Below are 72,089 nucleotides of genomic sequence, written 5' to 3' on the forward strand. Positions count from 1 at the left end.
AGAAATTATGTTACTTCTCTGAATAATAAAAAAGTTGATATTTTGCATTAATTGAAAAGAAAATAGAGATACTTCCCTACTTTTACAGTAGCAAATAAATCAAAAAACAAATTTCAGTTTTAATTTCTGTGAGACTGCCTTGCCTCTTGCCTTTTTAATACATATTTTAATTCTAGTTTTATCTATAGTAAGGATCATTTTAAATTTTATCATGCACATTTGAGAAGAATTTGCAGTCCAGAAAGGGCTTCACTGATTTTATTTATGTACTCCAAGTAAAAGAAATTAAAAAAAAAAAAAAACATAAAAAAACACCAAGGTTGTATTTTATATTTATGTCTTCAGAATCTATTATTATATAAAATTATAACTGACATCTAACTGCCCTGTTCCATTTACATGGTAGATGTGGAAGAAAATATCAAAAACAATTCTACAGCAGTCATGGTAGGTAACAGAATTATTTTTTTTTTGTTTTGTTTTGTTTCATATTTGATGTTAAATATGGAGAAAAGTATTTCCTGGTATTTGTTTGTTTTTTTTTTTTTTTTTTTTTTTTTTTTTTTTTTTTTTTTGGTGAGCATTACAATTCTACCTAATGAAAATTTAGCACTCATCAACCAATCAAGAAGATAACCTGGATGGATTAAAAATAGAGGAAAAAATTATTATGTAGGTGTTTTATTGCGCACATTAGAAATTTAAAGGCATTGATTTTAGAACTATTTTCAGTGAAAAAAAAAAGATTATCTCTCACATAGAATCTATTTTTGAAACAAAATGAGGCTTAGTCTAGGAAAAGTCAGTCAATGACACATAGCTGTAGTCATCCAACTTTTACTACCTACAACCATTTCCTTATTATTTATTTCAACTGAGCATGTCTAACTTCTTGAGTGCAATATGTACAAGATCTGAACTTTGATTCAGTTAAATGTTAGTTCTTCCTTTGGGAAAGCAGATTTCATCTGCTGTTCTCCATGGTAAATCTGTTCCATGTAAATAATCAATGGCAGTAAACATGAAGTAAATATGTTAGGTAAGCTTAAAGTCTGCACAGATTTTTTATTACTCGTGGACCATTGCAACAGGAAAAGACTGTGGAATAGTTTGACTGGATAAATCCGCGCTGCTTAGCAGTGCACATAGATCTAGAATACCGATCACATCTCGATCTCAGGAATATTTCAGGGAAAGCATGAGAATAATACAGTCTGCATAATACTACTTAATAAAGCCATCTGTACCAAAATCTGGAAAAGGTAGGTACTACTGCAACACTTCAGAGAAAACCCTGTCCAGCCTGGAAGCTATTCCATGCATCTAAATCTCTCAGGCAACTTTAGTGGTTTAAGAAGATTGCCAAGTGCTTTTAAGGCAGATGTCTACCTCCAGGTATCTACTAGCTAGTATGCATTAGGTCAAAATAGTCAAAAATTCATAGAAAGATTCACAAAATCATAGAAGAACTGGCATAGGAAAGGGCCTCTAGAGATCATCTAGTCCAAATCCACTGTGCTAGAGCAGTTTGCTCACAACTGTCTCCAGTCAAATTTTCAATGCCTCCAAGGATGAGGTTCCACAACCTCACTGGGCAACCTAGTCCTTCTGGACATTCAGTGTTGTCCCCACCTTCAGAGTATTTTTTTCTTAAGCGGAATCTTCTATGATTCAATTTGTGTCCATTGCCTCTTCTCCTGACTCAAGACACCACTGAGAAGAGACTGGCTCCATTGTTTTTGCTTCCCTGTTAGTTATTTATATACACTGATAAAATCCCCTCTGAGCCTTCTGTTCTCCAGGCTAAACAGATACATCTCCCTCACCTTAGAAAGCATCACAGATGCTCTCTGTTGTCCTTGTGGCTCTTGGTCGACTTGTTCCAGTAGCGCCATGTCTCTTGCGCTTCACCCAACACTTTAATATGGTCTCACTTGGACTGAGTAGAGGGGAAGGACCACCTTCCTCAACCCACTGGCTATGCCCTATGCAGCCTATGTTGGCTTTCTTTACTGCGAGCTCATTCCTGACTCTTGTGGTCAATTTTCTAAGCTACCAGGTCGCTCTCTCTAAAGCTGCTTTCCAAATAGCCATCTCCCAGTCTGTAGTGGTGCATGTTGTTTCTCTTTCCATTTCCTCAGCTTCCTGACATTGCTATGAGTCCATTTCTTCATCACAAATATCTGGTGCATCAGCTACTTCTCCCAGTTTTGCATCCACATGATTGATATTGTGGATTTATGTGCAGTATTGCACACACATACATAAACATATTTACTGTGTATTAGATTATACAGACTATGTACAAATTTTTATACATTGGTGTCTGTATACGTGGAGATAAACATGTGGTGGGCTAGATAGGTACCTGGGACTTTAATAGATTTTAGGTAGATGTGTCTTATTTAAAACACATTTTAGAAACTGTTGGTGCCATCCATGTTCCGCAGAGGACGGAGAGAAAGAAATATATTTTTGGATGCTGAGCCCCCTCACTGAGATTTGCAAGTGACACAAGGACAAGGACAGCCACAAGAGAAACAGCTCACCACCAATCTTCTAGTCCCAGCAATTCTTGAGACAAACTTGAGTTTGTTGAAGGTAAAAATGATGTTCAGTGAAGCAAATGAATATTGTTTGCAATCTGGCTAGGTCAAGCACATATATTTGGACAGCAAACTACAGTAAAGTTAGTATTAAAATGCCTCTTAGTCCCTACCCAGTGCAGTGTGAAAGCAAATCTTTTAAAAATGGTTTGCACATAAGAATTCTCCACATTTCTTAGGGTCAAATATTCAAAATTCAGAAGTTAGTCCCACTTTGATGAGCACTTTTAATAGAATGGTTCCTAAGCAGGCTTTTTTGAATGCCCCTTAATAAGTCATTCCAATCAACACCAAATCTATAAATAAGCTGTATTTAAGGCCCTCAGCAAAAGTGTTTGAAGATAACTGTGAAGCAGGAGGTAAAACTTGGGTTTATATAGAAGTAAATGTATGATTGAATTGAAAAGGGTTTAGAGATGAGATTTAGACAGATTGGACGGAAAAGCTATAGATGGGTAGTCACAGTGTAGAGATGGAGAGATGAAGAGATAGATACAGCAGATAGTTAGATTCTCATGAAATAGTCTTTCCGTGTTTGGTGCGCAGCTGCATAGCACCTGCCTGACATTTACAGCAGATAGCTTTTATTCATTTCATGGGATATTCATCAAAATGTGGTTGAGAGATGGAGAAAATTCCAAGTATGTGTCATCACTTTACTGGCTTGTGCAGCTGTTTCCTAAAGCACACAATGATGTTGTGTTGTTAAGGAAATACACTGTCACCCTGCTGAACAAATAAAGCATTTAGTTTTATTGAGTAAAATTACAATAATGATGGGAGATAATAGACTAAAAATGCAGTTTATTCAGTGAGAATGGACAAAAACCTTACTGTCCATGAAAAAGAATCACTCCATGTGCAGAAATAAAAATTGCATGATTTATTTAGCTAATATTAATATTTCAGCTACCTTTTTAATAATACTGATGTGAAATACTTACTGACATAAGTTTTGATTGAGGATGAGAACCTGCCGCATCTTTAGCAGGTGAACTCATAAGAGATACCAGAGCTCAAACTACAGCAACCAGATAGAAGACTATATCCATAGAGTCTGACAGCAAGTAATTATGCTGGGAAATGCACAAGTCTAAGATAGATATTTCATTTTATTTCTTCTGGGAAACTGAGCTTATAAATTTCTGAACATACTAAAGTCCCATGATACCTTTTTCCAGGAATAATCATATTCTTATTTTGCATCTCTCATTATAAAATACTAAATATATCTCAAAACCTTTTTATTTTCTAAAGCTTTATTTCACATATTTCTGATAACAATGGTTAGGATGAGCCAAACTATCTAAGCCATAACTGCATACAACTGTAGTTCTAGTTGGATGAGACTGTTTGGCACAGACAAATCCAGCCCAATGTCACAATATTTTATTCTGTTTCTTCAAATTTTTCAATCGTTAAAAAAAAAAAAAAAATCAGTAGTGAGGGGCAGCTGGGACCCATCTGCTCTTAATGGCTTCATTTGTAATGCTGCATCATAGTGTGTTGGTTTTTTTTTTTTTAGTTTTTGAACCTGTGTTTTTTGAGTCAGATTGGAATTAACCAAAACTTGAAGCAAAAGCTCAGAGAAAGATATAGGCCTTATGTGATTTATGTGTGAGATCATGCAAACTTAATTCATTTTCAAAATGAAATTCATGAACTTCACAAGCCTTGCATCAACCCTGTCACCAGCATCCCAAACATCTGAGCTGCCCATGCAGGGGTGGTCACCTGCCTTGCGTGCACAGGCGTGTGATGTGCTGTCCCTACCTGGCTGGTACCAGGCACTGTAGCAATGCTGGGAGGCAGGGGAGACAAAAAGAGGAAGGGGTCTCCATATGAGAGATATGGAAAAAATAGTATGGTGGAAAATAGTGAAAATAATAATGGTATGGAAAAATAGATTTACCATTTTTGCTATTTATTTTAAATTAAAAAAAAAAAAATCATGTACGAAGCTGCCACAGAGGGCTGAATGCTAAACCCCTGATGTAAGCCACAAGGATGATCTCTCCAGTCGCAGCTACAGTGACATGCAGTTACTGAGCCCATCCTGGCCATCTGTGGTGGCAGCTGAAGAAAGGAGTTGAGATGCGCTGTTGTAATTTATGGAGAAAGCTTCACAGCTCCCTGAGAGCCCTCACTGTTCTAAAGGCAGCATTAACCACCGCAACCACAAGCTTTTCTAACTTAAGCACTCAGTAGCATCCTCTCAGTAAAGGGATAGTGGATTCAATTTATAATGCAAACTGTCCATTCAAGCCTCCTGCAGCTAACTCACGAGGGGTGGAAGATTTTTGACTTTTTCCTTCAGAACAAAGTTGTTAAACTATGACCTCATGATGCCTCTGTCATTACTATGGCCTAGATCCAAAGGCAATTGAAGTCAACTCCTATTGACTTCAGCAGGCGTTGGAACAAGCCCTCTTCCACTTCAGCACAAGGCTATTTTTAATGAATCAAGACTGCCTCCTCAGAATCCGTTTTGGCCTTGAAAAATGGAATGTACTGTTGTGCTCGGAACAGAAATTCTCATCATGTTGCCTGGCTATGATATCAGGATGGAAGGGAAGATAAAAGCCTTTTCTTGGATCAAGCTGCTCCTGCAGGAGCTGCCTTTCCCCCTCTTCTAGTTGCTAAAAAAGTGGTACTATGATTTGCTTTTAGTGGTCTCATCTTTCAGGAATTAGAAATCCATTCCAGTGGAGGCGAGGGCGACCTGCACATACTTACACAGACACACACCTGCCTATGTGTGCACTGTTCTCTGTGCTTCTGCAGAGGCATTTTATCTTCATTGCCTAAAAACAATGAATTGCCTACTCAAAATATACAGGGCAGATTTCCCAGAAGAGTCCACTATCGTATTTCTTCACACAGACACTTTGTTCATTCCTTAAACATGTAGCAGAACAACTTCCATACTACTTTTTGTACTCAGAGGAGAAATTTTTTGACATTAGTGTTTTCATTTCTTCCTAAAGGGTCAAATAATTTCACTGTAACACAAATAGAAGATACCACTAAAAGAAAAAAAAAAAAAAAAAAGAGAGAGATGTTTTATTTGTTACTACAGAGCAGCTGCCCCAGCAATTCTAGAGAGTCCTAAAATAACTGGATTTTCAAGCATTCTTGTGTCACATTATGATGCATGAGAAGCAGCAGTAGCTTGTATTTCTGTGATTACTGACATGTGATAACTCATAAAGATAAAAAAAAAAATGTAAAATTGAAGAGTGATCTCTGACTTGAAAATTTGAAGTCTCAATAGCTCATAGCTTCTTTCATTTTATAATTTTAATTTCATAAGAAATGTGATGTGCTAATTTGGAATGAAAACACATTTCAAAATGCTAAGATTTCTTATTCAAAGTTCATTCCAATACTCAGATAGCTCTGAAATATGAAGACCTATATTTGAAACAGAAAGGTCTTTTCCTTGCTGAATATTAGTACAACTTATAAGAGGAAATATTCTGAACTTTCACTGAGTTCTTTGCATGGAAGTCACTACAGAAGTGGAAAGTGTTACAATAACAACAATAGTTCCAGACTCTGAGCCAAAATGAGCCAGGATACAGTAAGAGCCCAATCCAAAGCCCACTGGAGTCTATCAAAGTCCTTCCATTGCTTGTTGTGCAATTTGAATCAAATTGTGAGTTCCTCATGGTGACATCTGTGCATCCTTCGTTCATTGATGGATGTGGTGAAACTGTGCTGGAGACAATCACAGAGAGATGCCATTGCTACAAGATGACAATTTCCTGGCTTTGTGTGTTATTTCTTCAGTTTTTCATGCCATTCTTTGCATGTCATCATTCATCTGTTTCCCATGGCTTTCTGTTTCCTACTTTGATTTGTTTCTCTCACTTTTTTTCTTTCACAAGATACAGCAATAACATATTAAAACACTACTGTGGACAAACTTCATACTGTTTTACATTGTATTGTTTTATTTCTTTGCAACTATTGAGTTTTTTTAATTATTATTTTTATTTTATTACATTCAATAAAATACAGGTGAGAATGGTGGAACCCAAAATACTGTATTGCATTTGTGACAACCTGAAAAATAACACCTCCTCTCCTTCCTGTATGAAGTGGAAGTTTGAATCTTTTCCTGCCACTCCTCCATATGTAAATGCTGCTGCTATCTTACATTAGAAATATCCAGGGAAAAAAAATGAAAGTGCAGCTGTCTTTTTGCTTTTCACCTCATAGGAACACATATTAATAAGATTTTGTTCCATTGCTTTGGGAGTAGGGGAGAGCTTAGGTCCAGCTGGTCCACCAAACACGTGCAATATTGTGTGAGGTCAATCTATGTAGGGTTTGCATGAGTATTACTAAGCCTGACTACTGGTCCTCAGTGCACGTATTGTTCTGCAATATAATTATCCAGCTTGTAGCTAGCCTGAAGGGACTAAGGAATAATACAGTGCACACCTGGAGAACACTAACTTGCCAATATATCCTTGTAAATGTTATCTCCACTTTGATCTACACTAAGTAGGAGTAGGAGCAATTTATTTTTGTATAGGGTGAATGTATAGGTTTAGAAAGGGCCTCTGGAATCCGGAAACACCATAGAGATTTTGTGAGATGATTTCATTCCACTAAAAGAACAATAAGACAAAGAGAGTAGAGATTTAGTCCATTGACTTCCTAAGTAAACCTGACTTGGCAAATAACCTTGTCTACTATTTCTTTCCTGTCATAGAAATCTTTCCTTAAGCACAGCCCGGATATGTGCAGGGATAGCAAGTCTTGTCTCTAGCCAAAGAAGTCTCTCATTCTGCTTTAAATCCAGTCAATCAGGTACTGCTGGTGTGCCTATCACCTTGCTCTTTGGTTACCGCGAAGGAAATAAGGTTATTGCATCAGATCTTAATGTCTATAAATGTGTGTTCTGATGGAGGATTGATATAAGCTTTGGCATAAGTAAGGCTTTCCCTTACCAGCCTTATTGACTTATTGAATCTCATTTTTGTCTCAAAGTTTTTGTAACACAGATTCCATCACACACAAAATGAAAAGAAGAAACAGGTCCTCCCAGGTGCCCTCAGTTAGGCTCTGTCCATCCATTTTACCTTGGTTGTCCCTTAGGGCGTTTAACAAAGAACTGTGAAGGGGAGGGCTGCAGAAGGGCAATCAACCCTTTCATTCTTGTCTTTATAGTTGGCCTTTAGAGAAGCAAGCGATAGCCACTTCTTCCACTTATTAAGCAAAACTATATCTTTTTTATTTACCCACTGCCACTTGGTAATGATACAGACAAATAATAGAGCTCGAGTTTGGTAGCTTTGGTGAATTATGAAACACTGTATGAGCCATGAAGATTCACCCAGGTGTCTGCAGTAGGCAGTCTTAACACACCTCTGAATTTTCCTGAAGGTTTGGGACAGGTGCTATTGTAACTCCTATGTGAGGTCACATCGTGGGCTTTCTAATTCATTACACAGCAGAGTCAGGAGAGGTTTCGAGAGGTCTCCTTGTCCATCAACAGAATGCTTTTCCAGACAAATATTTGCTCAAAAGTCTGAAAACTTCTCACCCAGGGAAACCTCAATTTCTATTTTGTATAACTCTTCTCTACCTTAGTGATTAGCAAATCTTCATTTCCAATTTCATTCTCCCTTGTTGCAGTTTAAACACACTACTTACCCATCAGCAACAAGCAAAAGCTGTAATGCATTTTGTACTTGGAGCAGCATCTCTCTCCAAGGGAAAGGAAGCTCCTCAGATGAGCAGGATAGTGGGAAACAGAGTAAAAGAGCACAGAGCCCTCCCAAGATAATTTGCATATATGATTGGTTTAGCCAGGTCAAGTAGTTAATTTCAAGTCACTTTAAATCTTGTTTCATAAGGTAAAATGTTGTAGTTTAGGTTTTCAAAGGCTGAACATCTACGGATGTCAGTAATTGACTGGCAACTGAACATTTTGCAAGAGGAGACACTCAACACCTTACCAGTCCTTAGGAGGATTGTCCAAGATGAAGTGATGAAGAAAATCCCTTTGTTTTTGTCACACAGCCACTGAAGTCCCACTGTGCATCAGTGACAAAAGACGGTCATCCAGACAGTCAGGAATGGGGGTATTCTTTTCTAAAAACAAATTATTAATTGCTGGACTCAGCTTCTAGTGCAAAGAATTGCAATAATCATCCCCAAATGCTACACACATTTTCTTCCTGGTAGGCCACAAACTGCAGAATTCTTAAAATACTCAAGTGACTCAAGAAGAAATCATTTTTGTTTTCATCTTCTTCCCCAGAACTCATGAATTTGGATTAGAAAGGAAATTAAAATTCAAAACAGAAAAGGAAGAGGTGTTCTTCTTAGGTCTTACTACTTCAGAAATAATATTACTGGCCATAGCCTACAGATTTAGGGGATTATTCTTTCAAGCAAAAATGAATTGAGGATATAAGCATGAACCTTGAATTTAGCCAAAATACATTACAGAGGCAAGGCTTGCCAAAACTTTGTTAATGGTAACAATATGAGTTTAGGATCTATTTTCTTTGAACTCCATATTCATTATTAAAATAGCCTCTCAAAATCCCCAGAAACAGATAAATACTACTGATAAGTAAGTTCTGCAAACAGACAACACGTAAAAAATTATTATTGAAAACATTTTTGAATAAGAATGCATTGAAGCACTCATCCTTCATCATGATGTTTGAGTGTAATACATCCATCTATTTTAAAGTGACGAATTGTTCTAAAAACAAAGACATGCCAGAAACAATAAAACAAAGGGGACTATAGACTACTTATAAATATTCAAAGTGAAGACATATGGCTTCTGACATCAGTGTTCTGTGGTTATGTTGGAAGAGGGACACAGAAACTAGAGGAGAATGGAAAATAGGAATATTACCTAAACTGATAATGATTTAGACTGTGAATGTCCTAAACAGACCTTTTTATATAGGAGCTACATCTGGATATATGAAATTCTGAATTCTTGGCTGGGAAAATTTGTGTCTGCATGTCTGATGGATAGAAACAGCAACAAAGAAAAGAATTGCAAAGGTGGTCCAGTGTGCTTTCGGTGAATTTAGGTAAATTTGCTTCATAGAGGGCTCAACTTACAGTTTCTAATTAGAGACCAGCACACAAGAAACAAATAAGTCCACTTTGGAGAGATCTATTTCCTATAACAACTTTTGTTGCCTCAGCTGTCTTATTTGTAGACACTTCATTTTTATAAGATGTGCAAATGCGAGGATCATAGAACAAACCAATTCTCCTTCAGGTTCTTCCTGCAGTTTCTCACCACTGCTCTGTGAAAGGAATAAATGAATATCTCAGAAGAAATGAAGCACACAAAGTATGAATATTCAGAGTGTATTTGTGTGCATAAGATGAAGAGGGAGAAAAAAAAATGAGGAGGCAATGCTCCCTTGCAAATCTCTCTTTTAGACATATCTTCTCTGTTGCTATCTATATCCAAATCCCAAGTCTGTAGGATGAGAATTAGCAATGTTACCACCAAGAATTTTTGCTTGCTATTGGTCCACTTCTAGAGCCACTGGATACTGTTTTGATGCGGGATCCTTTGTTTTATTTTGTTCTGCTTACTCTGGAAGTTTTTCCAAGGGGCCTCAGGATTGGCCTGTTGAGCAGAAAGAAAGCAAAAGAAAAGAGAAATTGCTGGATAATAGAACAAGTAATCTTAATTTGCTGTATGAAAACACTTTGTGGTTGCCTTTTGAGACCATTTTCCTACTGCAGCATTTGCTGATAATATTTAATATATAATCCTTTTAGAAAGAAAGGATGGAAAAATCAGAGTTAGCAAATAAGCAAAGGTGTCATGCAGCAAGATGTTTGTTGAGTAGACACCAGGATCCTACCAGCAGGGCAGCATAAGCTGGGATCTAAAAACCCAGTCCCTGCAAGAAGCATCAGTTCCCTGCATTGCCTCCTGATGGAAACTCTTGATGGGTTTGTGGGGTCATTGTTCACATTGCCTGGCTGAGAAGCAGTGCCTCTGGCTCCTCTTAACTTCCTACCAACAAGATTACTTCTGATCTGTGAAAGAAAAATATTGACTGGTACAACATCCTTAAAGGGTTGCCAGTCCCCAATTTCCGTCCAGTGTCTGCCAAGGTCAAATTCTTCTCAGTTTCTAATTTAATTTCACTCAGTTTTCACTCCTCTGCAAGCGAGCAGTTTCCTATAGATATCTCTGAAGCATCTTCATTTATATCTACACAGCTCTTGTTAAAGATTAGGTGGTGATATTAAAATTATATCACATAGTTTATTGGTGTTCCCCGGCTGCTTGGATTTGCTCTGCATCCAGATCCAAAGCACAGCTTCTGCGGTGACCCTGACTGGAGTGTTGTATGAAGCAAATATATTTGTCTTCAGACGAGTGGCCGTGCTGGTGCTGCTGCAGTTTAAATGCTGTGCTAACAGTCCTAATTAGAACAAATTTGCATAATAGATGCAAACTAGCCTCAATATGCACTTCTTTACTGAGATAGCTTAGTAAATTCAATAATAGTATGCTTTTATATAGATATTTTATGAAATAGAGTATATGTAGCTTTTCACACAAGCATTTTAACACCTGTTGTGTTTGCATTTGGTTCTTTTTCTCTCTTAGTTTGTATTTGCATTTTTATTTTAATCACTCCAATTTTTTTTGAATAAATAACAGTGTTCTCCTGTATTCTGCTGGATGCCTGTCTATTAACTCTTTGACATTTTTTCACTGCCCCTCCCTTGAATCTGATCTCCAAGTTTTCAGTTCACATGACATTGCCCACACCCAGTATACTGGACCTCTACCTCTTTCCTACTTCTAATTAAGCATGGATTAAACAAACATATTCTACTTAGTTGACTATGTAGTCTCACTGTCTTGATTACTAAAAAGATTTTTTCAGAAGTGAGGAAGTGGCATTCAGGAGTATGCTTTTAGAAGAGCAGGATTATCTGTCAGCATCCCAGGTCCTGCTTCTGGACAGGGCACATTAAAAAGCACCTGGGTATCCTCATGACTGTATACAAAAAGCAGGTAGTCATTTAAAGTAATATTCAGAATAAATTGCAGCAGGCATTTATGGAATTTGTCTTCTTTAATATTGTTATGGATGATTTGGATGAGCGAATTGAGTGCGCCCTTGGCAAGTCTGCAGGTAACATCAAGCTGGGATGAAGAGTTGACCTGCTTGAGGGTAGGAAGGCTCTATAGGGGATCTGTACAGGCTGGATTGATGGGCTGTGACCAACTGTGTGAGGCTCAGTAAAGACTGATGGATTCTTGTCTGCTGCAAGGCACAAGTGCTACGCTGCTTCATGAGTTGCATTATGATCATGTTGGATGGCTATAGGGTCTGTATAGGCTTTCCTGAGGAGGCTGCTGGAAATACTTGAGGTCCATTTAACAAAATGGTGAACAAGTCTGAAGACCATTGTAAATCATAGTAGTACATTAAAATAATCTAAAAATATCTAATTACTTACAGTACTTAATTTAAACAGGATTTTCCTGTCCCACATATAGACACAAGCCCACATCCACAAAACATATGAAGCATGAGCAAGAACAATGAAAAGAAAAACTCTGGATCATTACAGTAAATATATAGAGACTAAATTTAACAGCACTGTGCAGTAAGTCAGAGTTTGGTTCAGGCCTTTATTCCTAGGACTGTGGAGAACAGGCAGGCAAGTGAATTCATCAGACTCTTAGTGAGTCAAAGCTCAGAAACACAGCAGTATGGATGTCCCTGACTAGCAAACTTTAACGAAGCAGTCAAAGAAATATCCTGGGAAATAGTAACAGCAAAGTAAATGTATATTAATGCATTTTTTTCCATTAAATTAGACACTTCAGCTTATGAAGCACTTCAGCTTAAGCGGTATACTCTATGTTTATGTTTGCGTGGATGGTTCTTATCATATCGCCCTAATCGTTTTTTAACTGCTGTACCAGATCTAGACAAAGTTATCTGTGGAGAAGCAGTCTGAAAGACATTAAGATCATACATGTCACAAAAAAATAGACACTGGGATGATGGCAAGGGGCTCTCTTAGTGCTTCTAATGCAACAAAGGCTGCAGTATTAGCTCATATCATATTAGAGGAGTCTCTATAGAGAAAAACATGATCGCAAGAGAGTTTGTGAATCTCCAAAGGCAGATGAACATTTTCTTCTCATTTGTGATCAGAGGATCTAGCCATGCAGCACAGTCCACTGGAGCTGTGGACTCCATGGGTTCTGCTGCTTATTGAATTGCTTGCTCATCTATTGCTAAAATGAAATTTGCATTGCCATGGCAGGGGACTGACCTCAAAAGTTGAGCAGGTTGCTCAGGCCTTGCCCATTGTGATCTTTTTTGGAAGCTGCCTCATGAAAGGGTTGTTTATTCACCACTAGGCAATCATTTCTGTATAGTGCAGAACAGGAGCAATGGGAATGTGCTGCAGGGTAACCTCAGTCTTCCCCGGCCTTCCTGGCAGCTGCGGTCATTTCACAGAACACAAACTACATTTGCAGATGGAGCTTTGAAACAGCCTTGCTGGTACGTGGTCATGTGACAGGCTTGCAGAGCTGGCTTTCCACGCTATCTAATGGTTAAAAAATTAAAGGTAAATTTAGCCTTTTATATTTGAAAATATATGCAATACGTGACTCTTAAGTAATGCAAGCAGAAGAAAAAAAAATACTGAAGTCAGGGCTTGGAATTTGAATGAACAAGCGAAGCACCTGTTAAGCTGGAAAGCCTAATTGAATTTTCATTGAGTTCTTGTTATGTGCCATCAAAGTGTCTTTCAGGCTAAAGTGTCACCATATTAAGGCAGGTATAGAACATTTCTCTGATGAAATACATCCCTATATCTGATTGCTAGGTTCAGAATTCAAATCTTTTTAGAGAAACTGCTAACATCAACATTCATTGAGTTGTTCCTATTAAAAAGAACATGCCTTATTTTACCCATGAGATTTACCAATGTTTAACAAGATCTGTTTCTCTTATTCACTTACTGTCTTTCCCTTTCCTTTTGAATCTTGTTTTGTCTCCTACTCTTATTGTAGGAGACTCCTACTCCTACTCCTTATCTTATGTAATTTGAAATTACAATTCCTACTGACAATTTGTTGCCTGTTCAAATTAGTGACCACAAGATGTACCCATCAAAGATGGAAGAAGTCCTTAGTAGCAAAGGATTCCATTGATCTTGTTTTGGAAAAAATAAAATCACATGGTCAGGATAAAGCCAACATCTAATATAAGTAGAGGCCATCTTGCCTGGATTATAATTCATTTTGAATTCTTTCTGTTGCCATGACACCATGCATGAAAAGAAATAAGCCAGGCATTGTGTGCCACTCAAGAGCTTGGTGGAATTTGTTTTTTCTTATATTTAAAGTAGCTAGAAAATTCCCTTTTACTGGAGTTTTTCTATCAAGTGGTAGAGGGACAGAGGTCAGATACATTTTGAAGTCTTGCTTGTTTAAGAAAATAATAATAAAGATTCAGAAATATATACTAAAATTGCTTGCTTCTTCACAGAATCACAGAATGTTTAAGGTTGGAAGGGACCTCAAGAGATCGTCTAGTCCAACACCCTGCTCCAGCAGGGACACCCAGAGCACGGGGCACAGGGCGGCATCCAGGCGGGTTTGGAAGACTTCCAGAGAAGGAAACTCCACAACCTCCCTGGGCAGCCTGTTCCAGGGCTCTGTCACCCTCACAGTGAAGAAGTTCTTCATCATATAGGGATGGAACTTGCTGTAACTTCTTCTCCTGGCAAATCAAGTAATTGTTTTTTCTAAGCTATGTGAACTATTCTTACTTAATGTAGTCTCTACAACCATCCCTTCCAGTCATTTTAGGAGTAGAAATTAGCTAGAGCACAGCTCACTACCCACACACCCATGGCACAAACCTTACAGTCTTCTATAGCTCTTCAGAGATGCTAGAAGAGGATGAGGCCTTCAGGGTGGAAAAATGTAACTAAATAGGCACACCACACAGAACACATCAGAGAGTAAGGTAAGTTTTCTTAAAAATCATGCTCTGAGTGCTTTTATGAACTTTAAAGAGACTATGATACCTTTCTTTAAACAGAAATGATTTTTCTTCTCTTACCAACAGGCTGTTAACCTCTTGTATCAAGGAGCTCTTTTAGTTCACAGTGTTTCACATATGTGGTTGTTGAACTGTTTGAAGTATAAAGTTCTATAAAAACCTGCCATCACTAGTTGTTTTATTGGCAAGTCTCACCTGACTCAGGCTCCCCGGTGGAGGGTGACAACAGCCTTTGCTTGGAGCAAGGCAACAACAATACTAAAGCCATTTTCATAGGGGCACCACCTATTCAGAGACGAGCATCTCTACCAAGATGACCCCAAAGTTGGAGTAAAGAAAAACACAGTCTGCCTAGCCAAAAGAGCTGTCATAATTTTAATAGAAAAGTGCAGCCGGGCTCTGTATTTGCAGTTATCATCAAAATCCATCCTTACATAGTAAGTGTCCTGAGAGCCGTTAAGGTATGGTGTGATTTAAGGCAGATGTTGCTGGACACCAGGTGTTTCCTGGCTCCCTTTGCCTTGCAGGCCAGGGCCTCTGTGGCTCAGGAACAGCTACCTCAGGCACAAGGGCAGCAGCTGTCACAGGAAAGTGTTTGCACCCTAAAGAGCCCTTTCAACCTAAGGGAGCCTTGGGATGACTTTAGGTATTGTAGTTTCTTTCGTTGTTTTGTTTCTTCCCACAGCCAAATGGCACTCAGAAAATTGTGAGGATAGTTGCCTTAGTTTCATCCCAGATGAAAAGGTGTCTCAGGGGGTTCAAAAATGCTTCCATAAAGATCTAAATTTAATCCAATTGCAATCTTTCTGTTTCTCTTACCAAGCCCCAGCTGTAAGGACAGAGTAGACATTGCCTGCAGAGCCTGCAGTTCACCATGTCTTTAGATCAAAGATAGGATCAAGGGCAACAATTGCTAGCAATGCCACCAGGCACTAAACTCTTTCATCTTGTGCAGCTCCTTCATTGCCTTTCCTTCTTTCTCCTATCCACAATCTCTCTGCTTTCAGCTCCATCCTGTAGGAAGCAATGAGCTGGCCACACATCTCTCAGGAGCCTTCCTTCAGCACGCAATGTTCTGCACCTGGAAACCATACCTAGATGCTGGAAAGACAAAGCAGTGCCTTCAAGCTGGAAGCATATTGCTTTTAAGGTCTCCTGCCTGCTATCACTCAATCAATGCAGACAGATGGGGAAATCTTATAAACAACATACTGTGGTATGACAGGAGCAAAGTGTTAGCTGTCTGGTAAGACACTGACACTATCCTGATCCTCTAACAGTACGACTTTGCATATTTGTGAGGTCTTGAAAAAGAAAAATGGATCCAGCTGAAAAACATGCTCCTAACATCCCAGCTGAAAAACATGCCCCTACCATCCCAAACGGGCTGTAACTAGAATGGACCAGAAGTTTGCTAGAGTTCCATGGAAGTTTCACCGAGAGATGGTGGCAGCCGGGACAGCACATTCATGTTTTCTTGAAAAGTTAGGGTTTGTGCTAGTGTTGACAGGATCCTGAGGCATACTTCTAGGCCACAAAAAATGCAAGAAACTAATTTTGCAGTTTGCTTTATTCAGATATACTTTGCAGAGGGAACTTTGGAACATGCGCAAGTAGAGTGAGGTAAAGGCAGAAGGACTCAGTAACCATCCATTGCAGCTTGCCTTGTCTGCCAAACACGTTGACTGCTAAACGGATGGTTACAGTTATTGTTTGGACAGTTGTATTGTTTCTGCAGAACATCTGTATTGAGGAATACAGATACGACAGCAGGCGTGGGTAGGAAGGGAGAAGAGAACAATTTGGCTCAACTACAACATCCGTCAATTATAAAATGCAGAGAAGATGAAATGCTATTAGCCAATACATAACGTGTTTTGAACCAACTGATTTTTTTAATGTTCCCTCCGGCTCCCTCCAATGGGCTGATCAGCCTCTCTGAACACAGCTTTTTGAAAGAACTATCTGATTTGCACCACATTTTCCAGTTGCAGATTGAAATACTATATCAGTTTTCTAGAAGTTCAAACGCTTAGGATTGTGACTTTCAGAAAAGGTTTATATACTCTCCCAAAAGAGAAACAGGAACATATGTTAACATCCAGAGACTAGAACAGCCTAGCAGTGTGCAAGGCCCATCATAACATAGTTATTTTTAGCTATGATATCATTACAATTAACTCTGTGCAGATTTTGAAACCTAGGCTATAAAGACTGGAGATAGAAATCTTGTTCATATAGATTTATGTGCAATACTCTTAAAGAAAGCAGTGCCTTATTGTCTAAAACAATGTTCAAAGACTGCACCCTGCTGGCTCATAGCAGCATCAATTATGGCAAACACTTAAATGCTCCTTCAATATCGCTTTTAAAATGCATTACAAAAATTCTATCCATATTCCAACACAAATATCGCCCAGCTTATACCCATCATAGAAGCTATAGAAGCTACATGACACTAACAAAAAGAGAATACTAAGTTTCTACTAAGAATACTGAGTTTTATATATATATATATATAAAAATATAAAAAGTTGTATTATGTTCTTCTGCAAAGACAGTTTTAAGATAAGATTTTGTGCAGCCTCATGCTTTTCTCCTGTGGGCAATCCCACAAAATGACAATGTCATTCTCAAAGCATACTGAAGCCTCAGGCTTTTCACGCAACTCGAGCATTTCTGCCACCTACCAAGCCCCAAACATCAACTCAAAGGAGAAAACAGAAAAATAAACTATGTGCTTTCTTAATCATTCTCAGAAATAAAGCACAGCAGTGTTGATCTAAGGGATGGATGCACCCACAGAGTTTAATTTAAGGTAGTATGAGCAGGTCAGGCCAACAGAATTTACCGGATTAATGGGTTATGTTCACTCTCCTTTATGAGCTATATATTTTTATATATTTTTTTCTTCTCTGATGGACCATGGATGAAATCAGTCTTGCATACTATACCATACAAAACTGTACATGCTAAGTGAAACAAAGTACTATCAAAAAAAAACCTCTGTCAGGTAAACACAGCTTTTGCTGTCTCTCTCTTGCACAGCAGGATGAATAGGACTACAAAGAACAGTTCGTTGTGGACCTAAGATGAAATCTCCAAATCACTAAAGTTAATGAAAAGACTAATCAATTTTAATGGACCCTGAACACCCAATTCTATAAAATCTTAGCTCATATGAGGCACCACTTACTCAGAGGTGTTAATTTTTACCTCAGCTCCTGAGGGTAAAAGGGTTTTGTATTTGGAATAGATTTAAGTCACTTCTTCCTTCAAAACAGTTTATTCTACTTTGAGTTGCAAAAAAATTGTCATTGTATTTGATGTGCTAATCTGAGTTGCTCTAAGATCTGATTTTCTGTTCTACAAAATTTTGAGGTAACAAGATTTGTCCTTCCTGAGGACATATAATCCTACATTTGCTAGAAGAAGCACTTGACGTTTGAGGACATGCTGTACATCGGAGAACTAAATATTGGCTAGACTTGCATATTTACATTCAGATTTTGGAAAACAGCACAGAGTTAAAACATCCAGAAAGTGTGCATGGGCTGTCTTTGAGGTGTAAATTTAGCATTAATGTTCTGATTGTAGTGTTCATTTTATTTTTGGCTAAAAAAAATCTTTCACATCATCAACAACAACAAAAACCTCACAACCTCTTCCCCTACCCAGACTGATCAGGGAACAGCAGGAATTAAATAATGACCTGTTAACACATGAGGCATTATACTGTTCTCTCCTGTGCGCCCACCATTAAAAAAAGGGCTATTTAGTCTCTTAATAGTATTGCTGTTGTTTGTATATGCTAGTTTCTGCTCAAGTAAGAACAGAAACTTGCTGGCTATGAAGTTGGTTTGCATTATGGTATACATAATGTTTATATAATATATAAAACATTATACATTATGTATATGTGCCGTATTTGTATTAGGTGATCACACATAAATACACATAACTTGGAAACACCATATAGCAGAAGACTTATAACCAACCTGGTTATAATTTGTAGCAACAACCTCTGTCCTAGTATTTGTGAATAGAATTTGTGATAAAACACTTTAAAACTGAAAGTTATTTCACTCAGTTATTGCCATATAAAAGCTATGTGCCTAGGCAAAGCCAGTTGAAAGGCCTCCTGAGGCTAATAATCTGGAATCAAACTCTCCACAACACTATCTTCAGCAAGCAACACAGCATGGGACACGTTACCTTCCAGGAGATGGGTGCATCTCTGCACTGGCTACCGTCACTGAAGTCCAGGTATCTGTATTTTAAGCACAAATCTCATAAATGAGAAAAATATCATACATAGGTGATGTCAGATACAAGGCTTGTACAAAATAGCCTCCGGATATGTGTCACCACATGTCTGATGGCTTCAGAGTGAGGGGATCATCTTGGACACAATCTACTAGAGGAGGCTTGATGTTTTTCATTTAAAAACACAATTAAATTCCCTAATTTTAGACACCAGTGACTTCGAAGTCTTTTATGCCATGTGCAACCTGAACAGTGCTTGATTCTCCAATCTCAGACACGTTGTACAGGGATCCAGCCATACAGCTGAAGGCCTGGCTGAGAAAATCTTTCCATGGTAAAGTAAGCTTAACCTGGCAAAGAGACTAGTGAAATGACCAGAAGGCTAAATGTTACTAAACTACAAGATAATTACAAGTGATGCACCTGGTAACTCTCCTTTCCACATGAAGATTGCAAAGCAAAACCCAATCCCAATAAGAACCAATAGTCTCCGTGAACAAAGGAAGAAAGTGCAAAGATTGCTTTGTTAATATTATCTCCTTCAAGAACAGGCCAGAAAACCTTACGACATTTATTTTCTGCCCATTTATTTGAATAAAATATCAAAACCCCTTATGGAAAAAAGTCATTTTGATGCAGGCAAATTCAATCAACTTCAGGCATTTTGATTCAGGCAAATGAAAGAAATAACTGAGCAATAGTTATAAGGTAATAATCAAGGTAGACTTGATTATTCAAGTTTCTGGCTTGTATTTTAAAATTGCAATTGCTTAAATGATCAGGTATAATGGACATATATGCTCTCATAGTTATGCACACAAAATTCAGGAAACTTTTTTATGGGAATGGATATAGTATATCTGAACAAGCTGGAAAGAAACTATAGGGATTGAAGGACTTCAAGTTAAACAGCAATTTAGGTGAAATGCAAAGGACCAAGTTATGGAAATTTAACCAAGAACACAAGAGCAAACTCCCACAGTAGAAGAGAGTAAGGTATCTTCTGTTATTCAGGAAATAGGACTTTGTTTTTAAAATTTTCACTTCTACACATGGAGCTGAGGGCGAACCTAAGTTACTCACTGTGAAAATATAGATTAAAACCACCTCCAAAGCTTCACACCCTGTGAAGCAAGAACAGATACTCATCTCAGGATAATTTGTGGAGCAGCAAATTCACCCAGTTAGGACATACGTTAGCTGACAGTGACAGGAGTTGAAGCAAAGACCTAGATGTGTGTTGAGTTAGCTTCCAGAGAGCCCTAGGTTCTCCTGGTTGGCTCACTGGGGAGACCAGTCAATTAATGTCCGTGGGCAAAGCCAGTGTCCCAAAGCCAGGTGGGATGACTCCAGGCTACAGGATTATTCTGAAAGGAGGTGAACAAAAGGAAAGAGTATTTACCTACATATAACAAAAGCACTTTCTCGAGTGAACGTAAAACTTAAAAGTCACTATGAAAAATCACAGGAGCCATATTCATTTAAAATATCTATTGAAATTAGAAATTAAACTCTTCAATATGTTTTGAAGTACAAAACACAACATTAAAAGGCATTCAACAGCTCTTTTATACATCACAGTGTTAGTGGCACAAAATGTACTTACATTTCAAATACATCAACAGAACTATTTTTACACTGCTCAAATACATTATTTATACATATGCATGACTCCTTCATGCTTATTCCTATACAAGGTTAAAATATATCCATGATAAAATGATCAAGAAAGGTTCAGTTATGTACCACATACCTGTATCTAATGTTCCTGGAACTCCTATAAGAGAGATGTACAAATTAAAGCAATAATGAGGACCACAGGGCTCTAAACACAAACAGCATGCTTTAGTTACTATAAGTGCATTAGCAATTAAGCGCTGATGCAGACTTTTGGATGTTTTTAATATTACTGTCAACAACAACCTCCATATCCTATCCATTTTCCACAGGATGCCAGACTATATATGAAACGAACAAACTTTGGTTTTAAAAAGCAAACCTGCAAAAAGCTTTATGCATGCTGCACCTTATTGGGTTGAAAACTGCTTGTATTAAATCTTTTATTGTTTTTAAACATATATATATTTTACAGTAAAAGGACAGCAGATGAAATGCAAAAAATAATAATTTTGCTTTCCTGTCCATAGTACTTTTAAATTGAAAGCAAATGATTTTTTTTCCTGATCTATGAATATTTCATAGACAAGGAAGTTTTTCATTAATTTTCACTGTGGTTCCTGCGTGTCAGGGTTTAATTGTATGCTGAGTTTAGCCATTCAGCTTTCATTTGGGATCTTGTCTAATCGATGAGGCAGAGTATTTGAGGAAAGATCATGCTGCTTGGTACGTGGAGGAGAGCATCTCACTCTTGGTATGCTGCAGTAGGTGGCTTAAAAATGAATGTTAACTTGAATAAAATTTAAATATTAACATAAACCACAGCGTGTATTTATAGATAATCTTTCATCAGAGAAACTTAAAGAGTCTGCAAACCAATGAAATTATCCTCACAACGCTCCTGTGAGGTAGCTAAGCATTGTTCCGTCCATTTAAAAGATGGGTAAATTGAGATAAAAGAAGAAAAGTGACTTGTCCAATGTCCCATGGGAAGTACCAATATTACCATCATTGAAATCAGTGTGGGTTTTGCTACTGATCTTGCTCAGAACTGACTAGAGCTCAATTAGTTGCAAGTCCAGGGAGAAGCAAAGCCTTGGAAGTCCGGCCTCCACACTCCTGTGCTCACTAGACAAGACACTACTCCCAACAGAACATGCATCCATGTACTGCTAAAAAACTCCATTAAAACAGCATTTAAGGCAATGCAAACAAACTAAATCTTAGCATAGCCATAAGAATGCAACAAAGATCATGCAGTGAATCTCACTTTCGTATGAAAATTTAAAAAGACAAGGCTGTTACAACAAAGTCATGTAAAAAGCAAGAGAGACAAACATTCACTTCTCTATTATATAGGGCTTAAATGTCAGAGTGTAAAATAACATATTTACTATCTGATTTCTGGGTAGTAGATGTCACACTATCAACATAAACTATAACACACACAAAAAAAGTCCCATTCTCAGTAAATTACTACTGAAAATATATTACTTGGGAAACAAAACAGCATTAAAAAGAAAAAAATAAATAAACAAAAAAGATCTCCCCCATAATTTTTCCCCATAATAATGCAGAAGAAATGACATTTAGCATACCTGAATGGATTAGCTATTTGGTAAGTGTATGGAGGCATATGGGCTACCCTAAGCGCCAGAATGTGTATCAAGTGACATGCTACATAGATTTCCAGTAGCAATTCAAGTATCTTGAAATCAGAGACAGATATGCCGACAAAAAAAGTACACACTTTTCTGCTCATGTATAATGTTGTCTTTGAGCTTCAATTCTAAGCTACCATTTAAAAATATTTATACTTTTTTTTTTTTTTTTGAATCTGGACATACCTTAATTTTGACACTGATTCTTGACTAGCCACCCAGGGGACAGTAGGTCTCTGCACCACAGAAATTTGCTATATCGCCACATAAAGACTGTCTCTAAGAAAGGCACAGGAGAAAATAAATTGTGTCCTAAGACACCCAGATAGTGGTGTCCTAAGACAGTCTAATTGTCTAAATTGTGTCCTAAGACACCCTTTACTAGCAGGCCACTGCACTTTTGCAGCCTTCTAACGCTGCAAGAGAATTGGTCACTGCCACCAGTGCCACACAATAAGAAAATGAACACTCCAGGAAATCTTTATGTCCTCCTGCCCTTTTTGTCCTTTTGTTTTCTTTTTTTGTTTTCTTTTTTTTTTTTTTTTTTTCCTCCAGTTAAATCAAGTTACAGGGCCAGAGATCAAATGTCATGGTTCAGGCTTCCCCACTCAATCTTACCTGCAGGACATTGTCATTCACAGGAGGGTGTCCATTATTTCTGCGCATTGAAGCAAAGATTCAAGATAAGCAAAGCTTAACAGTCTTCTGCTTCTCTGGTGATATGGACTTAACTTGCTGCCAGAACCAGCGTGAGGTGACTACTTCACTGCCCACTGAACCCAGCAGTGCTTCACACAATACCTAGGCAAACAAGGTGTTTGAATGTGACACCCACTTTCCCATCTGGAATATTTTTGAATAACAAAGCAATTTTTAATAACAAAGAAGATCTAAAATATCGTCTAAAAAGATCTATGAAAACAAAAAAATAGATATTATAAGCAAATATCTGAACTGTGCATTACCATAAAAAAGGTGATAAGGAATTCAGACTTGCTGGTAAACAGATATCCTTTTTATTCTTGTTATAATGGCAGAACTCATTAAAATCAAGCCAAATAAGCAAGCATGCAACTCCAGGAGATAAAATTTGGATTTAGATATAGTGTGAATTTGGATACCTTTAAAACTTGGAAAAAGGAGAAGAAAGAATTCAAGGGTAGTTTTATAAAAGAACAGTGGTCTTCCCAAAATTATACTGTCCAATCATTTTATTTAACAGGAGGTATAAAATAAAAGTTAATAGAAAGAGGAGTCACATCCTTATGACTGAGCTATAAAATTACATTCCCAGCAAGTGAAAGTAGCTAGAAACAATTGCATTTAAAGGTTCTGAGACATTTTTCAGTGCAAAATTAGCCTGGCTTCAATATATTCATCCACCTTACTACGAGGATAATGCACAGATATAAGTGACAATGAAATAAATGCAGTCAACCTTCAGTCCATGTGCCATTCAGTAGAATGTCTTCATCCAGTATTACACAGCAATTACATACACAGCAATTCAGGTGCATCATATTTCATAAGTTGTTAGTTAAATTCTTGTAGGCTTTAAAAACAGCTAGGATCATTTTCCATAAAACATTACTAAATAAAAACTACTATGATTAACACTATTTTGACTAGTATATTTTACTACCCTGGAAACATATAGCACTGTGAATTCTGAAAAACTACCAAACCAGGTCACTGACTCACTCTCAAATAAAAGTTGTTTTGTCACAGTATTGTTATTAACAGCACACACTGTACAATATTAACTCTGAAAACGGGCTAAGCAGTTTAAACGTTAAATACAACTTCCACAAATATCCCAGGCATTTTTATAACTAACTATAGGGATCATCCTGATGCTTAGAATTTTTATACTTAAAAGGAAAGATTCATTGATAAGCCCAAGTCTGACGAATAACAAAATTACGCTTGTATTTTTAATAATTGCCCTTAAGACAGAAGCAAGCTATCTTGAACTTCCAAAATATTTCAATAGCACAGCTATTTACACATTTGGTTTAAATAGGATTATATATATATCTATATCTATATAAAAAGGTTAAGATACCTGGATTAGAAGTTACATAGCCCTATAAATGTAGCAGAACCCTAAACAACAGCAAAAAAAATAACAATTCTGAAAAAGACTAGTGGTCCAGTGGTAATCAATACCATCAATGCATTCTTAAAAGAATCTTGATTAGATAGTAAGTTTGTGTCATCACTCAACCTTACAGCTTCATATATTCACTTCAGAAATGTAGTTTTCAATCATACAAATTTCTCGTAAGACTTCCTAATATTCTCAGAAGGCAACAGGACCAATTTTGTCCATCTGTCCCTCCCCAATTTTCAAGAAAGGCATTAAGATGGCGGATATGCACCTTATTGATTTTGCTATTCTTGGAAAAATATGCACTAAAAAGGATGCTGCAATGTCAATGTTAACAAAACACAGAAGTGTAATAAACATGTTCAAGTCACACTAGGTTGACTACCCAATTTAAATGATAGGCAACTTAAACACATAGAGAAATAAGACACCAAACTTTGAAGCTAATGGATATGCAAAAAGCTTCAATTTGTATGTATTTTAAAAGTCATTTTGCTGATATCATTTAATACAGTTTCCAGTCCATAAGGGCAACAAACTTTTTGCATTATTTTTTGCAGAATCACATCTTCATTTCAGAGGCTACCTCGGTCCATGGTCTTCCTTAAGCACCAAACTTGCCTTCCATTACTTCCATTACTCCTTGTCTAATATCAATTGATCTATGCAACAACATTAACAAACAGTTCCTGGAACCAAGACTGTGTGTCAAGAAAAAGCAGGACGGGCCAAGTAAGGCTACAGCAATGTAAGTGCAAAAGGGAAACAACAAGAGCAACAACAAAATCAAAACGAATGCTGTGATGAGTCCAATCTTCTCTTGTTCTAGGTAGGCAGAGGGTCGTCATCTCCTTTACTACATTTACACTTGCAGCACAGAACAAATGGTGTAGCTAGCAGAAGAAAAGGGGAGGCCACCAAAAGGAGAAGACCAAATCCTGCAAAAATTCCTACCACCTGAAAGAGAAATCAGAGAGCAAATGTTCATTTTTCAATGCTCCAGCCAGACCCTTGCTACACAACTCAGTTCCATCAGATCAAGTGACACAGGTGCTTATTTGAATTGATGAGCTTTGATGTATTTCAAACACCTAAAGAAGCAATTGATTGGATAATTTTTTCTTTTTTTTTCTTCTTATCAAAGATAAATATTAAATATTGGAAACAAGCCTACAAGACAGTTAAGAGACTCTCATTGTTAAATATTCCCCTATTTACAGGACAAAATTTCAAAAGGTAGCAGCCAAGTCAGGGTCAGTAATCGTTCGCAGAGAACCCAGAAAGACTCCAACAAACTTCCCACCATCAAAAACGTAAGTTTGGGAACCTCAGCCTTGTATTGCAAACACTATGAATAACAGGATGACTTTGCATATGAGAAATGGCATTTTACAAGTGAAGCTGAGCTCACTCTGTTGCTTCAGGAAACTTGACCTAACTACATCTAAAAGCATTTTCTCCATTTATATTTATTGATCATCCTCTTCCTAGCATAGGAAGAACAGCTCAGATCTGCCAATATTGTCAGTGTGCCAAACTCTGTTATTTGCTTCAGCATTTAAATTTAGAAAATCATTTAAAAAAGAAAAGTTGAGGGCCACTGCCTTATAAAGTTTCCTAGTTCCCATAAGCAACTCTAATGGTAAAGCAGAGACAATATTCCTGTAATTTTTTTGAGAAAACATTTAAACTGATTCACATGATAGTATCTGTGAATAATTTTGAAAGCAGAAGTGGAATAACAGTCTGCTAACAAAAACAACAGAAGGCAGAATGAAGTTAGAGCGCCTTGCTCATTAAGAGTTCTTCTAGCCAATTCTTCTATGCCATTTCAATTAACTGGCAAATACTTAATTTACCATGCTATAGAAAGAATGACTTGCTAGTGCCAAGCACAGATAATTTCTCTTTATGATTACTCTGTATTTCTTTTTGTGATTTCACTAGCCCATTATTTTTAAAGGGCAGCGTTGAAACTCGAGGCTTATTTCAGCAGATGGCGCTGTTAGAATTAATTTGCAAGAGTGAAGCCCTCACCCTGATATTACATAATGTTATGATAGATTTTTTAAATTGTGTCTTTTGACTGTCTAGGGATAAGAAGCTCAAACTTTCCTACCCTAATCATTTTATTTATTGGTAATAGCAATTTCTCTTTAAACTTCAGCAGTGTGCACATTCCACTAATTCTTTTCCTGGAAGTGTTGACAGTCTGATGCAACTTGTCTGCACGTATTTGCTATAAACAGAAAATAAAGCTAAATTCTCAGCTGAAACTTCTTTAAAATACAGTGAGCTGCAACTGCCCCCGCCCTGCTCTGCAGAGACCTCATGCACTTACCCAGATCTTTGCAGTCCAGGCCAAGAACATAAAAATGGTCAGTGCTAGCTACAGTACAGGGTCAAGGTACAAGTTAGCATTTCAGCATATTGGTTTGGCCACTGCTGATATTTACATCTATTTAGATCTTCTCTTCATTCCCAATATTCTCCTAAAGAATTCACCAAGTTTCATCATTTTTTTTCTTTAAACATCAGCTCAGCAGGTTGCCTGCTGAGTATTAGTAATTCATTTTCTGCCTGGATGCAGTTGCTTCTAAGCAGCTGAGCATTTCACATCCAGAAGCAATCTTCCCTACTCAGCATCATGTCATTCCCTCTGGCCAAAATAAATCTATTCTTTAAAATCCACAAAGAACAAACCAAAGGTTCACTTCAACTTGCCTTTGATAAATATTCAATGAAATCTAACATAAGGAAATGATTACAGTGCTAATCTTTCTTCATTAGGTTTGGCAGAACTGCAACACTACTGGTAGAAAATTATTGCTCTCTTTCTGATGATGACCACAACATCAAACATACTGTCTATCAAACATACTTGTATCAACTACTGTGCCCAAGAACAGTTTTGTATTGTATGTGTTAAATTAGGGCAGGGAGCTCTTCTGTTATATAGCAATCATGCTGGATCCAGCAAGACCTGATCCAGGCTACAAGAATCCCCAAACTCTTTGCAGCTGTCAATTTGAATTGTGCTTGGAACAACTGACAAGCTCAGTGGGATACCTACTGAAGGACCTAGCTCTACCCAACCTATGTGAATAAGTCAACTTATGAATGTGTCAATAGAAAATTATGAGATTCCTTTCTAATTCTGCACCACTATATTTTCCTAGATATTAGAAAACCTATGTATGAAAAAATAAGGCAAAGGAATGTTCTGTCAGCATGCTCTTGTTTCTCTCTTTATTCTTGCAAACTTATTAAAGATCTGAGAGTTACCTGTGTTCTGTGCCAGATAACAGATGCCCTGGAGTGACCCAGCTTGTTTCGACATGGTCCTTTGTCATAATGTATAAGAAGAAAATCATCCTGCAAAATATGAAATGGAAACATATGCAATAAACAGAAGTACAAATTATTAGTTTATGAAATATTATGCCCTGAGAAGTTATAATCAGCAATTGTACAGGAAGATAAAATCTTGGTAAAGATTTGGCCAGGACCAACCTTTCCACAAAGTGTTTGTTTACAGTTAAGTGTCTTCAGAAACAGGTTTGTTTAAAAATTATTGTTTAACTATAATGAATCTCTTTTGAAGACTCCCAAGATGATCATTTAAATGCTAGTGTAAAGTTTAGCAGGACAATCTCAGATGGTAAACTGGCCACTACATATATCTCACAGAGAGGGAGAGAGAAGAAAAGGGTAAGGGGGGTGGGAGAGGGAGAGGGAGAGGAGAAAGAAAAGGCAGCGGAAGAGAAGGAGGAAGAGGAAATGGAAGAGAAAAAGAGAGGGAGAAAGAGAGGGAGGGAGAGAAAAAAGCAAAAGAAAAAAAAAATATTTATACCACAGACTTAACAAACTTTGTTCCTTTTCTTAGTTAAAGGATAAAAAGACTATACAGACGCAAGAGCACACAGGAGAAACATTTCCATACCTGTTTGGTCACACTTTAATATACCAGCCAAGATAGCAGGTACCAAGAGCCATGGCAGGTACCAAAGAGCTCTGATTTTTAGCTGAGCATGAGAATGGCTGGGATTTAAGGACGCTCAGCAAAGCATTCAAATCAAACGACGGCAGGATTCAGAATAGTCAGACTATCTTTACCAGACATAAAACATTTCTTTCGCTATTGTTAACTTGGCTATAAAATAAAATGGATGATGTGGAAACAGATACTGTATGCTGTATGCCTGGGACACAAACACCTGACAACTAACAGCTCATAAATTGAAAAACCCCTGGTGTTAGAACACTGTATTATTTTTGACATACTAGATGAATTTCTGGTCTCACAAAATGACCAATATATGATAATGAGTATACAATAATGAGTAGTAAGCAAAGCTGACTTCTAAACTTCTGCACTAAAATGCATGGTGGCACCATGCATCTAGAGGTTCTCTGTTAAGTCTCCACAGAACTGACAACATTAGTACATTCATCCTGTAAGCTCCTTCCAAAAGCAGAACATAAAAAAGCAAATCCCAAATGAAGTATTATCAAAACAATCAAGCTAGATGGTAATACAAGGATAGCCTATATATATACACAGTATAAGTATGTAAATCATTAACGAGGCAGCTGGGTGGCAAAGCAATGAACTCCCAAGCTACTGAGATCCCGAGCATGCTGCGTGTACTCACGTCAAGGGATTCCAGACAGTACCAGCAAAAGGCATGTTTGCAGTTCTTGCACATCATTTGGGCACAGCCTTCGTCTCGCTCAATGTAAACTTTGCACTTTGGACAGCGCTTGATTGGAGCATCGTCTTCTTCCATTTTAAAAACCGAACTGGGAGGGAGAGTGGTGAACTATTAACATGTGTGGCTAAGTCAGTTTAGAAGAGAACTTCTAAGACCCATGATAAGTAAATATGCCTACTTTTATTCCCTTATTAAAAAGAAAAGAAAAAATATCTGTGTATTCAGCTGAGTTTTATTGTTCTGATATTTTGGCTATACTCTATTTTTCAAAAATACAACTGTTTTTGTAATCTATTGATTTTGGTAATAGTATACAGTTTCCTACTGAAATATTAAACAAGCAGTTAATTCACAGCTAAATATTTTGTATATGTCTAGATAATTTTCCCCTACATTCTTTACTCTCAGAAGAGGAAGGCATCCCCTACAGGTACAGTAAGCCCAGACTGCACTGCTTAGGCCAAGGGTACCAGGCAATGATTGCTTGTCTCTGCCTTCTTTGAGGATCTTTCATAGGATTTTCCCTCCAAATTCCCTCTACCATGAGCTTTTATGAGTTGTTATTCTTCCAGAGTTGATTGCTTTTCATCTCCAGCACTATTCAGTCAAAACATGCTTCGTGAGTTTGGTTCAGCACTTTTTTTTTTTTTTATCTTGTACAGAGTGCAGGAATGTAGAAACAGTGGAACAACCTTGATTTCCCTAGAGTAGCTTTCTACTCTGCGATGGTTTTATTCTCTCCAGCAACTAAAATGTGCCTTGAAAACTGGCACTTCCTGCCTGGCAGCCACTGCTGGTGAGTAAAGAGAAGACTAAGACAGCGATAAACAAATGATGATAAGGAATTAGCAAGTTGTAGTAAAATAGGACTGTCTTGATTGATTGCTGTTGCCTGACTGGTGGATGGCAGGACATATGCACTTTAGTCACACTACCAGCGATCATATCACAGAAGAAAACTTTAAATCTGTAAAGCGCAAAAACTATAAACATCCGAAACACTAAAGAAAACACATCAACTCTTTCACCTTACCATGGAGTTTAGTGAGATTGAGTTCTGGCTCAAGCTCACATAAAATCCACATGTCAAAATTATAATATTTGACCAGAAAGTCATCATGACAGCATCCTAGTTAATCATGTATTACAGCAAAGGTTGGAAGAAACCAACTTGGCAACAGCTAAGTTCACTGGTCATCCAGGACTTTAAGGATACCTTAAACTGCTAGAGTCTTCCAAGAAAGCTTTCAGTGAGATGTGCACAATGACTTCTCCCATTCAGTGGCTGCAGTATGACGGTGTTGTTCCACCACAGCCTCAGAGCTGGAATGTTTGACAAAGTATTCTAAAAACTGTCTGAGATGTCATGACCAATGCTCAGGCTGTCTAGAATGTCTTCTGTGAGGAGAAGGTCTTTTGCTGCCTGTGTGCCTCATCTATGGTTTGATGGGGATGGTAGCAAGGAGGGGAGGCCGTCAAGAGCCATCCACTTTTGGAAAATACCATTAACAGGAGAACTGGAGTGACTAGGTAAAGGAAATGTCTTTAAAACAAAATAAAAAATCTGGAAAATGTCTCTGATATTCATATTCGTGTCTGTTAAAAGATTCATTCTCTTCTTTCTAAATTCTTGGTCATTTTCAATACCTTGTTTCTCCTGGAAGAAAGGAGATTGGCATATTCTCTTGACAGCCTTGACCCGGGTGCCAGTTGGATTTGCAAGCAGAGCAGAACTCTATGTCACAGGCTTTGCACTGGACCAGCTGGGGGTTCTGAGGATTTGATTCCTGGAGCTGGCAAACTGCCTGGCACGTAGAGGAGGGACACCAAGTCCGACATGGATCCAAAAGCACTTCTGTAAAAAGGCATAAAAGAACTAAATTCAAAGGCAGTTGCAAGACCAGCCTTCCATAACACTGTGTTCCAGATGAGGTTGACTGGCAGGGCATTTGAACACTTGTCTTTTCAAAAGGAGCTTTTTTATTTACTTTACTCAATTAAACATAAATCTGGCCTGCTTTGCAAACTGGCACCAAACTAAGATAAATAAACTGAGTTCCAGAGTCTGAATTAATGGCTCATTTTCATTCACTGAACTAAACTTATTCTGAGAATGGAATGCAAAATTTTTCTTAAGTTACACTTAAAGTTAAATAGAGCATATCTTATGCAGGTATAATGCATCAGAAAGTGTTTGTAGAGCATCTTTCCCAGAGGAGCTCTGTTTCAAGTTGGCTGCTGCACTAACGCAACCACATGATTAGCAATAATATAAGATTTTTATTCAACTTCACCCCTTTCCTGAAGGTTGCTTACAGGTACATTTCATGTTTCAAAGCCCACCGTGGTCAATAAAAATATACCACTGATTCACCTGGTCTCTTAGCTAGGTCTATTGCTTGCTGAAAACCACAGAGTAAGTTTGCTATGGCCATATGTACCTAACTTCCAAAAGCAATTAATATAACACTACTGCATATATAGGATTGGATTTTGAGTTCTGGAGTGATACCATTCCTACGATGGTAGAAGTGATAGTGTGTTACCTCTTTCAAACTGAAGTTTCTTGTATCTTTGCATGATTTCTGATGCAACCATGCACTCAATCTGTTTAAGGAAGGAAAAAACAAATTTCCAGTTAAGAACAGCATTTTCAATAAATTGAGACAAAATATTTGACCTTCGCAGAATCATTAAAAACATATGTTGGCAACAATGACTAAGACACATTTGAAAAATTAAGAGAAAAGAAAAACTATTAAAAACATACCTCATTTTCTTGTAGATGACCTCGCTTTGGGCAGGCAGCATCGGGGCAACTAATTGCTGTTTCTAGACCTTCTTTGATCAAAAGCTCCACATACTGCTTTAGGCACTGCAAGAGAGGCAAAGAGTTAAGAGTTAACTGCTCCATCAAGAATAAATCTCTCAGTATTTTAACAATTTCCATTTGAAAACATTTAAACTTGCCTGAAAAACAGATAAGGTGCCCCATTTACAAGTGTGGTGCATACTCATAAACATAGCCAAGATTATACTCTTAAAAAGCAAATGGCAAGTTCATTTTCTGAGTGTGTTCATCAAATAACTCCCTCAATTTGAAAAAAATTCAGCAAGTAAGAAAAAAAAATGGGGAGAAGCAACAAATTAAATGGGGAGCTAGAAAAATAAGATAAAATTAGATTAACCACAGACCCAAAATCTTTATGAGACCGGAAACCACATCATAGCTTAGTAAGCAATAACTACCCATAAATATACATCTGCCAAGACTGACAAAAAGCAAATGGGAGTGTATTTTGCATTCTATTTTTGGAAAATAACTATTTGAGCTTCAAGGCTAAAGATCTATTTTCTCTTCTCTTTCTAGGAAAAAAAAAAAAAAGAATGTGAGAATTCGGACTCCCAGAAGAATTACAGTTTCCATGGGGACTGAATAATAAATATTGTTAATACTAGTGTTTTCCTCCTATAGCAACGATAGCATTTTACCCAAGTAGTAGCTGTAGCTGAAAATACAGCATGCACACTTGTGCACAGCATGACTGTCAACAAGATGAGAAAAAAGGCGGATATTTAGACCAAGGTCAAATTAAGACCAAATACTGTTACTCCTGAAGAGCAGGCAAGGTCAAGCAAAGCAGACAATATATTTTACTAGAATGTATTTGACTGGCCTGATACGTTGACTTTTTGCTGCAACAAGGGCACACACGGATGCTGCTCTTCATCTACCCTTGTCTGTCCGCTCATCCTCCTCTACTCAACTGCCAACACTCTGTGACATGAACAAGGACCACCAACCTCAGAGCTATCCATAGACATTTTGAAATTCAGCTGGTTGCATGGACATAAATTCAACCGCCCCCTAACATCTCCATACTACCCACATCAAGGCTATCTGTGAGGGTGCTGACATAGCTATCTGCTGAGGTGGAGAAGGATGGAGAGAGATCAATCTTTTTCTTTTCATAACTCCACAGAACTTTCCCCAAACTTATACTACAGAAGAACAGAGGAAAACACAGATACAGAACAAGCCTGGAGAACAAGCCTGGCATACTGGCAGATGGGAAGCAAGAAGGATTATGCACTCTGCAGCAAGTGGGAAAACAGAGGCTTCAAATACCACTTTCTGACAGAATTTTCAAACAAGTCACCTACTCATTGTCAGCCTGGAAAGGCAAAGGGCTGCATCACCCTTGCAGATTACAGCACGCCTAATTGCAGCTCAAAGCACAAAGCAACCTCTTTACTCCAGCCACATCATCTAAGAGGCCCTTCAATGCGGATGTCTCCAGCCTAACCCTTTGGATGTGGCTTGTATTTGCTAAAGTCCAGACTTAGAGACTACTCATTTAGCTTCTTCTCTTTTTGTTCTGTTCATTCACATGACTAGTCTGCTCCCTTCAGAGAATCTATTACCTAATTTAACACTTTATTTCAGTTTTTACCTCTTGCATCTCAGTTGCCACAAAATCTTCATTTCCTGCTCCTGTAATTCTGCTACTGCAGTACATAGCTCTGCTCGTGCTAGTATATCCCTTGATAGAACAGCAAATAATTTCTGTCATATTTTTCTTTCCCATGTCTTTTACTCAACAGAGACAACTGCTTGTTGTATAAGAAAAACAGCAACTGGCTAATTGTTATCTTTAGAAGTTTCACATGAAAAAAATGGATGACTTATGATCTAAGTCCTCTTTGGCAGCATGAATTTAATGAAAACAGTTCACTCAGGAGAAGATGGTTTGCCTTCCAGAAGGTTAGAGCTCTGGGGGCAGATGCTGGCAGCTCATGAGCACCACTAACAGCTCCACAAGGACAAGTCGCTGGGTTGAGTGCTTTGGCAAACTGTGGTGGCAGCTGCAGTGAAGTATTAGCTCTGCCTAATGACACTATTGGCTCTTCCCTCTCCTCTATATTTGCAGATGCCAACTGTGCATTAAAATGAAAATGCATACATATTTAATGGCAGTACTTAGCACTTATAGGAAGTACTTTTCAAGCTGAATGAGCTTTACCATCATTAATCATTAATGGGGCAGTCCTCCTCCTCAACCTGTTTGGGAGGATTGCTCAAGTCCATTAGACTTGCTTCCTTTTGTTCACATCTTCCAAGAAATGCCGCTCATCCCTGTCACGTGCTCTGTCCTCTCTGTCCCCAAGGTGTTCCCCTTCCATTCACATGTCACTGGCCCCTGTCTCCCCAAAACCAGCCCAGCACCTCTACATGCCACCTCTGGGAATGCAGGTGCTGTCTGGAGGCCATAAAATAGCACTATAAATTAGGCAGAGAACACAAAATCCTGCCAATTCAAATTTCCCAGCTCTAGAGATTCCTCTGGCAGAGACAGAAAAATCTGAAGTATTTAGTACGAGTCTTTTCTTGAGAAATACACAAGATAGAACACTTGGTCTTTGAAAGTCTTGAAGTGGCTACAGCACTTCAAGTGCCATAAAGCATTAATAAGCAAACAAAACAACACAGTTGCCTAGTTATACATAATGAAAAAAAAAAATCATTAAAAAAATCATTACTTTTGCAAAACGATGGTTCATTATAAATTGTTTCTCATTTTCTCACATCTGTCATTTTATTCCCTGTTATCTATTTAAGAAATAAAGTACTGTTTAATATGAAGGGGAAAAAGTATTTTGAATGTAAATCACCCAGAACAACTTCGAAAATAAACATTATTACATAACCTTCTTTCAGAGAACAGGAAAGATGAAATGAGATACCTAGTGCCTGAAACAGCTTGAGATAAGGTAGCAAAGGTACCCAGCTGTACATGGGCCCTTAAACTAATGGCCTGAGCATCTGTATTGTTCATGTAAGGGACACTTACTATGGTGAGTTACCTGTTTCTGAAGCAATGCTTTTTTACTGAACTCCTCTTGTTCTCTTATTAAAAAGAAAGAAAGAAAAAAAACTCTCTATTTCAATAATTAAGCAAATAAACGCTATCGAAATGTGTCACACTTGGATGCTCTTAAAAGACTGTGGTTGTTCTTCATGTTTCTCTTTATCCACATAGCCTGAAACAATGAAGTCTGAGTCAGACTTCAAAAAAATAACTGTTTGGATTGAATTAAGCAAACTGAAAAAGGATAACTGTGAAAGAGGTAGGCTTTTTTGAATTGAGAAAATATTTTTTATATTCAGCTTTATATTACATTTTTGTACTTTGACATTGTCACTTGGGATAAGAAGGTAACACATGTCAAGGAAGAACAGAAAACTCAGCATACAAGTTTTCAGTCATTAGCTGAGCAATGGTAATAAACCACATACACAGTTGTACTCCTTTCCCAATTCGGAAGTAAAACATGTTAGTTTATTCCTTAGGCAAGTTGCTGTGTTTTATTTTGCAGTTACAGGTGAACAGACATTTGCAGTGGCTGGATTTCTATGTTGTGTGCATTCTTTAAGCTTATCACAGAATCACAGACTGGTTGAGGTTGGAAGGGACCTCCAGAGATCATCTAGTCCAACCCCCTGCTCCAGCAGGGACACCCAGAGCACAGGGCACAGGGTGGCATCCAGGCAGGTTTGGAAGATCTCCAGAGAAGAAGATCTCCAGAGAAGGAGACTCCACAGCCTCCCCGGGCAGCCTGTTCCAGGGCTCTGCCACCCTCACAGTGAAGAAGTTCCTCCTCACATGGAGATGGAACTGCCTGTGCTTCAACTTATACCCATTGGCCCTTGTCCCATCACTGGCCACCACTGAGAAGAGCTTGACCCCTTCCTCCCTACATTCCCCCTTCATGTACTTATACATGTTAATCGGATCCCCTCTCCCTCTCTTCTCCAGAGAAAACAGGCCCAACTCAGTCTCTCCTCATACAAGAGACATTCCAGGCCCTTAACCATCTTTGTCGCTCTCCGCTGGACCCTCTCTAGAAGCTCAGAACTGCCCCCAATACTCCAGGTGCGGCCTCACCAGAGCTGAGGGGAGGGGCAGGATCCTGTCCCTCGACCTGCTGGCAACACTCCTCCTGATGCAGGCCAGGATTCCATTGGCCTTCTTGGCCACGAGGGCACACTGCTGACTCATGGTTAACTTGGTGTCAACCAAGACAGGTCCCTCTCTGTGGAGCTGCTCTCCAGCAGGTCGACCCCTAATCTGTACTGATGCCTGGGGTTATTCCTGCCCAGGTGCAGGATCCTGCACTTGTCCTTGTTGAACCTCATAAGGTTATCAAATGATGAAGGAAAAAAAGGTGCTTAAAAAAAAAAGTCCTTCTAGAAACATTCTCCAATGCGAATTTGAAATTCTAGAGTATAATACGTTGCCTGCAGGATACCACACTGCACAACAGCGTTAAGGTGGTTTGGATTCGTTAACTGCAAAAATACCTATGCCTCAAAATTCATTTTACATTTAACAACTCTGTATATGTTTTTTTTTTTTTAAATAACATGCTTGCAGTATATTATCCTATATGAATGGAAGAGAAGGAATCCCAAGAAAATCTTATCATGTAGAATTTGTAATTTCTGTTAAATAAATGAAAGCAAAAGAAAGCAAAACACCACATATCCTATTTTAAGCTGCAGGTCAAGAGGTTTCACATGTCCCAGTCGCTTTATGCCAACCCTGAACAGTGCAAGGTCAGTCAAAACTGACAGGGTAGGTGACCCGAGCACTGGGCTTGCGCTTCTCCCTGCGCCTCCATCACGTGCACTGGTGTATGCACATTCTCTGCACCCTCCTGCTCTGCCCTCTCTTTTGCATTGTGGAAATCAGGAATGCTTTTGTTTTTTCTTTGCTGCAGCCTCCAAGTGGCTAGTGGCTTCCCTCTGAAGCGGTCTAATGTAGGCTAAATATATAAAGCTCATCAGGATGAATTGTTCTCCTAATCTTTTACGTCTAGGATTGTTCTACAGTAGAAGGTATATTTGCAATGATCATCGATGCTCCACTATTTTACAGCTGAACACCATTTCGTCTTGCCCTGTGAAAACTGAAATATCCTCTAAGCCAGAGTAAAGGTATTCTTATCCATAAGAATCAAAACTGCTGTTTTTTGGTCTGGTTTCTAAAAAATAATCACAATATTATTCTGATGTATTTAACTCTGACAAATCTGCACAACCCATAGCAAAATCTTGACATAAAGATTTCAGATATCTGACTTTTTTAGGAGAATTTAAGTAACAACTCTATTTATGGTAACGATGCTTCAGCTTGTTTCTTCTGACACACAACAGTGTATTTAAAGCAAAATTATTCATAAAAAATAAACTGACTTTCATTATTTCCAAGCATGGCAAAATTTAGCTGGAATTATTTTAACAAAATAAAGTGCTCACTGGGTCTCTAAATTAACTTTGCAACACACTACAACTATAATTAAAAACACTTGAAGATATTTTCAGTGAAAGCCTTCACTGTTTAAGAAGCTGAAGTTTTTTTTAGATAGAGAACAGACAAAGAAAACCATTTTTAAATGTTCCAACATATTTACAGTTAAGCATATGTTATCTCTAATAATGCAAAAGACAGAAAATGACTTTCAGGATATCACTTTTTATTTGACTTTGGCATGAAAAAAAAAACACAAACACAAACAAAAAAACAAAGCAAACAAAAAAAAACCCACGATGATAGGATTACTTTCCTAGCAGTTGATAGACAAATATTGTCAAAATGCAGATTCCTGTCTAAACAGAAGCTGAAGATGAAAGTATCACGCCATGCGGGAAATTTTCACTGGGTCAGGCTTTGGAAATGCCAAAGCTTGACAGCATTGAGGATTGCAGAGGCAAGTATATCATCGCTTTTTCATTTAATTTATTGCTTAAAACTTTAAGTATATCTGCATATTGACACTAGGCCACAAGTCCATTCCAAAACTTAAAAAAGAAAAAAATCTAAACTCTATGCACTTCAGGAAAATAATTACATGTTGCCATTGTTAAAACATTTTAAAAATTGCTTTTCTGATAAAATAAAAGAATGGGGCAGGAGGAGGGAGAGAAAGAAATCCAGTATTCACCAAATCTTTAAAAAAAAGAAGGAATAACTTCCTAAAAATGTACTTTTAAAAGGTAAATAGTAAAGGCAGACAAAGACAGTAACTCTTTTGCCCAGAAATTAGTCAGAAAAATAATCCTTTCCTTTGGGCAGACAGGCAACAATGATTTTGCATCCCATTTCACACAGATACAAGCACTGACATGCGATGTGGGCTGAAATTAGCAGGCCTAAATCTCAATGCAAAGAGGAGACTAAAAAAAAAATACAGCAAAAAAGAAGTTCAGACTGAGACAAGGAAATCCTGTGTTATCCTTAAGTGAGGATTAGATGCTCATTTGAATGCAAATGTGTAGACACGCACAAATTTATCTATATATAAATGCATATATACATATGTACAATATACATATACACACATATAGAACTGCTTGGTTTCAACAATCAAATCAAATTTTTTGACAAAATAAATCAGCATGTATCAGATGATACAAATGACCTCAGACCAAATGAATACAGTGATGCCCTTTAGCCTTACATCCTGGGCATGAAGGAAACAGGAAAACAGGAGAGGATATTGAGTGAGCAGCACTTATTTAGCAGTGTCTTGCAGCTGCTACAGGTCTAGCTTGGCCTATGAGTAGCTTTTCTGCTGACTGCTAGGCCAAAGATTCTTAACAAAATTCTTGTGATGGGCTTACATAGATGAGTAAGTATGAAAAATATATATTGTAACAACTACTTTTAATAGCATTTGCAGCATTTTGTTGTTGTCATTTTGCATGTCAGGTATTTTGCTTTATAACTCCATAAAAATGAATGCTGAATAAGTGATACATATCTTGTAGAAGACAGAATAATACCAAGCTTATCCCCCTGTGTTGGGCAGACAAGTGTCCAAGCAGTACCAAAACCAATTCTGCAGTCAGTTTGGTGAATACGTTTTTGCGTTGGTGGACAGCATTATCCATAACATAATACTAATCTTTCGATTTTGATTAGAACAGTAAATAGCAATGCAATATTATTACTATGCTACTATTTATGTTGTTATAAATACTCACTGGAAGTGTGTATTTCTGGTTAAAAGTTGCTTTTTCTAAATTAAACAACAAATTAACAGGATGAATTAGGTGTCCATATTTCAGCTGAAGCCCAATATGATTGGAATAATACTTCCCGCCCTCTAGCATGAACAGAAAATTTCACTCTACGCTCAGGAGTATTTCCCTAAATAAAACATCTCTTTCTAGAAATATTGCTTGAATAAACAGGCCCAAGAGGAAAGATTCCTCTAAAATAAGTAATAGCTTAGAGATGACAGAAGGATGAAAAACATGGTTTTGAGCCTGTGCTTTCCCTGTTGTTGATGAGTGTGTTAACCATAAATAACAAGCTGCTAAATTATACTTTTTTATGTTACTATGAATCCTTCTGAATCTAATAGTGACGTTCATCTGGATGAATTAAAAGCACTTTGTTTTATTTAATCTTATTTTTTCCTGGAAAAAACCCATCCTTTTGCAAAGTTCCAGTACTACATCTGAAACACGAAAAAATGCAAGACAAAACCAAAAAGATTTCTTGTACAACTTTTAGGCCTTTTAAACTTACTCTGCTGCCTTTCTGTGTAAAGCAGTAGCTAATCGTGCACAAACTTCTCATTTAAACATAAGCTCAACTTTGACTTTGACTTACACTGCTGTTCCAATGTGCACAATTCTCTCCTGAGTGTTCACAGTCTGGTTGTGCAACTTTTCAGGATCATCTTAATCTTACTTGGCTGACAAGTGGATAGCTGCAGAGATATCTGCACAGGGTCTAACAGTAGAGGTGATATTTCTTTATTAGATATATTGTCAGTCATTACTGATTAAACCCAGACATTCAAAATATATACAACCACTTTGACCACCTCAGTCTCAGAGAGAAAGATACACATAAGCAGATGCTTAATGATTCTGCTTTTAACTTTAATAAGTGATTTCCACGTCTACAGAGAATTTCTCTGAATCAAGAGTTTGCTTTCAAAGAAATCTTCACTACTGCAGTCCTCATTCTTACTTCTACAGCTGTTTCACCATCCTCAAGAATAAATCATATGAGGAAATAGTCACTTATTTTGACATCTGGTACTTCAAGCCTACTATATGAAAACAACAATGCAAAATATCTTTATACACATGGCTCCATTTAGATCATCTCCTTTGCTGCTGGGACAAAACTCATTCTATCCAGGCATATAAAGCCCTTGCTCTTTACAAGATTAGTGCCATTAAGGCTTTCCAGAATTCTGCAAATGAAAATATCTAAACACCTGCACCTAGATTCCTATGCAGTTAGCAAGATGATGCACTGAGGAAGGGACCTCAGCTAGGATCATGAAGTTGGAGTAACATCACAGGTGTAAAGATTTTCCAAGGTGGCAAGTGATTTAAGAAAACTAGAGCTTGTACGTTTAGCATCCATCTAGTCTCACTGTTTTTCCATGCTGCTGAGCAAGCAGGAAAACGACAGACATATTTTAGACAAACCAGCTAAGCATCTTTTCCACACTTTTATGCCAGTCTCATCTGTATGCCCCTATACTCCCACAAGGCAGAACAGCCTCAGGTCAGGAACGAGGCAGCAGCCTGACAAGGGCATACACTTGCCATTTAAAAGCATTTCTGTGGTTAGAAAAGAGACAGGTCTTTGATATGTGCTGTACATAGTAGCACAGCTTGTTCCTTTGGCATTGTCCAAATGGTTTCTGACAGTATACCCAAATATTAGCACACATTCCTTAAATGATGCAAATAAGTCTCAAAGCAAATATTCACACTAGGAAGAGAGTGCAGCCTCCAAAGTCTCTGCATCGTTGTACAGCACCAGAGTAACTGTGATAGCTTGAGCACAGAGTAGTGCTGGCATCTGGCTAACACCTGACAATCAAGGTGAGGAAAGATGAAATGGTATGAAAGATCAAGGATATTTAGAGTCTGAGTGCGAGCTATTCCTTAAAGAAATGAGGCCTGCTACTTTCTTCAGCATGAGAAGCATTGTAAGAACAAGGCTAAAGCCTTTGGGATACAGTAACTAATGCCTGTGGGGGCGGGGGGGAAAAAAAAAAAAAACCCTGTTTCTAGACTTAAGAGGGACAAGAAAGTAAATGTCTATCCTTTTAATTTTTCTTTGAAATAGCTATATATCAATATATGTGTAGGCAAGAGTAATGCAAGATAAATGAATGAACAGGCTTTCCTTCAAAGAAGCTTCCTTTCCCACTATGCCTGCCAACTGCCAGGCAACAAATGACGAAAAAAAAGACAGGGATAAAGTGTTGAGTTCACAGGAAAAAATATCAGTTTTAACTGAGAGTACACATGCACTTTCTACATGTCAGATTTTTATTCCTCCATTCTTTCCCATACGCTGGTTGTCCTCATTTATTCACAGCTGCAATGGTTAGAAACACATGAAGTAAAGTTTACAAAAAATAACCCATTTTCAGTGCCAATGTATATAGCAGGCAGAAAAAAAAATGATGTCCTTATATGACTGCTTAAGAAAAGTGTTTATTTCAGAATAGAATTAATACACTTGAGTGGGAGAACAAAATACCTGCAAGCAAACAACAGTCATATGCAAAACACTATGCAAACAATAAAGAACCAATTTTCACAATATGCAGCTGAAGTCAACTTTCGTTAATCTCATTTAGCAACATGACACCAGAGAAGGGAGAGTTGCTCCGGACCAAGCCTGGATTCCACTCAAGATTGTGCAATTCCCAACTGCCAGGGAATTACTCTATGAATAGGTCAGTTTATTATTAAAGCAGTGAATTTTGTTGTCACAGCCTTAGGAGACCAGCAATGGCCCAGACAGCCATGTGAGCTGCTGCACAAACACATGGTGACCTCTAACCACAAAACCTCTACTAACACGTCATACAACAAGATTGGTATCAGCTTTCTGTTAAGGTTAGCGAAGAAATAATCACAAGTAGCAGGCTCTAAGCTTTGCCAAAGCTGGTGGGAAACAGGAAGATGCAGCTACTTAAAACCACCTAGAGTTTTGTAAAAACTCACAAGTCATTTAACTGTCTCCACTCCCATCGCATTTCAGTACGAGCAAGGCAGCTACTAATAGCAGAGGTGGGAACAGCCTGGCCTGGTCCTGCTTCCCTCTATGGAGGCCTCCTGCTTGGGTAGGTTTCCTTGGCAAGCAGGGGGAAACTACTGCCAAAGGGAAGGCACCTGAGCTCATTAGTTGTCCCTACATCCCTCTGGATCTGCCTCTCCCACTGGGGAAGAAGCTCCCTTGTTCAAGAGGAGGGAGATCGAGGTAATTAAATCTTGCTCTTTTCTACCTTTCAACTCAAAGGCCAGCATTGTCCTATCTGGTTCCAGTCAATCATGACAAGAAAAACCTGTATGCCGGCAGTTACTCATATCTTAACAGAATTTACCTTGCTCAATGTAGGGTCTTCCTTGCTCTTCAGGACTTCAGCCTACACCAAAACTCAGTTAGGGGAATGGTAGAGTGAGGCAGTCACACAGTCAGGGAGATGCATCAATTTTGGTTAAAGTTACTGATACTTGAGACAGAACACCCTCCCAGATTAAAATCACCATTATACTAAGCTAAAAGGGACCTACAGGACTAAGGTTGTCTTAAACAAGAGCCTCTGAGCAAACTACTAGAGTGTAAGCTACAGAAACAAAGTGGGCCCAGCAATGTCAGTTTTAACACAAAGCTGATTTATGCATCCACAACTGGACAAAATGGCAGTCACCAACAAGAAGCAGAAGGCAGGCCTTAGTGCACATTTCATGTTTTATTTTTTTCCCCAACTTTAGGAACAGTATCTCTTCAACATCTGAATAACGTCCTGTTCTTCCAGTGGCAGCAAAGTGGGCTTTTGGGTGAGTAATCCTGGCAACCTGATTTTCTCTATCAGGCTTTACATTTCTTCCACATGTTTGCTTGCCTGTACTGCCCACCTCTCTGATTTTGTTTAAAAATTGATAAAAGGAATATCTACTCAGGGACCAGAATACTTGATAGTGAATAAACTTAAATGGAGCAGCATAGCTTTTAAGTAACACAAAGTCAAGAGAAGCTGAGGCTTTTTCTCAAAGGGCAATATTTACAAGAGCACTGATACACTACTGTTACATTACAAACACACACAGACACAACGTCTGTTGTGTTTCAGCATTAACCAGTTCATTTGAATGCAAAAATATAAATTAAAACAAAACCTGTTGTAGCTCTGGTTAGAATTATGAAAGTATCAGAATTTCAAGCTGGAAGTGGAGTCAGCCTGGCTTTGCCCTCTCAACACACACCAAAAGAAAACAAAGGCTAAGTACTAGCCGGAGAAGTTTAGTGCACTAACACAAAACTAAACAAGTCATTCCCTTGGTTTGATTTGCTTTATTTCCTTCCATGAGTCTCTCCTAGAAAGCCTTTCTAGGAAAATGTGGAGGAAAAAAAAAAATAACCTTTTGAGGAAAACAAATGCTAAGTGATTCCCTATTTTAAAGCAATCTACTCTGTCCTATTTTTTATTGGGAAAAAAAATAGGTAAACCAAAACAAGCAAACATAGAAGAATTCTGGTCCAAAATGATTTCCTCTATTGTTGACATGATTCAGCTTCTAGAAAGACAAAGATTTTATTTTGCCCTAAGAATATTCGGAGGGGGAAGAGAAACACATAAAAACTAAAAACATCCAAACAGCAGATAGCTTGTTTTCTTTTCTATTCCCTAGACTTTTGTTTTTCTGGCACACAGAGTCCTCCAACACCAGATATATTCCTAATAGGGAACATGTACAAAGCTTAAACGGAGCTCCCAGCATTGTGCGTGCATTAACAGTCATAACAATAGTACAATACTCCATTATGAGTTTTAATAGCCCCAACTGGCAAAGTAACATGACGGGAAGCAGCGGTGCCTAGGCCTTATCAGGAGCGGAGCGGCAGCCGGCTCTGCCGTGTTCCTGCGGAGCTCTGCCTGCCAGCAAGGGAAAGTGTGCCCCATCCTGCCCCGCTGAACAGCAGCACTCTGTTCCCGTGCAAGTGCTGGGACAATCCTTCGTGAGCTCTTTGCCATATCACATCTGTGGTTATTAAGGAGTGAGGACTTGCAGACAAATGTTGCACTATGGAGAAATTCGTGCGTTGAACTAAATTCTGCCTACATATCCGTAGCACAGATCCGTAGATCTGTAGATCTTCAAGGATCTCTTTGGAATACATCCCCCGGTTTGCTATGGTTTAGAGAGTGTGGCTAGAGACAGGAGAATGAGCTGAAGCAAACAGTTTTCACACTGGTAACCAAGAGCGTTCTTTTTCTCATTATCACTCTACAGAAGTCATCTTTCACCTTAGACCATACACACACAAGCAAAAAGCCAGAAAAAAAAAGTTACATGTGGGTCCATGAAGAAATAAACACAGCAAGCCAAACATTTTTCCAGGTTTATTTCCATTAATCCATGTATAATTAACTGTAGATTCACTATGTATAAACCATGTGGAAAGTCATAAGGAAAAAGGTTTTTTTTTTCCCCTATTGATTTTCAATACCTTTATTTGGCTGTTTATAAAACACAGGCAAATATTGAGGATTGCAATGATGACTCTGAGAAGCAAAGAAATAATACTAATAAGAGAATCAATGCTCTCTTCCTTAACCATTACCAAGGACCTATATAGTCTTTGTTCCGTCTCATTTTAGAGTATTTTCTTACAAAGCTTATTAAATTGTAAAGTAGTTCACAAGGTACGAGTATTTCTTTTGCACAAAATTGATGGCTTACCACAGATTTATAGTTTGCCCTTTGGAATTACTGTGATGAATTCTTATTTCTTTTCCCATCAGTGAAACCATGATGAATATTTTCCTTATTGTTTCACAGGATAGCTTTAAATATAATTTTCAGTGCCTTCAGACATAGTGATGTCTGATGAGATAAAGCTCATACAAATATCTATGTAACCAGCATGTGCTGGTTTTCTTAAGAGGATAAAGCTTAATGAACTATTTGAGACAAACAAGTATGGATGGTAACAAGTATGGACTGAGGATTCCAGTTGAAAACTGCTGGAAACAAGAAGCCAACGCCACCATGGCAAGCTCACTTACAACAGAACTTAAGAACAGGCTATCAAGGCTTTCTACTTCTGAGAGAGATTGTAAGGGCAGTAAGTAGCAGTATTCTAACAGGAAGAATACTCCTGTTAGATCAGGGATGGTAGTGAACATGAGAGGAACAAGATGGGGAAGAAGCAACATAGTTAGCAATACAGTCTTTCTGCTATCACTTAGATCTTACTGAAGTAACATTTAAATATTCCCTTCGTCCAGGGTAACAGGAAATGACATGGAAAGTTCAGCTGTAAATACCAGAACTATCTGTTGTGCAGCAGAGAACAGTTTTCATAAAGCCTATGATTCTGTTTTTCCATGAAGCCTATTATTTCACACACTTTTCCACGCTTGCGCAAATACTCCTTTCAATGTGTGTAATGAAGCAATACTTATTTTGTGACTGGACAGACACAGTGTCTGTAATGGACCATTTTGCTTATTTGCATGTATGTCCACCTTTTTCCTCATGCGACATCAGTGCTAAAGAGTTTTGCAATAACTTGGTCTTTATAGAGTAGTATGTGCATTGAGAAACATGACCTTGTCTGCATGTTACATATAACTTATCAAGATCTCATGATATGGTGTTAGAATCTTTGAGCATAATGTATCCTAGAATTGTAATCCTCTGGGATTACTGCAGTTTTTGCAGTGCTGAAAAACCATCACAAAAGTTTTTGTGTACTTGTAGCCATTGCAAGATTAAAGGATCCATTATCATCATTCCAACACACCCCACAGGGCTGGAAACTACTGCTGCCATTTCTCTGCTTATAAACTGCCAATACCAAATCACTATAATGGAAGCTTAGAAATGATTAACAGTTCCTGTTAGCCTCCTGTATTGGGAGGCTGAATCTTACTACATAACACTTAAGTTAAAACTTGGCATTTTGTACTGAACCAACAAGATTCTCTTTTATGTTCCTATTCTAAGCATGAGTTTATTCAATATGGTAGTAAAAATTTGTTATGTGATTGCAATTATTATATCATGAAATTAGAACCCATTAGATGCTTTTCTAGTTATATGTGAATTTATTCCAAAGAGACTCGATGTTAAAATAAAAAAGAAAGCAGGAAAAAAAAAAAATCTAAAACAGAGAGATAAAAAGAAAAATAATCAGTGGTAATTAAAAGTGGTAATAATTTTGCAACAGGCAACTGTTCAAATCAAATATACTTCTTAAATACTTGAGTAAGACTTTTTTTTTTTTTTTTTTAAGTATAACAAAGCAAATAAGCTTATTTCCTAGTATTTGTGTCAGGTACCCCAAAATAGCATCCATTTCTAGTTCAAGAACTAGAAAATTTAGAAATTAAAAGATATAAGTGCACAATAAATAAATAAATTAAAGCCATCTCTAGCTTTATCTTTTTTACACAGTGAAAATCAGATAGATTCTTACATACTAGCAGTGGGAATAAGTGAAATATTTTCTGCTCTCAAAGACAGTACAGGGCAGCAGCCACCTGCTAGCTATCAGAGACAGGGTGCTACAACCCTGCTAAAATACTTTGCTAAAATACTTTACCTCGTGTTACAGGTAAACCCAGCCCTGTGCCAGTGAGTTTCTATTGCACTCACTTGTGCTGCAATGGAAGAGTCAAGTTTTACTGAGAATGTGTGGGTGAGGAGAGCACATAAGCAATTATAATGGTACTCTTATGATATAAGACCTATGGCATCAACACTTCACAGTGAAATCCACTCAACAGAAAACTGCATAAAAGCAATGCCCTATTTTAACTTCAAAACTTACATCTGTTAAAAAAGGAACTCACCAGGGTACAGAAGATGCATTGGCATTGTGCTATTGTTGTCATCTGCTCCACGGGATATTCGCCAAGGCAGAGTTTGCAGGACACCAGTGGATCAAGCACCAAGTCCCAGGTAGGCCTATATCTTGCTGTAGTCATCGCAGAGCAGTCTGAAATAAACAGAGTATTACTCCTTCACCTCCATATGCTGATAGTCTGTATATCTTTGTGTACTGCAAGCCTTAGCTGCTGCCTGCCAGCTCTTTGGAACTAAATATCAACAGTGAGGGCTAATCTGACAGTTATCAGCACATGCAAAAAGCTACACGCTCCTGCCTGAGAGCATATGCATAGAAAGATGAAAGGAGGAGGAAAAGGATGAAACAGGCTGATAAAATATCAAGAGACCAAGCAGGAAACACTCTAAAGACACAGACTTTGTTTTGCATTATGCATGAAAAATCTCACACTATTTTCCTTACTACTTTTTACCTTCCTTTCACCCACATCGATCACCCATTCCTTAAAATACATTGCTTAAGGTCCCTTCCTGCCACCAACGTCACATTTAGAGTATCCTTCATGAATCCAGCATATGTTTTGCCCTTTCTGCAGCCTGATGATACTGCAACTGGCCAACACAGCCAGATATTTTTGCTCCTAAGAGCATGGCAGATAAATCAGTTTGCTAAGTTAATTTTAGAAAGAATGATGAATATGAATATCCATAGAATTTCTGAGCCTGCAGTTTTCTCCCTACCTTTGCTATATGCTGACAGTGCAGCTTTGTTGCGACGATAAGCAAATGAGGCCAAAACAAACAGAAGTGTGAGCTTTGTTTAATACCAGATGGTATAATACCTATGCATTATTCTTGACAGTGATAAGATATGACCGTATCTTTTACCAGATATTAGGGCTCAGGGGCCAGGGGAAGAGTTGCCAAATGCCCATCCACTGCAGAACAACAAAGAACAAAAGTCCTTTATGAATTACACACATACAAATACAATCGAATATACCTAGGGTAATTTCTGTGCTATATATCCAGTCCTAATGCCACAATAGTATTATTCTCCCTCAGTGACAGACTTTCAGGAGTGGGATATCCACATCTAAAGGCCATCAAAGGTTCTACATTATCTCCCTCTTCTTTCCTTATTAAGATATTCAGGTTCTCTCTCTCTAATAGATGCCAACCATTGTTACAATTTTTAATTATGTTTTTGGAACTTAAAGAATTTTACTTACATCTAAGTTACATCTGTGAACTTCAAGACCTTCAGAGCTGCAACAAATATCATGACTTAGATGCCTTTCAGACTAGATTTCAATATACATTCAGGGAAAAATGACTTTTTGCCCCAAACAAATCACAAGGAAAGTTCAAAGAAATGCCTGTGAAATCCAAGTCTTTGATATTCAATTCAGTGTAGACTTGACTTCACCAAGGTCTCTATAAACTCTCTGAAACAAAGTGCAGATTTTATGTGAGCTCTCCATTCAGTCTGACCCATCAGGAAGTGCTCTTTAAAAGGCACACACAAGACACCAAAAAAATCATGCTTTCTCCCTCCCCCCCCCCCCCCCTTTTTTTTTTTTTTTCAATAGTGAAGCCATCAGGAAGAAAAGAGGGAGAGAATAAAGACTAGATAATCTTATTTCTAATGATGTTCTAGGTCACCTCCACTGAAAACCCCATAATATTCAACACTCTTTCAAAGGAAAGATAGGAAATAGACTCAAGGAATTACATGTCAATAGCATGCCCCAGTTACAACAGATGACCTGAGCAGTCTTTTCTGAGATTTTCATATGAAAGTCTGACACTGTGGTATGAATTGAAGCCCAAGGTCAAGGATATTAGTCTATCTTATTGTAAATTGCCACTGTATTATTCTTTAGCACAAAAATAAGCTAGAACAAGTCTCTCTGCAAGCTCTAATTTATCTGACATTTACAAGTTCATGAAATTTTTGAGAAGCAGTGATGACAAACACCAGAACTAATTCTGTTTTTCTGAGTGTCCTTTGCTTGTCCTGATCAGTTTATTGAACATTATGGCAATAAGCAGATGAAACTAAGAGGTTTGATGAAGAGGGATAAATTTAAATTAGGTATATACTTGCAGGCATCAATCAGACCAAGATATTAGTAAGTTTTATGATAACATCACTCAGTTCAGACCAAAATATTGACAAATGTAACACACCAATACCACACAATCCAAGCAAAATAAAAACAAAAACAAACAAAAAACACTTATTCAGTGTTTGCTAATAAACAATAATATGAGGTAAAATGTAGTCTTTTGGCTCCAATTCTTATACTTGCTTGCTCTTCTCTAGGATAAAGGCTTACTGGTCTCACCATACTGATTCCTCTTTTGCATCACAACCACAGTACAACAACATCTAATTGGGAAGCATTCTCTTTGCTACTATTCTCTGCTCAAAAAAATTAGATTCTTCCAAACTAGCATCCTGAAGGCCAGCAGAAACTGCCTGCCCTGTCACAGCAGTGTCACAGTCAGTGGCTCAGCAACGATGACAGCAGAAAGCAAAAGCAGACTTCCAGGTTCCAACTGCAGCAGGCAGCACTGTCTCTTTCTGCTTGCCCTTCTTGCCAAATTTGCCTTCTGCTTAGACTGCAGCATATGCAAACGGAGATGATTGCCTGCCTGTATTCATAGGGAAACATTAAAATACATGAATAAATAAATAGTTAATTGCTGCCTAAACCACTAACAAGATCTTATCACACACTATCATAGAAAAAAAGACCCATGTTGCCGTATTATTAAGTAGGTCATTATATGGAGTATGAATGCAGAAGACAGCATTGTCTCATTTTACATCTTTCACTTCAGCCTAGATAAGTCTTACATATAAACCCTTTTTACATTCTGAATTACTTTTGAAATCTAATTTTAAAATAGCCTTTGCTTTTAGTAATGAAACATGAAACTCACTAGCAAAGGAAAGAAATATCTGTTGTCACCAATGACATTAAAGGCAGGGTGCAGAGATCTGTCAACTAGCCTGCAGGAAAATGTCACAGAACATCTACTGCCTCCCAGGGGAATGCATGCGTCTGCTGTGTATTCTTGCAAAGCAATATAGGGCATCCAGCTTCTGAGAACAGACTGAATCTTGCTTCGTTCTTGCCTCATGACCATCCGGCACACTGTCGAAACTAAGTCTGTCTGTGTTTATGTTATGATGCATAAGGAAGAAAGGAGGAGGGGAAAAAAAAAAAACACTCAAAAGCAGAGATTTTGACTAATTTGACTTCCAGTCAAATTTGGAGCTTTCAGATTAATTCTCCTAAGTGTTCTGTAACTACTGTCTCTCAAACTGTATTTTGATGTTTTCCAGTGATATGGCAAGCTTTACCTAGCAAGTAACGCAACAGCAAAAAGAGGAAGGAGGCAACCAGATAAAACAAGGAAGAGGAAAACAAAATAAGAAAAAAAAGTCTCTCCAGATATTTTGCTTATGTGATGGGAGAAGTGTCCATTTGGAAAGCAGATTCATCTGCACAAAAAGTTGCAATCTGCAGCTGGTTATGACTGCCTGATCTATAAAGTCAATAATTTTCATCCACAGTGACCTAAACAATTCCAAGTCTTCCTATGCACAGCCACAGCAGCAGCTCACGGTGCATGTGACTTGACAGCTCTGAGTTCTTCAGCTTAACAAGGGACTGATTTATATGACTGAGGATCCTGCAATTCAATTTGCTTCTCTCTAGCCAAGTTCGAAGTTGATGGCATTTGCTCAGTTCCTGGGCTTTTCCATGGATTCTCGCTAGTGTTATATAGCTAGAGAAATACAGAAATGGCCTGCATGCCGACCTTCAGTCTAATCAGTAAATACTTTTTAGTAACGGTACTAGCTTCCATTATGTCACTTCATCACTGGCTTTTTGATAAGGTCATTTAAAAGCTCTTTGTAAAACAATAAATGCATCATCTAGGTAGATTTTATGCTTATAAAAGCAGACAGGCAGACTTAGTAACTCTCACCTATCAATCTCGGCTACTTAATGATTCCTGTCACTGAGTTATCTTTCTGCCTCAGTATCTTAATCTTCAAAGAACTGCTTGGGAGGTAAAGGGGTATTAATTCTCTCTATTAAATGTCAGGCAAACTAATGCACAAAATACTGGATTTACATAGGAATTTATATGTTTAAGGATGACTAGCCACTTCCTTGACTTTTTAAATCCTGGCAAAAGCCTGGCTGTTTATTTAAGATTCTCTCACAAATCTGATTGAAAAAATAATTGTTATCCTTTCCATCCTCAACAATTCCAACCAGTAAAGCTGGATTCTGTCATCCAAAAGTAAACTAGCAATATGATATACTTTGATATAATTGCTTGCAACAGCATATAAAGCTTCTCACTAATTCTGAAGATAGTAACAGAAATATAGTGGTTATAGTGGTATGGTATAGTGGTTAGTATAACTGCCTTCTAAGCAGTTGACCCAGGTTGCATGTTCAGCCTGAGGAAGAGAAGGCTGAGGGGGGATCTGATCAGTGTCTATAAATACCTAAAGGGAGGAAGCGAGGGGAATGGGGCCAGCCTCTTTTCAGTGGTGACCACTGACAGAACTAGAGGAAACTGCCACAAACAGAAGCACCAAAAATGCCACAGGAACTGAAGGAAGCATTTTTTGACAGTGAGGGTGCCGGAGCCCTGGAACAGGCTGCCCAGGGAGGCTGTGGAGTCTCCTTCTCTGGAGATCTTCCAAACCCGCCTGGATGCCGCCCTGGGCCCCGTGCTCTGGGTGTCCCTGCTGGAGCAGGAAGGTTGGACTAGATATCTCTAGAGGTCCCTTCCAGCCTTAAGGATTCTATGATTCTACGATTCTATGAAATGGTGAGCTCAAGTTAACCTGTGGCTCAAGTTCAGAAGATAAAAGGCCATGTTAGAGCTGTGGGACTTAAAGCATTGTCAGTAACTTCAATTTCTTTGACCAATGGAGGCATGTGGAAAACCGGCACTCTCAGACTGTTGATCTATAACTGTGCAGGGAACTCTTCAGGAACTTGGGTCCTTTCTATGACTTGCCATCCTTTCCTTAAAACACTATGTTTCTTTGCCTTACCTTCCCAACTTACATAAAAACATTTCACAGCTACGTATAAAGAGTTTATGAATGTATATAACAAATTCATCCAGAAATTTCAATACTCAAAAAAATCAAAATTAACATTATACTGAAGCTCTTTTATGCCATTATTGAAAGGTACTACTGAAAGTTGCTCAGATACATCACCAAGAGTACAACATCTACTAGACTGACTGCTTCTAAGACAAGTTGGTGAGATAGTGGGAGTTCAAAAAAGGTTGTTTTGCTAAATACCTATCTTCTTTTTACTTTTCCTAAGAAATTGTAAAATTAATAAAAGGCAAAGAACTCATGGATATTTAGAGAGACTGGTTTGATTATGACATAAATGAAAGATTTTAAGTATTAGGAAGGTAACAGTGAAACTCTAGATCTGTTGATATATATGAAAGTGCTGCCTATCGAATGAACGAGTGAGTTGATAGCAAAAGACACACACCCTTACCATTACAAAACCCAAAAATTCTTAAAATTCCAGTTCCTAAAGGATACTAACACTAGTAGTATTACATGTCATAACCTCATCTTCTGTCCAAAGAGATGCCACTTGCAAGCTGGGATGCGGAAGTACCGGACAGCTGCAAGATCCTATCATCTCTTCTGCAAAATACATCCTCTGTGTAGTGTGACAAGGCTGTCTGTTTTTATGGTTTTGCATGTTTCTGGGCTTTTCAACAGTTACGGTGCTAGTATGACTTCTCAAGGCACTGCAAAACAGGAGCAAACCTGCAACATGGCGTGGCAGTATACTCTAAACACGGTACTCAGCACTGTAGGTAGTCATGAAAAAAAGCTGTGGTCAGGCAGAAGGCAAGGGACTGGACAAACATGTGGGAAAATATACCCAAATATGTGGGAAAAAAAGTTATATATACATATATATATATATAAATGTAAAAGATATGGCTGAAGCAAAAGAAAAGAAAAAGAAAACCACACATAGCAAAGGTGAGAGAAATGAGAAGAAAGAAGCAGAGAACATTTCCCCTCATTATGTCCCAGGAGAAATGTATTTTGCAATACAGAGCACAATAACAACTGAAGTGGAAGCCACTCCATTATGTGCCCAACATACAATGCACCAAAAAGCTCTAGTACACAGTTAAAGAAAAGGAGGAAGGTGATAATAATCAGGAATGTTTCACAGAGTTTATATGTAGTTGATGTTTGCTATCTTGAGATTCTAGGAGCCAGARCAGCAGAGCACTTCAGGCAATAGCTTGGGCATCCCACATCATCCCCTTGCTCATGTGCGGAGCTCTAGGCCCTCACTTCACCTCAGAGCATTGTCTCTGCAACCACAGCAAGAAGGTCTCAACACCATTTGAAACAAATAAACCAAGATCCTCTGTGATTTAAAAGAATCTTCATTTCCTTTAAGTACGAAAASTTTCCTCGTCATGCTGGAGAAAAGCTTAGATACTATAGCACAGGTATTTGCTTTCAATTTCCAATTCCAGTTTAATGCAGTGAACCACTACTTCTGAATACTAGCACCAAGTCATAATCTCTGAATTACTGAGTCAGCCATTAGGCCCATGTCACAGTGTAGAAAAACAGTTAAATCATTAAGACATGAATTGTTTAAGCTCTGTAGAGAAAGAAGAAAGTAGAGCACATCAAGAATCCAGGACATAAGGGTTTTCCATACACCAAGAGTGACACAGAACACATTATTCTTCTTCTCCACAGACTACAACAAACCAGAGATATGACATGATTTAGATAGAGATCTATTTGTCTCATGAACTGCTGAGATCAAACAGAGAGATTAAAACAGTTTAATAGTATCAGCGTCATCAGCAAAAGGACCAAGAGTTCAGAATAGAGCTAAATCTTTTTCTACTGACCACGGAATATAACAAAAGTGATACAATCATTCTTGAAATGAGTTATGTCACAGACATTTCAGCAGATGCCTAAGAAAGTGTTGGCGATAGCCAGGAGATAGAGTGAAAGAGAAACATCCCTTTGACCTCACTTTTTTTGGGTATCTGAAAGACAAAAAACAGAATCAAGCTTATTTTTCCTACTGAGTGTTTTCAGATTTTGCTTCTACTAAGAGAAAGAAGATACATTACTAAGTTTTCATATTTACAGGATTTTCTGCAACTTGTTGTTACCACTTCTGTTAGTTAAAATAATTCATACTCAAGGATCATGGGTACCAATACCTAGAGTTTAATGGCAAATAATGGTAATTCATGATGAACTTGAAAAGACAGCTTCTAAATGCCTGGAAACAACTAGTAGATATAGTATACATTTAAGTAGTACCTGACAATGTCTACCATAGACTAGGAACACAGTTAACTCAGTGCTATAATAGGAAAGTCACAGGGTTCTGCTCACCTAGTTTTCACACAGCTTTCAGTCAGAAATCCTGCTCCAGGTGATTACATTTCCTGGATCTCTATGCCCCATTACAGGCCTCTTAAGTGTGTTGGCTTGCTCTTGTAGCTCAGGGGGCTGTACTGACAGGCTCTCTATGACTGACTAGTGACCCTGTATTTTTCTCTTCCCCATCCCTACCCTGTTCTCACTTCCTCCTATTCTTTCCCTCCTCCGTGCTTACAAGGAACTGATGAATTAGAGTGCCCTTTGAGCGGCCTGCACAACAACAATAAATCAGCAAGGAGTTTGAAATGTTAACATAGCACAAGGATTTGCCTCTTGACAGTTGGCTCTTAGAGCAGTAACAGCTATGTTTACGCAAAGCCCAAATAATACCAAGCCTGAGATCTCTGGGTCTTCCCTCTGGGGGAAGGGAGGAAAGATAAAAGCCTTGGAAGCTTAGAGTTATAAATCATATTTAAAGCTATGTCAAATTACTCAAGAAGTAAAGAGATGAGCAAGGGAGTGGAGTCCCATGACTGTCCTGATTCCAGCTCTGTGATGCTTGATGGAATCAGCTGAGCAATTCTCAGTTCTCCCAGTAAAAAGGGGATCAAAATAGCCTTTTACCATGTAACTCTGTGGCAATATATGTGCTTAGTACTATGGTGAAATACTCAGTGCTGTACTTGCATAACACTCRGATGAAGGAAGTACTCTAGTGTTTATGAAGAAGAAACACAAACAAGTTTCTCAAATCTCCCTATTAGCTCACTCAATACCATTAGAGCTATCATCATGTGAGACCACACATATCCCTTCGTATTTGACAACTGCACCCTTAAGACATTTCTGTAGCTGAAAGCAGCATCCATCGCAGTAGGAAGAAACTGTGTTATCTTAGCCACAGCTAGCTTTGTTCCTGGGGCTCAATAATAACAACAACCGAATTCCAGGCAGACATTTATGAAACAGAGCATTTATCACAGCATGAAGTTTGGACAGTGGGTCTCAGTTCCACAGTATAAATTTGCCCTTCCAAGATTAGATTGTGATTTTTCCTTGTTCTAACAGTTTACCTCTACTGACAAAATTAAGAGGAAGAAGAATGAACAAAGCATATGTAATTAATAAGGCTACTATGAAAACACTGTCAAAGTAAAGAAAAGGAACCTTCGCAGAAAGAAGGAAACTTCATAGACATGTTCTGTCTACTGATTACTTTAAGCTATCTAGAAAACTCCCAAAATCTAAATGTATAAACATATAGGATGCTGAACTGCTCTGAGCTCTGCCTTCTGCAGACAAGCAACAGCACTAATGGCTTCTGTAATACTGTAACATACTGTCCATCATTTAAACTAAAAAACAGCCCTTGCAGTCTTCACTGGATGAGAGAATAGAGCAGATTTGAATTAGATGCTATAGTATGTAAATTCTTTCATGAGGTCAGCACGATACACTGGACTAAGCATAAGGAGATATCTAGGATGGGATTGCATCTACCCAAAACAGTCATGTTATTGGTCATGTCTGGTGAAGCAGCTTTTCCAAGGGATAATCATGCAGGTTACCCATGCAGTCAGTGGAAGGCAAGCGATTCTGAAGGCCTTCAGTGACCTTAGTTATTTCAGTGAAAGCAGTGGGAAGCACCTGTGTGCATGCTCACACACACATACATCCACCACCACCCTTCAGGAGGCATTTCTGAGAATACAACTAGTGAAAGTTACTCTTGCTCTGTGCAAGACTGAATTAAAGAGCAATAAGAAAACAGTGTTTTCCTCTGAAGTTCTAACAAAACCCTCATACTCTGCTCAATGGTATCTACCATAATCAAGACCATTAGCCGCTCAGTTTCTCTCCATACAGTGTCAAATTTTCAAACCTTTTCCTCCATTTGTGTTATCTATCATCCATTTTTGATTTTATGCATCTGATTAAACAACTAGTCCTTCATGCCACCTTATGCTTCCCATGATACAAATAATTCTTCTCAAAACCATTCCTTCTTACACTTATCTGCATGTATTTTCTGACAAACTTCTGACTTGACAAATTTGACAACTCAGGATTCAGACAAGAAAGTCCCTCTCTCCCCATGCAACAGATCCTATTGCTCGACTATAGTAGTTCCAAGTTTCCTTCTGCTTGGAACATGCTGCTCTCTTCCTATCACATCTTCTTAAGCCTCACCTCTGCTGCACACATTTAATGAGTCAATGTACCCTACAGCTCAAGAGAAAGGGTCAGACTGTCCCGACAGGGAGCTGATTTGGGATGAGTTTTCCTTCTCTCTCCCTTTCTCTCTCAGAGAAGGATATTTTGCCTTTCTCCATACTGCCGTAACAGTTTTAGTTACATTGTGATCTCTTTCAGTGTCTCGGGCACATTAGCTTGCTGAACAAAATACTGTTTGTTTCCTAGTTCCCTTCTGCACGTTACAAGATTGTATGTTCCAACAYATTTCTCCAAATCATGTCCTGATGGGGCATTTAACCAGTGTATGCCTGGACAACAGAATGATACAGAAAAACGTTACTACCATGCAACAATATCACTAGGAATGGATTCTAATTAAAATGCTGCTGTATAGTAWGAGTTAGATGTTTAATTTGTGCTAGTTTCTTATTTTATTGATTTTTCTGGTAAAGTTTCTTTCAAGAAACATAATCCTAAGAGAATTTTTGTCTGTGATCCGTGCAATTGTTAAGATAAAAAAAAAAAAAGAAAAGAAAAAAAATCCAGCAATCCAGCAGGTAGAACATTACTTAAATTGTAGAATTACACACCCATTTTTTCTTCTTCTACAAATTTGATGTGTGCTGTATAACTTTGAGCAACTCACATGATTTACTTACRCCCTGTGAATGGACACATGAGCAGGCTACCACGAGGTAGGCTGCAGAATAAATATGAAGTGCATGAACTCTCCATGCGAGTGTTTCCCTTCTGTTCTCCCTCTGCAGATGGAGAACCTGGGTACTTGCTGCCCTTCCAAAGATGCAGTGTATGACACTACAACACTGACCAAAGCTTTCATCTTTTGTGGTAATGTTACTGCTACATGGCAATGCTACTGCAGAGCTGCAGTGCTTTACTGCATATAGAAAAGCTTTCCTGTACAACACATGTACCTGTTTATGGCAGAGAAAGGAAGCACTGCAACACACTGACTGCACATGGCAGAAATGATGCTTTATCTGCAAACTGCGAAGACAGGAAGACAGAAATCAAAGACCAAGAAGTAAGGTGTGTACAGGCAGCAGAAAACAAATGAGGAAAAGAAGGAAAAGGCTCAGGCTCACCATAGAAAAATAATGCTCCCTTCAGGGCTTCCAAGCTAAAGTTCTCAGTAGGTAACAGGTACTTACAAATCAGACCTTCGGATTTAGAAGACATTCAAAGGAATCCCATTGCAAATTTCTCTAGATTGCTTTGCAAGTCTCATCTTAAATCAAAACAAGTTGGGCCTCTGCGTATGATACTTTAAGAGGTTAAGATATGAGATGCTTTTCCTCTTCAATAAAGCCCCTCAATCACCTGCAGTACATTTATGTCTTTCATTGCTAATTAATTCATATAGTGAATTACAATTAAAAAAWTTTTTTTCATACTAGGGAAGAAGCTTGGCTTGAGTTACCCAAATAGAAGTGATTTTGAAAGAATATATATTAAAAGAAAATATCAACTTTGTATAGAATAAATGATCCAAAAGTAAACTAAATAGGAAAGTTTTTGCTCACATGGTTTTAGTATAYTCATCTAAATTATAATAAAAATGCTCATTGTCTTATATGTCTYGGTTCAGTTTGAAAGAAAACATTCACTTTCACTTTTTACATACCCACATAATTCATTTTGCTAACATGTGATCTTTACAGTTTCTAGGTTAAGACACACTCCCTCCCACACAAAAACACAAATGAAGAGCAGCTATCTTAAGCGAGTCTTGGTGGGTTGTGTACAAAGTTAACATTGCCAGAATTAATTTCCTAAGGAGAGAAACAAAATAAAGAAGTGATAATTACATTTAAATCATTGACACATAACAACATATGCCCTAAGCCACTTAGGAAAAAGAGCTTCTATGTATCTAAGTGATCAGTTCATTATCAAACAATTTCCTAAATTTTGACCCATTAAATGTGTCCCTTTAACAGCTAAGAGCTGTTAGGAAATATTCCTCTCCCTTCATAAAAGAAGTACTTCCTACCTCTTGTCTTTAAGATCAGCTAAGTCTGAAAAGAAACCCAAAGCCCATCAGATACTCAGAGGGCTGCTCTGTACTGTCACAGCCTGAGCACAAACAGGAATCAAGCAAATAGCTTAAACGCTGGGTCAAACAGGTTATTACTGCAGGATAACTGCTGTAGGGTCACTATCACCCTCAAACTGCAAAATCTTTTGCAGCAGGAGGAGACAAAAAACATAACATCACAYCTACTAAGTTCTATGCCTCAAAAAGTGCATCCGTAGTCAAATATGGTGGGAAATCATTTACTCTATGCTGACTTGAGTCAGTAAATACCTTTTTAAAAGTAGTGTTTGAGCTCCTGTAGATTTTTTTTCCTGCCCTGTAGGGCAGCATAGAAGCAACCACATCAACTCCTTTATGTTATTTTATTGTTAAAATATAAACTAAAAGAAAAAAAAAAGCCCTTAGTAAAATAAAACGTCACTGGAAATGTGACTATTAGAAAGGCTGTATTCAAAAATGGTAGTTAAAGATATTCTATGTTTTCCAGAGGCCGCTTGCTGAATATTTTAGATAGTAAGGCTCTTTCCAAGTTCAACTCATGCTTTTCCAAACAAAACAAAACTTAAACCACAGAACTCTGCCCTCTCTTTAGCTTCTGGGAAGATCACAAATGAACTCGTTTATTATGGTCCAAGCTAAGTAATGGGGTTCAATACAGAAATTGAGGGGGGGGGAAGAAAAATAATAATTAAAAAATTAGCCTTTGAGACATAAACCCCTATTTAAAGAAAATACACTGTACTAAAAAAAATAAATCTTTTCAGTACATTGTGTAACTATTGCTGTCCGCTATTTACTTTAATGTCCCCCACAGTGCTTCATGCCAAAGAGGCTGTGGAAGAGCACCCACATTGGTCTGACACGGCAAGTTAAAATTAGAACCAGCATTTAAAAAGGAATCACTCCAGAGGTTCCAAACTAAATGGCATGAATTACAGCCCAGTGCTTAAAATTAGCCTTCATGGTTTGTTTTAAAGATATTCCTAGTAACAAACTCAATCTGATTGCTTTCTCTTGGTTGATTTTATTGCACCTAGCAATCTGGAAGGCCAGTAATAGAAATTTTGTTTAAAATATTCTGTTAACATCCCTAAATACGGGCTCTGGCTCTTGAGTTAGCTCTCTTTAAGGTCTGAAACTTCTCTAGATCATTTTTTCCTCTCTCTCTCTTTTTTTATTTTATTTTATTTTTTTTTTTATTTTTATTTTGGGTAGAGGAGGAGAAGGCAGCAAAGGATATTGAAAGTGCTTGCCTAGAAGTTAAGGGCTTTATAGGCATTTAGGATGAAATGGCTCAACAATATTAAAACCAGGAAGAAAACTTTCAGAGGGAGGGAAGAGACATTTGTAATCTATCTTTTCATTACAAAAACAAACAAAATACTACAAAACACACAAACCCAAACACTAATAAGGAAAAGAACCATTACTGGAAGTCTACAGAAGACAATGTTCACACAAGAAGGACATGCAGGCCTTGAAACATCCAAGGACAGGATTTACAGACACCTAAAACATAAACCAACTATGCTGATATCTGTGATAGTTTCAGCAAATAAACTAACCATCTAATCAGTTTTTAAAGAGTGATGATRAAATTGATAGAAATCGGTAGAAAAACCCACAATAGAGCATGTGAGAAACTGACTATGAAAAAGGGAAACAGAAAAAAAGGGAACACGAGATGGACTGCAGGCCACACTCTTCCCCCCATGGCAAGTCCAAGGGGCAAAAGTCTCTGGTGCTGTGTGACCAGACCCAATTCTCATTGATAGCACAACAGAAACAGAGTTGGGTCTGCACGTGGTGGTAGGTGGCAAATGCCTTCCACGTGCTGGCCTGCTCTAAGCATCCCTTGAAGGGGCAGCACCCCGTGATTCCAGAGTTCCAGAATGTCTGGGATGCAGCAGGCTGAAAATCCATAGAAAGGATATGCATTGCCTGAGACAATACAGTCATCCTGTACCATGGATGAGCTGCACCTTCTCCTGCCTTCCCTGCTCCTAGAGTAAAAACATCTTGTTCTGGGGACACCACCTTTGTGCTTTGGTGAGGGCACCACTGAAAAGCAGGTGTTACACTTGGATGAGAAAGCCATGAGATTTGGGAGGGCTCCAAGTTCCTGAAGAAGTTCATGCCACAAGCCCTGAGAAAAGTCACTCACCTGTGGAGCTCAGAATGCTGTTGTCATAGACCCATCTAGTACTCATGGTCACTCCTCATCGCTGGACTCATGTCTGTACACAAATGAGATTCCTCATTTCATGACAGCAACATTAAGGGGAGATCTGAGCACTGCTTAACACACAGGTTACTCAGAAAGCCAGCAAAAGATGAAGGCTGAGACTCATGCTCACTTTCTCTGAGATACAGAGTTCATTAGAAACTTCATTTCCACCAACAGCTTTTGTGCTGCATGACATTTTCTCCCTAGCCCTCAACTTTCACTGGAGAATAAAACTACATTGAGATATACAAACCACATGATAGGACTGCATGGAAGATGGCAGAAAACCTAACAAAGAGAACAAAACCACCTTCACTTGACAAGCAGATGGGATCAATACGTTACAAGAGAATGAAGAACTKGTAAGAGATAAAATTAAGGAAGTCTTAGTGCAAAGCCCAATGTTGGGAAGGGAAACGAATTTCTCAGGTGTTACTGTAAGGAATTTGTTTATGTCCCTTTCAAAAGAAAGTGAATAAGCAGATGTCTTGCTTGTGAAAGGTCAGGAACTGATGTTGTTCTGCAGCAGCAAGAYCATCTCACAAGACAACAGATTGCTACAAGGGCTACTAAGCAATGATTGCCTAACTCTTCTTCACAAGGGTCAAAATGCACAAGCATAAAATGGCCAGGATCTTCCAGTATATTTAAATACCAGAAAAGTACTGTTTTTGTGCATGTGTGCATCTGTAGCAGTCACAACCTCTTCCTTTGTTCTAATACACTGAACAGGGGGAATAATCAAGAAAAAAAGTCTTTTTGTTAGAMGGGGTAAAAGAACAGTCAGTTTTATACAAACTGGAACTACCTATTTTGGGGAACATTGAACATCTGTTCTGAAAACAGACATTTTCAGCCAAATTTCACTTCTGCAGAGTGGAGAAAAAACAACCAAGTAGTAACTCATCTATATTTTGACCTGTGATGCAGCATTTTACTGCCTAAGCATACTATAAGACAAGGCTAGTTACCCAAGTTCCAGACTAAGAAACTCAAAGAAACTGAAATAAAATTTCAAAGATGCAGTCTATGGCTATTGATTTTTACAGAATGCTATTTGTTTTCAAAAGTAAGAATTCATAGTCAGAACAAGAAATTAGGACGGGAAAAAAAAAAAGACTGAAAACTGCTTACCTAGTAAAAAACATTCCAGACCACTTTGTACAAATCTCAGACCTGCGCATATAAATATCTAGGCAATCAAAAAAGGAATATAGCTTGTTCTAAAACTGGGTGATGTAATTTACTTCTTTTTTTTTTTTTTATTATTTACTGTTAAAAGGCCATTTCCCACCTTCATACCTTGCTTTTCTATAAGGTGCAAATTTGCTGTGGGTGCAAATTTATATATAAGGTGCAAATTTATCTATTTATCTTATTTATCTATAAGGTGCAAATTTGCCTCTTGACACTGAGGGTGACAGAGCCCTAGAACAGGCTGCCCAGGGAGGTTGTGGAGTCTCCTTCTCGGGAGATCTTCCAAATCCGCTTGGATGCAGCCCTGTGCCACATGCTCTAGGTGACCCTGCRTGTGCAGGGGGGTTGGACTAGATGATCTCTGGAGGTCCCTTCCAACCTTAACCATTCTATGATTCTATGAATCTGTGATTCTATGAAGCAGATTATGAAAGTGGCCCTGGGAGGTGACCATCCACCCTATATACTTACCACTGACTCAGTTACAGCACACAGCGACAAGGATCTCAGCTGCCCTTTTGAGACAGCTGTGTAGAAACAGTTACCTTTGCTGTTAACAACTGAGACAAGGCCRTGTTATTTTGATGGCCTACTTCTACAAAATGAAGCATAGCAACTATTTTAAGGTTATGAACAATGTAACAGATGCAAATGACTAAAAGACCCACAATTTCAAGCCAACACTAGATCAGTGCAGAGGAATTTTGCCTTTTACTGGCAAACTTGAGTTTCCCCATCTGCTACCCTCCCCCTACTAAGGAAGCCAGAGGGAGGAAAGGAATCTACATTAATGGAAGTTTTTAAAGACAGTAAGATGCACAGTTTTTTCTCTAGACACTTAGGAAAGGCCAGTGAGTTCTGCCACCATTTTCACTATCAGACTGATGAAGTGGTGGGCTCCTGCCCTCCAGGCTAAGAGGAACGAGAAAAAAAAGGAAAAAAATAAAAAATAAAAAAAAAAGGAAGAGAAGCAGACAGTACTCATCTATATTGCATTCAATAACAGAAGTGTTTTTGTCCATTACACAATTATTGCAGAGGTCACTCATATGCCAAAAATATTTTCCAGTATGGACTTTTTGCCAGCACAGGCTCTATTTCAGCAACCCTTCAGAGACATCTCAGTGAAACAGGGTTGGCAAGAAGAAGAAAGATTCCAAAAAAAAGTAAAAAGTAACACTTCAGCTGTGCAAATGCACAATAGATCCACAGTTGTTTCATATGAGATTGAACTTTGGTTTCTGCTAAGGAGGGAAGACAGAAAAAGACACCCGTCTCTGTGTCGCTTTTCCAAGAGACTAGGCCACAGGTCCTCTCTAGGCTGCCTGTTCTTGAGGCAGTCTTTTCCTCTTAGATTTGAAAAGGAGTAATGTGCCTGGAGAGCTTTGAGGGTCTTTAGAAAACTATCTATCTGCAGAAAATGAAGCAAGCAGGATGGGCAGAATACACAGTTTATAGGTGTTACTTGGTCGGGAACGAGGTGCAGATGCCAAGTTTTAAATTGACTGGTTAAAAAGGCACGTAGTGAAAGTGAGARACATTTTTGTTTCTGACTTCAATTGTTTTTAAGCAAGGGATATTGAAAATAATGCCAAACAAACATTATAGAGTTTAAATAAAATTTCACGTCTTTCTGCTCTTGATTAGTTGTTGTTCTGTTTATCTGCCAGGGGAGAGAAAAAAAAAAAAAAAAGTGAGAGACAAAAACATTCTCTAGTTTCAAAAGAATGAGACCAAAAAATATGTCAATAAATATTTCAACAAGCTTTACAATTAAACACTTCTTTTCCCTAGTCATGTTTCACTTCCCTTACCAACTTGCTATCAAAGTTGAACACGTAGCCGTTATACAAAAACTCAATTACGTAGCTAAGCAAAAGAACTGAGTTTTCTTCACACTGGGTTCTCTCCTTGCTCAGAAAGAGTTAAGCAAGGACAACATTGCAGTTCTTGTGAAGATCATGCCAATAACATGGCATAATGCTCAAAAACAAATAAAAATAAAAAACTTTCACTTTATTTGCCTTTTCCAGGATATGCAAGCAAGCACTGATTCGGAAAGTGGAAGAGCCACCGTGACAAATGGAGAATCTACAGGTATCATTAATTCTTCCATATAGCTATATACTAGCACAAGAATCATGCAACCCTTTTATCTCTATTCATATTTACCAAATAATCTTTCCCAAATCACAAATACAGACACATCTTTTTCATTATTTAAACAGTATTTTTACTGCCTTTTAGGAGTCAAAGAAAATCCTATTTGTTCTATATTGATTTAGATTGACTTGAAATGCTTAATCAACATTTTGCTGTGGCATACATACATATCTGCAGTTACCCAGAATAAGAAAAAACTTTTTTATTATTCTGCTTCGTTATCTGAAGTATGGATTTACTGCTTCTTAAAACTGAAAGTGTAGAATTGTGGAACATTAAACTATTAAACCAAAGAGGCTCTTCTACAGAGGTGAATATAAAAATAAAAGCCTAATGAGATTATGTTTGGCAGTACTGTACAACTTTACTTCTCTGGGCTACATGAGAACAAATCTCTTTCTATGCCCTGGGCTTTGCTAGAAGTTAACTGGAATGTAGATTTGTTGTTTTCTTACCCTTTATTTGTAAATGAACCAACTTTTTTTCATTGTAGAGTTCCATAATTGAAACCAAACTTGACAAATTCCCTCCTCTGGAGTAATTTAGACTATGTGGTTTTGATTTTTAATGGAGAGCACACAACAGCAATTCCAAAGAGTCTATAAAACTATCTCTTAAGCACTTTTCCCAGCTCCTCTTGGCATAAAAGTCTTATGAAAGAGTGGCTGCATTAGAAATTGTATCTGTCTGTGCTCAGGCCAAACATTGTCAGGACAGTTAATGCAAACGTCCAGCACAAGGATCTCTTTGTCAGTCACAGGATCTCATGAGGGAGCACCAGCCAGTCTAGGAATTTGGCTCCAGGTAGAGTTATATAAGGCTGAAAACTAAGACAGAGAGTCCAACTTATGCTGTTGGCACAAGCTGTCTGAATGCAGAAATCCAAACACCTCTTCACTATTTCTACTCTCTACCCATGTGACTCAGCATATATACGTTTAAGTTTAGAAAGATTAGTGTCACACAGAAGATTTTTTTTTTATTGAATTGAATTGAATTTTCTGAAGACAGAAAATACATTTTACTAACATCTTATATAGCTGTAACCCTCATGATCCACAACTTTAGGGGGGAATGCTCTGAAGTATCAAGAATTTCACCCTAAACTAAATTCAGAGACTTCTTACATAGATAAATTCTACAGCGAACCAAAGTAACTTTCTACACACTTAACAGCAATTCCAGAAATCGTACCAGGACAGCAAACATACAAAACCCACAAAGCCCACAACTTTGTGCAAAACTCAGTCTGTAGGCAGAGCATTTTAATAAATATGATCACATGCCAGGGAAGAGGARGAATTCAGAATACAGCAATTGGCAGGACTTCAACTTTCACTGCAAGCCATTTCCYATTTTCAGCTTTAACGGTGTTATTTCTGAGAGAGAAATCTTTGACTCAGTTCCTTTCCAAAGAATATTCAGAAAACCTGTATGGTTCAAACTGAGTATACATATATTTTAAATCAGAACCATAGTTTATAAACTAACTTAAAAAAAAAAAAAACTCTACTGTCTTTGAAATCAGGTTATATATAAACACAAAAGATTCTGGCCTTCCTTAATTTCATCACAGAGTTCAAAGGTGTGGCTTAACCATTCTGTGATTCTATGATTAACCTTTGGAACTCAAAATGACAACATGCTAATTTTCCACACTTCAATTTCCACATATAAAGATACATGATATGGAAAAATATCTGCCATACTCTACAGGAAAASAAACAAAATCAAACAAAGAAACACAAGTAGATAAGAGATTTGTGGCTTAAAAGCTCAGACAACTTTCTTGAACAAGCTCAGATATTGGTGTGCTGTAAAATTTCACAGCTACTCATATGCTGTTTAGCCAACAATTATGTTATCAAAAACAGGTTTACTCTTTCCTTCCTCTCTTGCACGTTTTCCCCCACTTTAACCTTATCCTCCCACTAGGTTCTTCAATACAAACCCTGTTTGGGGGGGGGGGGGGGAAACAGGATTTGGCAAAACTGCATAATTGCCCCCTTCCCACATTTACTGCACAATTGAGGGGAGGAAAAGGCAGGAAATGAATGGGAAAGAAAACATACAGTTATTTTTGTTATGGTGTTTCTGTTTAGAAAGTAGTAAAAAGGGCTTCATGGAGTTTAGGATGAGAAGGTTTATTAAATATGTTAGTGTGCTAAGCTGTATACCAYAGATCACCTGAAAGCACATGGCTACCAGTTACTACCCTGGCACAGGACCTGCCTTGATCTTGATCCATTGAGAAATCCACTACTTTCCATCCTAACAATATGAAGGGCAATTTTTTTGGTTGGGGTAGGAATGGATATTTCTCTTAGAATTGCTCCAGCTTTAGTCAGTGATTCTAGTTCTGCCTCTTTCTCAAAATGATARAAGTTTGTAAAATAAATTTTCTTTTCAAGAAAGAGCCACCTAAAGAGCACCTTTCCTACAATTCAGCCACAGATTTTTGTTAAAAAGACAAAGTGGTGGCACTCTGTCCATGACTTCACTAACCACTCCATTAGTGAGACCCTCCTGGTACCCACTTATATCTTTGGGAGGGAGGAGAGGACCTGATGAAACATTTCCTTTTGCCAGCACTGTTCATCTGGTTTCTTATTGCTCCTGGGCAACTTCTTCCAGTCACAAGAATTTAGTTATCCACTCTGCAGAGACAGCTTATGGATTTGTCCCTCTATTCTACGTCTGTCTCTCTTTCCTCCAACTGAAAATTTCAATTCGCCCCTCTGACACTTTCTCAGATACACCGAGCTGCCAGGCTAAGCTCTACAGAGCTAAGCAAAACCCCACACAAGGCTTTTCTGTGCATCTTCCTCCATTAACTAGAATCCTGCCAATCACTCAGCCTGCAACTTGTTCATCATTTTCAACTAGAACTCTCTATCAAAGTCACACAGAAATAACAGGCATAATATAAATAAAGGGCAGTGTTTTCCTGTTCAGGCAGRCAACTGAAGTGCCCACCCAGGCACTCAAAGTTTTCTTCCTTTTCTTGAGCTTCAGCCAACACAATCTGACTTTTAAAAACCCTTTATGAAGGGACATATGCAATACTCATCTCCCTAGTTGGCCATCTTGCTCTTTAAATCCTTTTCTCCTATCTAACTTGGAGCACGGGGAGGGAGGAAAGGGGAGACTAACTCCTGTTCCATACATCCAATAATTCTCTCATTCTTTTTCTCTTGATTACCTTTCACTGGCTTTTAAAAGCCATCTGCTTGCTTTTGAYCAAGCCACGACCTTGCTATCCAACACCACCAGAACAACCTGGCTGAGAGATGGATCTGACAGAAAAATCCATCCGATTTATTTCAGATGTCTATTTTTGGACAAAATCTTTCTCCTAAACTTATCTGGGCAAAGATACAATAACTGAAAATAAATAACAAAACAAYTTCATAAAAATAAGAAACTGTTCCTGCTGCATCCCTTCTAAGTAAAGACACTATCAGGCATTTTATTTCAGCACTCATACAATTTTGTGATCCTTTTTCTGCAGTTCTTTTGAGAATCTCAAGTGTCTTTAAAAAAGATGTGAACACCAGAACCACACACAACATTATTTTAATTCATGCTTTAAAAAAAAAAAAAAAAACACACACACTCACCCTTTAATAATCCTCTTAGCTACTCYTAGCTAATGATTAAATTAGCCCTATCTCCTCTCCCTGCAACATTGCACTGGAGACTTAAATAATCCTTAAATGATCCAATGCGTATGCAGAGTCATCACTTTCTGGATACAAACTCCTACTCTGAATTTTCACCATATTTTTCACCCATATTTCTGAATGCATTCAACCCCATCCCACGCACCCACCTTCATCTGGTCTTGCTTACCAATTATATTCTATATTTACATATTTACATGTATGCATGTGTATATATATATGCATATATATAATGCATATGTGTATATATATATAAAAATGAATATCCATCTGTCTTTCCCAAATTTTAAGTGAGTGGTTAAACAGAATGCTCTATTACTTTTRCCTTATAAAAGAAGTAGTTAATGGCAAATTGGTCCAGTCCCAGTCCTTCTAGGATCCCCAGTTTATTTCTCACAAGGATCTACCTGTTAATATTTCTCTGTCAGCAGCTATGTCAATCGGTCAGGGCGCCTTAGCCGGCACTGCGCTGCAATGACTTTTCTAATATGACTGTCCTGTTGGGCAAAGCCATAAGCTGACAAGCAGAATTGGGAAACTCCGTCAAGCTCCGCGCAGGCCCAGTGACAGATGTGGAAAGCAAGGCTGTGGGATCTGCTCTGTATTTGTGCAACAGCCCACGGTTCATCTGGTTGTGTCAGACAAGAGCAGCCAGGAGGCACGAAGGGTCGTGAAACCCGTCTGCTCTGCTCCACTCTGTCAGGGCTGCTGATGCATCTCGTGGGCCCTGAGACACAGGGTTCAAGGACAAAAGAACGTAAGGACACAYAAGAAAAAAGAAAGGATGAAATTCAACGTATTATATGCATGAGAGGGAATATAAACTTTACGTTGTCACTTTTACTTATGGTGATGACAATATGTGATACTGCAAGATGCAATATCCTTCCTGGCCTCCTTAGCGCTGTCAGGATGCTGCATTTCTATAATCACACACAGGATGGGGAGAAAAAAAGGTTCCTTCGTGGTGATCCTTTAAGCAGGACACAGTCCTAGAGTAATGTAAGGGCCTGTGACATAACTCATTGGTAAAAAGGAAATTCTACCATCCGAAATATTTATATTCCACAACCAAATTGGAATCCCTGTGCTAGACAGGTGACAGAGTTAGACCTTGAACTACACAGACAGACTACAAGGGTACTACTTGAAGGTGAAAATGCAGTTGAACCTGTCTGTGTCGGTCCAATTCCACTATCACCCAAGTCAAAGGGTGAAATCCCACTGGACCCACTCCTTCCCCTCCTTCCCTCAAGTCTTTCCTACTACATCCCACACAGAGTGAAGTGTTTACCAAGACAGAAACATTAAGGCTGAACACTTATTCATCTGGCTGATTCATGACAATAAGATGCTTCTTATCAGATCAGACGTGGGAAGTTCTTTAAAGGCTTTTTAAAAAGAGCAGCTACATGGTTTCAGGGGGACAGAAAAGCTCAAAGCACAGAGATGAAAGGTATTTTAATGGATCTATTCGCACTAGTACATGAAGCTTTGTGTGCTGAAAACAGGGCAGTAGACTACATCCCTAACAAGATATGCCAGAAGGTTTAATTACCAGCTTTGCTCTGACCCTAACAGCTCCTAGTACTCTACTCACTCCTGGATGCACTCGCAGAAAAAAATCCTTTTATCTCAGATTTGTAAAAGAGAGCTGGTCTTAACCTGGATTTAAGTGCCATATTTATTATAAACRTGCAATAGAAAAGGATAGGCAAGCAAATCTTCAAGAGAAGACAGTTTATTTCCTACCCTTGATCATTAAAAAACTGAGAAAGGTCTTCCCTGTTTCTATTTTTACCCTTAGTGGAAAAAGAAATTTGAGAGCTACTGTAAACATAATTAAATTAGCATTTCTTATTACTGAGAAATGCTTTGTAATTCCTCTAGAAGCTGAAGAAATGTACAGATTCCTATAAAAAGATGGTGCAAGTATATTGCACCACTTTGTGAACAGTCTAATATTATGTTGAAAATTTGCTTTCATGTAGCTTGTTAGTCTGGTTCCTTAAGAAGAAATAGTAAAGTAATCTATGATAAATAGAAATGTCAAGTCGTGCAGAAAAGGTATACTGAATGTTTGGAAAAACTCACTCACTCGGTCATATAYGATAATGTAAATCATTTTTTTCTGCCTCCTTTCCAAAGTATTTGTTAAAGCTATTATTCATTTAAAGCACTAAACAGAAATAGAAGTTCAAAAGAGGTTTAGCTTGTGTTGAAATTTCACACACATTTGACCTTACCTCTTTTCTGACAGTCATTCACAAAGGGAATTGAGAAAGTATCAGTCATCTCACAGTTGATTTGAAACAAAGTATTTGAAAATGAAAAGGCAGTACTTTAAGAAACAGTGAAGAAAATGTATATTTTAAGGAGCGCAGGAATATGCATCCATGGTCTTAAAGAGTCTACATTTCCTTGGAAAGCTTAAGCAAGAATGATTCGGTGAGTGGAAATACATGGGGCAATTCCTTACGGACCATAAACCATCTGTGTAGGTCTGTCAGCACTGTGTRTTACAAGTGCATTTCATATATTGTACAGCCAGAAGGACAGAGAATTGGCCACTGTTCARCCACTAGTGACCATTTTGGCAGTGACCTACACTGCCAAAATTAAGAAGAAAAAAGAGAGGGAGAGGAGGAGTAAGGGGAGAAGAAACTAGTAGTAAATCTTTATCCCAATGCATAAATCCCAACCCCTAATAGCCTCGTTACTTTATGAATATGCACTCCCACATCTGCAAAATCATCATGACAGACAGCTCTTTCCTGGTCTTGTACATGTCAGGACACCCAACCACAGGCCCTCTACCAGGGCAGAAGGGATCATGGGTCTCTGATGAATGAGGGAGTTATGCCAGCCATGTGATTTTTTTTTTTAAATTGTTTTCTGCTGCAAGTTTGCCATGTAGTCTCAAGAAGGAGAGCACAAAAGGAAGGGAGAGTGTATAAAAGCAGAAGGAAATGATCACAACAGGAACTAAGCGAACAAAACAGTCCTGTATGCAGGGTATACCACCCTTTCTTTGTGTATGCTGTTACTTATTTACGGCGTGGTATGCAACACTAATGCACAACATCACAGTGATCAAAGATGTTATGCACCCCAATGCAGACTGACTGCCATGGTGGCTAACTCTGGACTCCACTGGACTTCAAATCTCCTGTTACTCACTTCTATTCAACACTCATCCTTACATCTTAAAGCATATGAGCATTTAATGTATATCAGATGCCCTATATTCTTGATCACTTTGAGACCGATTGCCCTGAAGCCATTTCTCTTTGCATTTACACTCTTTGCACATGGGGCACATATCCAGAACAGACATCATCTACCAAAGCATTCCACATTGAGAAGAAAAAAAAGAATAATGTAAATGCTCATAAGGACATTGTCAAAGAAAGCAAAATATGTTAATTGTTAGCATCAATAGGAGACAAGGAAATAAAAATTCAGAAGCAGCAAGCATTTTTGTCCCTATTGGAAATATGTAAACTGTTTTGTTCTATTTTAAGGTAACAAGTCTTTTCTTCCTACTCAGAAGTCATTCAGTACAATGAAACAGGGAAATAAAAATATTTCTCAAAAATGGAAACATTATGTTTATCTAAGAGTTCTCGGACAATTCAGAGAACATTTTTGACCTCCACAGAGTTCCCCAAACTGCACTTAAGTTGAGATGGYTCCTACTACTTAAAAATTTTGTGCTCAGAATTACTACAGATTTTTCYATTAGAATTACTAGAGAGATGCAACTACAGAGGATACAGTTGACATGAAGTCCTCTTTTAACACTAATACACACATATATGTGCATGTATCTGCTATCTGCATTCAAGATACTAAGACAGGAATAGTATCTTCATTACTGCCCCCCCCCCCAAAAAAAAATGCACATAAACTGGCATTTCATTTCATATAGTTCTCAACATATCCTTTGGGCTGACCCCCTCCTGGTCAAACAATGACCTAATAGCCCAGTTCTGTATGTGGTAGTTTTCCTCCAAAGGAAGTGCAAAAAGCCTACTGAGTGAATAAATAGGCCATCCTGACATGCTAGCAGTATTACACAGGCCTTGAAGTAATGCAAACAGCTACATAGGGAGAACGTAGGTCTATTGTTTCTAGAGCAATTAAGCTGCAGT

The 72,089-nt window shown here is 38.2% G+C and overlaps 1 protein-coding gene across 1 annotated transcript; it reads right to left on the reverse strand.

Annotated features, from left to right (window-relative positions):
* Positions 1–21,258: 21,258 nt before the first annotated feature.
* Positions 21,259–54,474, reverse strand: RNF144A (ring finger protein 144A). The gene is made up of 8 exons (XM_026037073.1): positions 54,423–54,474; positions 46,954–47,099; positions 31,808–31,912; positions 31,584–31,644; positions 30,685–30,892; positions 28,978–29,125; positions 27,608–27,697; positions 21,259–25,279 (listed from the first exon to the last, which is right to left on the reverse strand). Exons 2-8 carry the CDS (start codon positions 47,086–47,088, stop codon positions 25,148–25,150), a joined length of 879 nt encoding a protein of 292 aa, XP_025892858.1. The 5' UTR covers positions 47,089–47,099; positions 54,423–54,474; the 3' UTR covers positions 21,259–25,147.
* Between the last annotated feature and the right edge of the window lie 17,615 nt (positions 54,475–72,089).

The sequence above is a fragment of the Nothoprocta perdicaria genome, unplaced genomic scaffold (assembly GCF_003342845.1).
Source record: "Nothoprocta perdicaria isolate Ctin4 unplaced genomic scaffold, notPer1 scaffold_19, whole genome shotgun sequence".
NCBI classification, from domain to species: Eukaryota; Metazoa; Chordata; class Aves; order Tinamiformes; family Tinamidae; genus Nothoprocta; species Nothoprocta perdicaria.

Coding starts and splice junctions, on each gene's coding strand:
- RNF144A (XM_026037073.1), bottom strand. CDS start 47,088: ATGACTACAGCAAGATATAGGCCTACCTGGGACTTGGTGCTTGATCCA. Junction 29,126..30,684: donor TTTCTTCCAGGAGAAACAAG/GTATTGAAAATG, acceptor TCTCCCTCCCAG/TTCGGTTTTTAAAATGGAAG. Junction 27,698..28,977: donor ACTGTCTGGAATCCCTTGAC/GTGAGTACACGC, acceptor CATATTTTGCAG/GATGATTTTCTTCTTATACA.